This window comes from Phaseolus vulgaris, chromosome 7, assembly GCF_000499845.2.
Source record: "Phaseolus vulgaris cultivar G19833 chromosome 7, P. vulgaris v2.0, whole genome shotgun sequence".
NCBI classification, from domain to species: domain Eukaryota; kingdom Viridiplantae; phylum Streptophyta; class Magnoliopsida; order Fabales; family Fabaceae; genus Phaseolus; species Phaseolus vulgaris.
The window spans coordinates 17,877,491-17,949,579 of NC_023753.2; the positions used below are offsets into that span (position 1 = coordinate 17,877,491).

The 72,089-nt window shown below is 38.6% G+C and overlaps 4 protein-coding genes across 4 annotated transcripts; 1 reads left to right on the forward strand and 3 right to left on the reverse strand.

Moving 5' to 3' along the window:
• Window positions 1-13,888: 13,888 nt before the first annotated feature.
• On the reverse strand, window positions 13,889-14,389 carry LOC137829176 (uncharacterized). The gene has a single exon (XM_068635971.1). It carries the CDS (start codon window positions 14,387-14,389, stop codon window positions 13,889-13,891), a length of 501 nt encoding a protein of 166 aa, XP_068492072.1.
• Window positions 14,390-23,259: 8,870 nt separating this feature from the next.
• Window positions 23,260-26,438, reverse strand: LOC137829620 (protein RST1-like). The gene is made up of 8 exons (XM_068636465.1): window positions 26,306-26,438; window positions 26,125-26,216; window positions 25,829-25,920; window positions 25,538-25,753; window positions 25,342-25,419; window positions 24,941-25,123; window positions 23,625-24,518; window positions 23,260-23,526 (listed from the first exon to the last, which is right to left on the reverse strand). Exons 2-7 carry the CDS (start codon window positions 26,156-26,158, stop codon window positions 24,096-24,098), a joined length of 1,026 nt encoding a protein of 341 aa, XP_068492566.1. The 5' UTR covers window positions 26,159-26,216; window positions 26,306-26,438; the 3' UTR covers window positions 23,260-23,526; window positions 23,625-24,095.
• A 6-nt stretch (window positions 26,439-26,444) lies between these two features.
• Window positions 26,445-27,652, reverse strand: LOC137829621 (protein RST1-like). The gene is made up of 4 exons (XM_068636466.1): window positions 27,380-27,652; window positions 27,253-27,334; window positions 27,044-27,116; window positions 26,445-26,710 (listed from the first exon to the last, which is right to left on the reverse strand). Exons 1-4 carry the CDS (start codon window positions 27,449-27,451, stop codon window positions 26,494-26,496), a joined length of 444 nt encoding a protein of 147 aa, XP_068492567.1. The 5' UTR covers window positions 27,452-27,652; the 3' UTR covers window positions 26,445-26,493.
• Window positions 27,653-47,405: 19,753 nt separating this feature from the next.
• LOC137829178 (uncharacterized) lies at window positions 47,406-48,700 on the forward strand. The gene is made up of 2 exons (XM_068635972.1): window positions 47,406-48,102; window positions 48,300-48,700. The coding sequence occupies exons 1-2, from the start codon at window positions 47,406-47,408 to the stop codon at window positions 48,698-48,700; spliced, it is 1,098 nt and encodes a 365-aa protein (XP_068492073.1).
• Window positions 48,701-72,089: the final 23,389 nt, after the last annotated feature.

Here is a 72,089-nt window from a genome sequence, read left to right on the forward strand (position 1 = left end):
GCAGCTGCCAAGGGAACTGCTTGGACTGGCGATGTGGGAGCTGGGGGAGGAGGCGGTGTTGGAGTTGGAGCTGGTGGGGGAGGCGGTGTTGATGTTGGAGGAGGAGGTGGAGCAGGTGGTGAAGAAGGCGCCACCCTCTTTCTTTTGGTAATGAGGTCATCTTCGGTTGCCTCATCGTCTTCTTCTTCGTCCTCATGGACTACCTGAGGGGTTTTCCTCTTTGGCTTCCTGAGGACAAGTTTTTTGCGTTGATGGGCGGGCAGGGCCTCGGAAGGAGCTGAGCCTTTGGGGGCGATCTGCCCTGAGCAGCGGCGATCTCCACGACCGAGTTGGGCACAGTCTGGGAGCCCGATGCCAACCCATGGGCTCGGGCGAGCGCCCTCAATTCAGCTAATTTTCCTTTGCCCAACATGAGATCTGCATAATACGAAGGTGTACAGGTCAGCTCAGAGACAAAGATAAACACATGAGTAAGTATGCAAATGAGGCAAACAAGTGATGCAGAAAATAAAACCCAAGTCTTGTGCACAACAAACAAGACGCCCAGCAACAGTTAACAGAGGTACAACACAGGGCAAAAACTTAAGCGTGGAGATAAGCACTAACCTATGCGAGCCTCGAGTTGATCTTCGAAGAACTCGAAGGAGATAAGCGTAGTGGTGAGGAAAGTGATGTTAGCGTCTACCACGCTCTTCCAGAAGAGGCACAGATCTTTGTCCAAAGCGCCCATGTTGTCAGGGCTTCTTGGCCTCCTGAAGCTTCCTTTGGATTCTTTATTTCCCTTGTTTACCCAGTACAAGGGAAAGCCGTCGAGCAGCGAGGCGTCCTAGTCGTTTGGGCGCACTTGGACAAATTTGCCTTTCCAATCCTTGTAGGATTGCTGGAAGATAGAGAAGATCGACCTCCCAGCAATCCCGTTCAGACTCACCCAAAGGCGATCTCCTGGATGCTTAGCTTCAAAAAGGAAAAGGAAAACGTCCACTGACGCTGGCAGTCCCAGATGTGCGTACATGATTTGAAACGCCCGCACGAATGCCCAGCTGTTGGGATGGAGCTGGGCGGCGGCGATGTCGAGCTCGGTTAGTAGCTCCCTTTCAAAACGAGTGAAGAGAAACCTAAGTTTTACCTTCTTGAATAAGGTGGTGTATACAAAGCAGAACAACTCGTCGTTGTTCCCTTTGTCGTCTGCGCAAACTGGCACGTCGGGGGGGGGGGCAAGGTAGCACCATCAACTTGTCATCGTGCTCCTTGTGGAACAACAGGTGGGGCTCGTCCCCTTTCTTCAATCGAAGAACTGCTCCAGCAGAATTTACTGAGGAAGTTTCCTTCAGCAAAGTTGAAGTGGCCCATGGGTATAGCTTCTTGTAGTCTGGGGAAGGAATGGAGGCACCTCCGGCGATGGGTGGAGTTGCCTGAGCAAGGTTGGGATGAGAGGTTGCAGGCCTCTCAACCTGGGAGGAGGAAGCACCAGGTGCTCGCGGGGGATTATGAGCTTGAGATGGAGGGTTTCGTGACGAGGGAGGAGGATTCGGGGTGATCTTTGAACGAGCCATCGCGGAAACTGCAAAGGAAAAAGAAAGGGAAAGGTGAGCGAAGGTTGCAAAGGTTGATCTGATTGTGAATGAAGGACGAAAAACGAACGAACGAAAGTTCGTTGTGATGGAAGAAATGGAAGACGAAAACCCTAAGTTACGAGAAGGGAGAAGCAGAAGAAGCAACCCACAACGTATGCACCAGGCAGTTAATGGATGATGCGAACCGGTTAAAATGCAGGAAAACTCAATAGAAGAAGTAAAGGGGGTACCTTTTGATGATCAGACGAACGCTGAAGAAGTTGAGGAATCAGAAGGTTGAAGAGCTTCGTGGGTTTTTTGCAGAAGAAACTCAGAGCGTTTGAGAAGGCAAAGAGGTGATGGAACAGTAGAAATGAAATGGGTTTAAGGGTTTTTCAAATGATTTTTGGAAGCGTAAACGACAACTAAAGATGACCGTTGATGAAGCCACGTGTCGAGCGATTCGAAGAGTGTTTGGTGGAGCGTCAGGAAAGCAAAAAGTACAAGCGCTTGGAATTCTACGCCAGCGCCACGTAGATCGGTAGTGACGTGACCCCTTTAGTGTTTTCGCTGGACAAGTCTTCGCTTAAGACTGGGGGGCTTGTGTACCGCCCTGGTAGTCGGAAGTGATGACGTGGCATCAAGCTATCGTATAGGCTGTTGGACGGGACACCTGGCTGGCAGAAGGGAAGGAAGTCGGGGGGCTCGTGTAGTCGCCAGTTATTAAGTTGGCATGCTCCGAGCTCCAGCATACCTAAACCGGCGGTCACCAGGTTGAAGATGAAGTCGCCAGATGTGAACCCGGGCGACCAAGTGATTAGAGATCGCCGAAACAAGGACATCGCCAAAGATGAAGTCAGATAGTCTTTCCCAGCGGGCCAGAAGATGAGCTCGGGAGATAGCTCACATGAACATACACGGTGAAGCAAGAAGAGTAGATCATGAAGGTGGCCGGCGAGACCGCAGGGAAGGTGTGTGCGAAGGCACCCGAACTCGCCACCCAGAAGAGATCACGCTCCAAGGCAACTATGCACTGAGTTGTATCGTGCATAAGTAACTTAGCCAAAATCCTGAAGAGTAAGAAGTGGCGCCCAAGTCAAGGATGCTCCAGATGATGGCACGTGTATAGCTGGATACGAGCCACGTGTCCAGATGTGTAACTGCCAGGAGAGAGAAAGTGCCCAGGTATATAAGAGTTTCCAACGAACTTTGAGGTACGCACGCGTTTAGATTACTTCTTTACAACTGCGAGAACGAGAGTACGCTGAGAGAGAACTTTGCACGGTTCCTTAGAGTTATTGAGTTTTACTCTTAGTAATTGGTGGTTCAGTCGCTGACTTGGGCGTCGGAGCGTGATCGGCCGCAGCGGCGCCGTTCTGTTCTTTGCAGGTTCTTGAGGTGAATCGCGATGAAGGACGGAGGCTAACACGGCGCAGAAGTCGATCCAGGTTTGACGAGGCAAGGCTCCAGCGTTTTGGTCAACAGGCAGGATAATCTTCAAAAAACACCTTGAAGCCATTTTGTAGCAATTGACCAACACTCAATAAATTTTGGGTATATGTTAGGTACATATAACACATCAGTAATAGTTTTAGTACCTGAATGTGTTGCTACAACAATAGTTCTTATTCCTTTTACTGAAATGTGACCCCCATGGCCTATCTTGACCTTTGAAATTTTTGAAGGCTTCAACTCCTTGAAATTTTTTTTGTCATAAGTCATGTGATTTGTGCATCCACTATCAATTAGCCAAGATGCACTTGAAATATTGCTGGAGAAACCAGTTGCAACGAAAAGTACATCCTCCTCCTCATTTTCAATTTGAGTATCTACATCTTGTTGCTCAATTTGGTTTATGCTCACTTTAGTTTACATCTTGTTGCTCACTTTGGTTTACATCTTGTTGCTCACTTTGGTTTCTACAAATGATTACTTCATGCCCAAGTTGATTGCACTTGTTGCACTTAGCATCAGGCCTTCTCTAGCACTTAAACGGTGGATGACTTAACTTGTTGCAATGCTTACAAGGAGGGTAATTTCTCCTTTTGTTGTTATTGTGTGCAACAACTTCTCCATTTTCTTGTTGGTTCTGCTTGATTTTGCTACCTCTGTTTCTCCAGACACCTTCATGTTTGGCTGTTAAGGCTCCTTCTATTGCTTCATCTTGTCTCATGGCTCTTCTTTGTTCTTGTAAAGCATTTAAGAGCTCTGCAAGAGAAATTTTTTATAGGTCCTTGTGTTCTCTAGGGTTGTTATGGTGGCTTCAAACCTCTCTCGAATTGTTACAAGCAGTTTTTCCACAATTCTTGAATCTTTTTAACACAGATCCAAACAACCTCACGGATTCTGACTCCTTCATTCTCTACAGTTCAAACTCCCTAATTAGATTCAACACTTGTATTCCACAAATCCTTTCTTCACCTTCATATTCTACCTTAGGTAATCCCAGATTTTTTTTTTGCTGACTTCAAGGACATTATCCTTGTAAATACCACAGGAGATACAGCTGCTTTAGCTTCCCAAAAATCCAATGCTTCTAGGTAGGTCTCCATACGAACAACCCACATTTGATAATTGTCTCCATCAAAGATAGGTGGTGCCATTGCTAAAAAATTGGAACCTCCTTTCATTGATGCACTCTAACCTCCACATATCCCTCAAGAAGATAGCTCTGATACCAATGGTTGGTTTTCTAGAATAAATCAGATGAATTTTTTTTTTTCTAACAATTACATTTATAGTATTTGCAGTAACAATTACATTTATTAAATGATTTTATGATCAGTTACTCAGAAATATTAATTCAATATTTAAAACATAATTAAAATAGAAGAATAAAATATCACGTGTACTTGTGTGCATTTATATGCCGTTAAAAAACACAATATCCAATCAAAATGGATACGCAGCTAATTTCAACAACATCAATAAGCCACTGCCACTGTTTTTTAATACATCCCTCCGCACGGTACAAAGCTGCCACAACTTCAAAGAGTATATCCCAGAGTCCTGCAAAAAATAGACCAATAGTATTGACATTTGACATGTGAACCATCAATTATTTCAGCCCAAACTGATATGAGATTTCCTTTGCCAAAAAATAAAGAAACATTGAGTACCAAAGCAGAAAACTAACCTTGTGATTGGGAGTTCAAAATGTAGGATTTCATCTTTCCAAGTTCAGTCACTGAAAGGGAACCAGTCTTCACAAGCTTAATCTTAGCACTAACCTTTTTCTGGATTTCAATAGATTTTCCCGCACTCTAAACAAACTCCTCATTGAAATTTCCATTTGCTATGATTTCAAACTCTTATGTGATAAAAAACCATTTTTATAATATAAGTGAGTAAAATTAATATGAACAGACTTACAAAAATGAAGCTCAAACATGATAATTTACATAGATCAAAGAACTCAAATTATGTTTCAAAATTGTCCTCAGACAAACTATGGTTCAAAATCTCATCATCTAGCTCCATAACTTTCTGCAATCCATGGATCACATACCTGCATGTTAACTTGTTAGGAACATACCCCATTTTCAGTAGCTTATCCTCGACCTCCATCAACTCTGTCACATTCCCAACATCACGAAACACTTTAACAACTGTATTGTAGCTTTCAGTATCATAAACTTGAAACTCCTTGGCGGCAAAGAGTTTCACCAAGGACACAGCTTTATCAACCTTATTTTCCATACAATACCCTTTTATTAATGCCCTGCTTATTTCTACATCAGGTAAAAAAATCGTATACAATATTTACGATTTCTAACTAAAATCGAATTCTACATTTATGATTTTAGTATTAAAATATATTTTAACATATTAAATTTAAAAAAAAGTAAAAAAATAAAGAATTGTATATCTGAAATACGATTTTAACCTTAAACGTTTATATATAATAATATATAAAATAAAAAAGAATTATATAATAAATATGTTTTAAATATTTTAATATATAATAATTTTAACATATATGTTTTTAATATTTAAAATAGAAATAAAAATAATACAAAATTAGATCATAAATTTAATTTATATTATAACTTTATTTTATATATAATTAAAGAAAAATAAATTTAATTATTTAAAATAATAATAATAATAATAATAATAATAGAAAATTAGATAAATTTAATTTATGTACCGGTATGACCGACCGACATTATGACGTGTCTCAATCTCCTTACTCGAGATGATCGAGACACACGCTGACGTGTCTCAGTCTACCTGACTAAGCTGGCCGACACACCATGCACGGCCAGACCGACCGACACATATAACCATTAACGCTCAAACCAAGGTTAGTGAAGCTAAACTATCATCAAGGATTAGGTAATACAACCCTAAGTGTGATCCATTCCACTAATCAGGCCTAATGAGGTAAGCCCATTAAAATAATATAAATAGCACACATTCCAAGGAACAAGGTACGTCATTTAATATTGTGCACCTACCTGAGTGTCGATCACCCGCTTTACTGACTTGAGTGTTGGAGTGCCTTCTACAGGTACCCCCCCATTCGGTATTCACCCGAGATCGAGAGCCAAAGAAGAGACACGAAGGCGAGAAGGATCCCAGCCAAGCAACTAGCAACCCGCCCGACCGAAGGAGGAAGACGAAGACTTCAATAGTTCTCTAGGTCCCATCTCCCTAACAGGAACAATTGGCGCCCCGGTGGGGCCGAGAGAAACTAGTTGAAGGAAGAAAGCAGATGGTCTCAACCAGAAGCATGGAAAGGATGATTGATGCCGACCAGGCAATACTGCTGATATCTCTCCAGAGAGAGATGGCCAAGATGAAAAGGAGGACAGAGAAAGTTGTCCAGAAAAATGAACAAGAGATGCAAGCTCTCCGAAGGGAGAATGACGAGACGAAGAAGAAGCTGATGGAGGGAGGACCGTCCACTGGACCGACCAATGTGGTCGGTAGGTCCTTCGCCTCTCCTTCCCACCCGAGACCGGTGGAGGAGACAAGAGACAAGATTCTCACCCACGAGATGGAGGGAGAATCCTTTCTGAATAGGTCGGCTAGGACGACCATCACCACGGACTCGGCTCGCCGACACCTGTTCACCAACACTATCATCGAAGTCCCACTACCAAACAAGTGGAAGGGTTTCAACCGAGACCGATATGACGGGTCTACCGACCCGGACGAGCATATTGATGCATATACCACCCATATGAGTCTCTATACCTCAGACGATGCAGTTTTATGTAGAGTGTTTCCCACATCGCTGAAGGGGGCAGCCCTCAACTGGTTCATCAAGCTCTCACCCAACTCCATTGATAGCTTTGCCACGCTCGTGACAATGTTCGAGACTCAGTTCGCCACCAGCAGGCCACATCACTTGACCTCCATCGCCCTGGTAGGCATCCGTCAGGAGAAGGGAGAGTCGTTAAGAACCTTTGTTGATAGGTTCAACAAAGTGACAATGAGCATCCGGAACCTCAGCCCGGACGTTGTCATGCATCACATGCTGACGACCCTGAGCCTAGAACCTTTTGCTGACAACATGTGCATGCAGTCGGCCGACAGCCTAGACGAGCTGAGGAAGAGAGCTGCTAAGTATATGTAGCTGGAGGAACTCGGGGAGCTGCTAAGGAAGAGAAAGACCGCCAAGGCCGATCAGGCCAGCGGGGCGATAGGCGTAGAGATAATAGAGATCGACCAATCTGATTCTCGAGGTACACACCCCTGATGGCCGAGAGGGGAAGAATTCTGGACGAGGCACTCAACACCGAGTTGATCCATCCTCCCAGAAAAATGGCCAACCCAAACAATGCCGACCGAAGGAAACAGTGTCGGTACCATCAGAACAGTGGACTCTCCACTGAGGAATGCCAGGCCTTGAAGGACAAGATTGAGGAGCTCATCCAGGCAGGGAACCTGCGCCGATTCTTCAGGAATGGTCGAGACACAAGACGCTCACCTCGCATGGAGGAGCCCTCCAAGAGAACGAGGTCACCCCCATGGGGTCGAGACGACCGAAACCGCAGGGACGACTGTCGGTCTCGGAGAGACGACCCTCCACATAGGGACGACCCTCCCAGGGAGGTAGAAAGAGGAGGTAACCGAGAGGTTATAAACACCATAACTGGCGGCTTCGCCGGAGGAGAGAGCACCAACAACGCCCGGAAGAAGCACCTGCGGGCAGTGCACCAGGTCAATCGATGACATTCTAGCCGAGGATGCCACGCATCACCTTTACAGATGAAGACTTCAAGGGCGTGGATTACCGCTAGGACGACCCCATGGTGATATCGGTCGATATAGACCGATTCACCATCAGGAAGACCCTTGTAGACCAAGGGAGTTCAATAGATATCCTCTATTGGAAAACGTTCAAAGCCATGAGGATACCCGAGGCTGAGATGGTGCCTTATGACAACTGTAGGGATATCGTGTGCGGAAGCGTAATAATTTCAACTAAAAGATGATGAGAAATTAAAGTAACAAGGGAAGACTGGAGGCAAGGGAAGAGCTGAGGAGTGTACCCCTCCTAGATGAAGACACAACACTGCTGTAGGGACAACCATGGTAGCTATCGAGACTGAGATAATGCACGCCGCGCTAAAAAAGAACGTAGATCTTTTTGCATGGACACCGGCCGACATGCCGGGAGTGAGGGAGGGAAGTTTCTGGGCCTCATGCTCATCCACAGGGGTATAGAGGCCAACTCCGACAAATGTCAAGCAATACTCGGCATGAGAAGTCCAAAGAACATCAAGGAGGTACAACAACTCCTAGGGCGCCTGACCGCCTTCTCTAGGTTCGTCCCCTGTTTGACCGAGAAGACGAGACAGATGGTCCAGTTGCTTCGGAAGGCCGCCAAGTTCAGTTAGGACGACAAATGCGAAGAGATCTTTAAGCAGTTTAAGGAATTCTTGACATCCTCATCTGTCATCCAGAAGTCGAGACCCGATCACCCAATCTTGGTGTATCTGGAGGTCTCGAACGAAGCTATCAGTGCTACTTTGGTGCAGGAGGTCAAGGGTGAGGAACAACCGATATATCATCAGTCGAACCCTCCATGCGGGCGAGACGAGATACCAGATGATCGAGAAGGTGGCGCTCGCCCTGGTCCTCACGGCGAGACGGATGCGCCCCTACTTTCAAAATCACTCAATAATTATAAGGACCGACTACCCTATTTTTAAAATCTTATCCAAACCGGACCTTTCAGGGAGAATGATAGGTTGTTCGGTGGAGCTCTCCGAGTTCGACATTGGGTATCAATAGAGAGGGGCCATCAAATCTCAATGCCTGGCTGACTTCTCGGCCGAGCTAACACCACTGCCCACCCTCTCGGGCGGGTGGACGCTCTACGTGGATGGTTTAGAATGTATGGCCTTAAACGAGATGGGGGTGAATTGTTTAAGAGGGATTTTCGCAAACTTTGAAGGTATAATGAAAATCAATGTTGAATTACAAAGAAAAGAATCAAGGAAACAAATACCCAAAACTGTTTTAAGATGATATCAGAAAAATAATCGGTTGTTTTTATCAGCAGTTTATAAAAACAACTTAAAAACAAAATTTAAAGAGTTAAGGGTAAGAGATAAGCACACAAGCAATTTATACTGGTTCACTCTTACACCAAGAGCTACATCCAGTCCCCAGAAACCACTGGGTATTCCACTATGCAATCAAAACCAGATTACAAACACCAGACACCAAAGTAGTGACCTTGAACCCCTCAAGAAACACACTACCTTTGGAAAACCACACCAAGAATGTTGATCTTGAACACCTCAAGAACACATAACACTCATTGGCAACACAACTACAGAAATACAGTAATCAAGGAAGAAGGGAATAGAATACACCTGGGTATTACAAAGCTTAAAGTTCATAATTACAACCCAATCCTTTTCCACACACTTAAGAATGATCCAAAGCTCTTTCAAATCTTGGAAAAATTGTTTTGATAAACTCTTTCTGTTACTTTAAGATTAGGAGCGTAAAACCACCTTTATATAGACCAACCAAGTGGTCAAAAGCATTTAATAAAGTAGCCAAGTTAGTTAGGATCATTTAAAACATATTAAAACCGCTTAACAGAATTCTGTTAAGGTTTTCAGGAAAACAATCGGTTGTTTTGTCGAAACAATCGATTGTTTTGGTTTGACAGCAAAGTCAACCAAGTTTTTCAAAAACTGCTAAGGTAAAACAACTTGTTGAAATTTTGACAACTTTTTAGAAAACACATCTTTTCAAAAGGTTAAAGATTCAAATGAACTTGGATCAACTTAAGGAGTGAATTAACAAGTTTCAAACAACTAGACAACACACACACACCCAACAACAAGGTCTTCAAGCTTTCCTCTTGGATTTGGAGACATCAAAGCATCTTTTTCAACAATCTCCCCCTATTTGATGAAGACAAATCCCTGGTTTGTTTGTGTTGTTTTTTTTTGAACTTGAAAGGTCCTGCAAAACATAATTTGTACATATACAAAGCAAGTATACTAGCAGGATGTCAAGGCACACAAAACCAGTTTTCTGCATAAGCCTTTAAGCAGAAAAACCAGTCAAATAACCATAAAACCAGTAGCAAAATTAGACTTGTGTGCAGCAAAACTATGGTGAATAAGAGCATGACAACAGTAGAATTTAAACCATGATAAAATCAGATAACACCATAGTGTAGCAGCAACAATAAAACACATAAAACCACACCATTCTCCCCCCATTTGTCTTCTCAAATAGAATGAAAGAAGGGATAAAATCAGGATTTAAGAAAAACCAGAATACCAGTATGTGTAGCAGCACCATTGCAGCAACAAACCTGTGATACCATATCAAAATCTATGGTGTATCAGAGTTGTGACAGTAGCAGAATCAAAGTACCATAGACTCCAAGAAATTTTAGCAAGGAGACCACAATTTCTCCCCTTATCTTTTCTTCATCCAACAATTCAAGTTGGTCAAATGATTGTTGCTCAAGAGGTGGATTTGGTAGAGATATTCTTTCTTCTGTTAAGAGCAAACCTTCCAGACGTTCCAAAGATACATTCACAAATATTCATCAACCCCATGACCACCAATGTGGTTGCCATTCATAAAAAGCTTTGCATTACCTCAAGCATGTTTAGAATCTCATTTGATCTTATGAAGCCAAAAGCATAGGATGAACATATACAACTTACTTTACAAATACCACACTACCTTGTGTTAGAATGGATGACTTTAAACTAGAGGGGGGTGAATTGTTTAAAGAGGGTTTTCGCAAACTTTTAAGTCAAGAATGAAATTATCTCAAGAAACAATTGATAAGTAATCCAGTTTGCCAAAACAACAAGCAAAAACAAAAGTACCAGAAAAACAATTGGTTGTTTCGCAGAAACAATCGGTTGTTTATACCAGCAAACAAAAACAAAACTGAATTAAAAGAGATTAAGGATAGAGAGATTGCACACAGATGTTTATACTGGTTCACTATAAACCCAGAGCTACATCCAGTCTTCTTAGAAAACCACTAAGGAAATCCACTAAGCAACCACACCTTGATCACTTACACCACAACCAAGAAAGTGACCTTGATCCCCTCAAGACACACACTTCTCTTGGCCAACACACCAACACTAAGATTTCTAATCTTGATCCCCTCAAGAACACACAACAAATCTCAGCAAACACACAAATGAAACTTGTTCAACAGAGTACAAGGATTACACTTGTTACAGAAGATAATCTAAAATCAATACAAGCAGAATCCTATTCCACACACTTTGATCAATCACAAACTCTAAGCAATCTCAGCTCTTTGAAAAACTCAAAATCTGTATTCAAAAAACTTGTTACTCAAATCTGTTTTTCTTTATTTATTCAAAGATGTTGTTTGTTATCAAATCTTAACAAACTCTTAAATTGCATTTAAAGATTGGTCAAAGCATTTAAAGACTGAAGCGTAAGTAGTTAAATCATTTAAAGCATTTAAAGCTCAGTCAAAGTTAAAACAGTTTTTCTGTTATGGTACCAAAACAAACAATCGATTGTTTCCTCGAATCAATCGGTTGTTTTGGTTTTAACAGCTTAACCATTTTGAAAAACAGTTTTCAATCTTTTCTAAAAACATCTAAGTATAAACAATCGGTTGTTTCTAACTTAGTTTGAAAAACATTTTTCTTTCAAAAATATTGAGAATGCCTATGCTTTGGATTCAATCAAGAGGTGGATTACAATACACAATCTACCCCAGATCCTAACTAAAACAGCACAGCAACAACAAGCACAACCAAGGCTTCAACATCCTTCAAAGGGTTTGGATTCTTCAAAGCTTGAACACCACTTGGTTCAACACCTTGGAGCTTGCTTAAGCCCATACAAGGCCTTTTTCAGCTTGTATACATGGTAAGGATGTTGATAATCTTCAAAGCCCGGTGGTTGTTCAACATAGACTTCCTCATTAATGATTCCATTGAGGAAAGCACTCTTAACATCCATTTGAAACAATTTGAATCCACTCATACAAGCAAAGGCCAACAACAACCTTACAACTTCTAATTTTGCAACTTGTTTCTGAAAACCCATTTGCATCCAATGATGTTCTCCACTGAAAGATCCCTTGGAATTCTCCATTCCTTTGGAAACTCTTCCTGTTGCAGAATTTCAACCGGTTGTTTCGCAGAATCAATCGGTTGTTTTTCTGGACAGGATTCCAACTTCTCCATAGTGATGTTCTGCTTATCTTCTTCTGCATAAACCTTTTGTAGAACCTGGATCACTATGAATGATTTCATAAAACACCACATGGACAGACTCCTCCATAGTTATAAGCCATCAACAACTCCAGATCAGACTCTTTATTCTTGAAGTTTCTTTACATAGGTCATGAATTTTGATTTGTCAAGAATATGAGTAAGGTGTATATGCTCTTGAACCATAAGAATCACTTTGATCATTCTTCATCGTAGCACCTATACTTGAAAGGTCTTGTAACACATAATTGATGCATATACAAATCAAGTATAGCAGCAAGATAACAAGACACACACAAACCAGTTTTCTGCATATACAACATTAGCAGAAAAACCAGAAAATTTGAAGTAATCAAGTGCTTTCAAGTGTAGAGAAGCAACAACATAATGCATCAGTTTTAAAGCTAACTATACAACCAAATCAAGCATACACTTCTCCCGCTATTTGATCTACAAATAGAAAATGAGAAGGGTTGTATAAAGCAGAAATCAGAATGATAACACAGTAATTTGGCAGTACAAACAATTTTGACATTTCAAGAATAAAACATGTCATAGAGCTTTCAAGAAAACAAGTGGATATAATCTTTTATTATCAGATTCCGAGGCACATTCAATGTATATTTGACCAAAAGCAAGATTTGAAAAAGAGAAATAGGTTTAATCATGCATAAGCAAACTTGGCAGCATTATACAAAGGTGCCAGAGGAAAAACAATCGGTTGTTTTACTATGACAGCAAAAAGAACATTTTTCATAACAAAAAAAAATACCTTTTAAATTGATGAAAATGCAGTATGCAATTTGTTCATACCTTTGCACAGAGAACCCCAATAGATTCACTCAAAAAGAAGACTTTCAGATGTTCATATGGTCACAAGACACACTTACATAAATTGAGAAATGAAAACACACATACTCTCTTTATTCTTGAAGTTTCTCTTTTAAGCACCCACTATGCATGTGCCAAGATGTCTCTTGACTTTCAAAGAACCTTGCAAGACATATACAATTGAAAGTGTAGGTACAAAGATTGACTTTATTCTTGTCACTTTTCCCTTTGACAGTCATTCTTCAAGCCCAAAAATGATTCTTGGCTACCAAGGATACCTACAAGAAAAGATTAAAAAGCAAAATTTGGTCCCCTTATGAATTTGGGTCTTATGATGTTAGTAGGAGTCTTAGGAACCTTAGAAACCTTTAGGTACAAAAAACTTTCTTACTCTGCAGAATCTAATAGTGTGGCCCCTTTTCATGCAGTAATGACAAATTTCAACCGGTTGTTTCGATAAAACAACAGGTTGTTTTTCAAATAAACTTGAAAAGGGTTTTGAAACAGATTTGTTCTTGTTGTTTGGATTAAACCCCAACCCAGCCTTGGCAAAAACACATTTTTGAGAAGCAAGAACAATTTCAAGATTGGATTAGCCTTTGGAAAACTTGTCCATGGTTTTTAAAAGATAGTGAACCTTCTTTTGAAGAGATTCACAATTTTCACAAAAGCTAGAATCACACTTGCAAGAAGAGTTTTTGTAAATCATTTCCAAACTTTCAAAATCTGTTTTTGAATGGTTTAACTCTTCTTCCAAAGTCTTGACTCGATTTTCCAACTAGTTGTTTAAACCTTTCAACGATTGTACAAAAGGGCCAACCTATTAGCTTCTTCATGAGTCTTATTGAAGGCCTCAAGAAGTTGACTATAATTTTCAACATTAATGGAAGAGCTTGAACTTACACTACTTATGTCACTTTCTTGTCTTGGCACTTGACATAAATTTGCTTCTTCTTTATCACTTGAAGAGGAGCTTGATGAGTCATCATTATAAGCTCTTCTTGATTTTCCTTTCTTTTCATGCTTCTTGAAGTTTTTCCTCTTTTTGTTGGGACATTCAGTTTTAATATGACCCTGTTCACCACATCCAAAGCATGTATATTTGTTAGTCTTAAACTCAGTAGGTTTCTTGTTATCATACCTGTTGAATGAGTCACTTTTGTTGTTTCTCTTCTTTAGGGACTTGCTGAATTTCTTAAACAACAACCTAAATGTTTCCTCTTCACTCTCATCACTTGAGTATTGACATTTTTTGTTCCCAGCAGCTTGACTTGATCCAAATTCTTCTTTTGTCATAAGACAAACCTCTTTTTTGGATTCTGAAGAGAAAGATTCAACAAAAGATTCTTCTTTGTCCATCAAGGCACTCATTGGATTCTTGTGATACTCTTCAAGGGTATTCCACATTTCTTTGGCAGAACTACATTCTGAAACCTTGAGCAATTCATTAGAATCAAGTGCAGATACAATGATGTTCATAGCTACACAATCAAGATGTTCTCTTTCAAAAGAAACATATCCAGATATAGACATGAGATAGTTATTAGTAATAACATTCCAGATTTTTCTATCTATAGATTCAACAAAGAATTTCATTCTTATGCACCACAGTTCATAGTTCATACCACAGAACAAAGGTGGTTTGCATAAACAGGCACCTTCCCCAAAAGAAAACTTTTCAGCCATTTAAAAAAGATTTAGAATCAAAACTTGAATAACTTTCAAGAACCAAACTCTTGATGCCAATTGTTAGAATGTATGACCTTAAACGAGAGGGGGGGGTGAATTGTTTAAGAGAATTTTCACAAACTTTGAAGGTATAATGAAAATCAATGTTGAATTACAGAGAAAAGAATCAAGGAAACAAATACCCAAAACTGTTTTAAGATGATATTAGAAAAACAATCGGTTGTTTTGTTGAAACAATCGGTTGTTTTTATCAATAGTTTATAAAAACAACTTAAAAACAAAATTTAAAGAGTTAAGGGTAAGAGATAAGCACACAAGCAATTTATACTAGTTCACTCTTACACCAAGAGCTACATCCAGTCCCCAGAAACCACTGGGTATTCCACTATGCAATCAAAACCAGACTACAAACACCACATACCAAAGTAGTGACCTTGAACCCCTCAAGAAACACACTACCTTTGGAAAACCACACCAAGAATGTTGATCTTGAACACCTCAAGAACACACAACACTCATTGGCAACACAACTACAAAAATACAGTAATCAAGGAAGAAGGGAATAGAATACACCTGGGTATTACAAAGCTTAAAGTTCAGAATTACAACCCAATCCTATTCCACACACTTAAGAATGATCCAAAGCTCTTACAAATCTTAGAAAAACTGTTTTGATAAACTCTTTCTGTTACTTCAAGATTATGAGCGTAAAACCACCTTTATATAGACCAACCAAGTGGTCAAAAGCATTTAATAAAGTAGCCAAGTTAGTTAGGATCATTTAAAACATATTAAAACCGCTTAACAGAATTCTGTTAAGGTTTTCAGGAAAACAATCGGTTGTATTGTCGAAACAATCAATTGTTTTGGTTTGACAACAAAGTCAACAGGCGAAGGGCCTGAAGGGACGCCCAGGTATTGGGGTGAATTTGGGTGGGTGCCTCATTGAGCGCCCGAAGGACACCCATCGTGAACCTATCAAAGGGGAAAGATACATGTAAATCTGCAAAGAGACAAGTATGCATGTAGAACCGGACAAGCACGCACTATCGGTGGGCGAGTAGGGCAAAACGCTAAAGAAGCTGGAATGTCCGCCCACCTTTAAAATCGGACACAGAAGCCTCGATCTTATAGCTAGACGAGATCCCAACTACCTTAGGGTCCACCCATCTAAGGTCCACCAAAGGACGCCCATCGGAGGGGAGTCCGACCAGGCAACAGCATTGGCCGGATCATCCCCCCTTACCACCTCTACCTAGGGTGGAACCTCGGCCACCCCGACCGATAAGGAGTCGGTGGTAGAGGATGAAGAAGAAGAAGAAGAAGGGCGACTGATAGGAGGGGAAGGCCGATCAAAAGACGATGTAAGCCGAGAAATAGTCGACATGACTAACCTTGTATAAAGTGGGAGACCGAAGGAAAGCAAAAGGGCGAGGATCACTCGGTTATCAGAGCACTTGGTGAGATATCTCTCGGTTATCAGACAACTCACACAAAGAAAGCACAACGTCTCGACACTGTTGGGACCACTATTTATAGGGCCCAAGGACCTCGGAACGTGAAACGTCAAAACGATCTCAACCGTTAGATCTTCCAGATCCAACTGTCCACAACGTCTCCCACCCGAAAACCCCCTCATTAATGCAGGTCATGTCACGCCATTGAAGGTCACATCACACCTCGGGAAGCCCAATAGTCATGCACCCAAGGGAGGCCTACCGACACCTACAATTCAAGACTCATCGGATGTATCCATCCTCGAGCCTGGGGGGCAACTGTACCGGTATGGCCGACCAACATCATGACGTGTCTCAGTCTACCTGACGGAGCTAGCCGACACACCACACACGGCCAGGCCGACCGACACGTATAACCATTAACGATCAAACCAAGGTTAGTGAAGTTAAACTATCTTTAAGGATTAGGTGATACAACCCTAAGTGTGATCCATTCCACTAATCAGGCTCAATGAGGTGAGCACATTAAAATAATATAAATAGCACACATTCCAAGGAACAAGGTACGTCATTTATTACTGTGCACCTACCTAAGTGTCGATCACCCGCTTTACTGACTTGAGCGTCGGAGTGCCTTCTACAGGTACCCCCATTTGGTATTCACCCGAGACCGAGAGCCAAAGAAGAGACACGAAGGCGAGAAGGATCCCAGCCAAGCACCTAGCAACCTACCCAACCGAAGGAGGAAGACGAAGACTTCAATAGTTCTCTAGGTCCCATCTCCCTAGCAGGAATAATTTACTATTATAATTTTTTTTATATAATTAAAGAAAAATAGATTTTTAACGAAATAAGTTTTCAGAAAATATTTTTTTATTATGGATAAAAAATATTTTGAATTTTTGATAAAATTAATTATGTAATATTTTAATAATATAATTTTTTTTAAATGATTCAATTAAATTTAATCCATAATAAAAAATTAAGTTGGTAAAATTCTAAATTCGAAATGCTAAAATAAAACAGAAACTTTAACCGAAAAAGTAAAATGGAGAGCATTAACCGAAAACTTAATTGTCATAGAAAGTAGAAAAATAGTACAAAAGTCTACATTCTACTATTGTCTATATGAATAATTTGCTCTATTGTGGCCTTCATCCCACAATAAGAGCATTTTTTGGCTTATATGGAAGTGGTTCATCCATTTCATTATGTATATGATTAGTTGTTGGTCTGCCTGATTCCTTACGGCGCATGTGGGAATCTGGGATGAAATTCGGTCCCATATAAGTAGACCAATAATCTTCATTTCGAACTGGATGAAATTTAACTTCGTAAACCTTCAAAATGTACTACAAACTATAGATAGGATCAACAAATGTTGTTAGTTGCAAATGGCATGTCGAACAAACATTGATAACATGAGCACAATGAAGTTTGAGAGCTTGAAACTCCCCACAATCACACCACCAATCATTAAGTCCTACTGTGTATGACATAGGTAGGCATCGTAGTTGGGCTGTGGATAGCTCTTGAACATCAAACTTTGAATTTTGTCTATTGTAGCTTTGGACATGACACATAGCAGATTTTTGTTCATTTTTCCGTAACAAGGCAGTAATATCTTCTCGATATTGATGGCCAATTCGTAACATGCACTCTATCTTCGTCCCTCGTTCAACAAACCAAGATTTGATTCTTTCAAAAGTTGTCTTCACAAGAGCACATATGGGTACGATCGTGCTCTCTTTAATACAGAGTTCATGCACTCAGCTAAATTTCTTGTCATGTGGCCATACCTCCTACCTCCGTCATTTGCTTGTGTCCATTTTTCCAAAGATATTTGATCTTTCCAGGAAAAAGCTTGCTGAAATTGTGATCTTAGAGCCAACAACTTTGCCTAAACAATTGGTTGTTTCATTTCATAACTTGTGAAATGTAAAAAATTAAATTATTTAAAGTGATTGTGTTGCAATGAGAATAATCAATATAAGTGAATTAAATTAAGATAAATACCCATGTTTATTAATTGTCTTTTCGCCTCGGCATTTTTGAACTTCTTATTGAAGTTAGATGCAATGTAGCGTATGCAATATATTGATAGGAGACCATGTCCTTCCCAAGCTACTTCCGGAGATTTTAATGCTGATAAAATGAACTTTCCTCTATCATTTATCATGCAGATATTTTGTTGCAATATGACATGTGATCGCAATAGGCGGAAGAACCATATCAATGCTTCTTTTGTTTCACCTTCAACTATTGCAAAAGCTAAAGGGAATATGTTTCAGTTGTCATCTTGACCAATTGCAGTTAGCAAAGTTCTGTGGTATTTTCCAGTCAATAATGTTTCTTCAACTTAGACTATTGGCTTGCAGTAATTAAAGTCATCAATGCAAGGCTTGAAAGCCCAAAATACACGTTCAAAGATGTTACAGGAGTTGTCTTGAACACCGTCTATAACAAAAGTTCGAGCTACATATTCAACAATTTTCCCAGAGACACTTTCTTGAACCGCCTGCAACCATCTTGGAAGATGATTATAGGATTCGTCCCAGTCGCCGAAATCCATGGCAAACGCTTTTTTTTTGCCATCCATGTTTTTTCATACGTTACAGAATAACCATAACGACTTTTAATTTTTGCGATTAAACTTTTCACAGGGATGGATGGGTTTGCTTTAATCAAATTGACCACTATAGTTACAATTTGGTTGGAGTCCAAATTTACGTGATCATCAGAAAGAGTGGTCGACAAACATGTGTGGGGTGCTTCAATTTTTTTTGATCTCCCATGTATCACGAATTTTACTAAGTCACCATTGACATCCATTATTGTAGTAAATGCACCGGGCTACATATTGATCAGTCTTTGAGTCCACGACGACAAATTTGTACCCTTCAGCTATGTGATGTTGTTTGATGGCAACAAATGTAGCCTCTTTATTAGGAAAAGCCATCCATTCAGAAAGTTCATATTGAACTATTTGTCTAGATCGATTATTGAAATCACTTTGTTGGAGTGATGACATTGCAAAACCACCATCTTCGGGTAAATCATCAACATTGTCGTCTTCACTAAACTCATTAATAATATCTTTGATTACGGGTTCCTCTTGGGTGCTAATAGAATTGTCTCCAATGTGAAACAGATTCATCTACCACATGGAACATGTAATTAATATTGTTATTATAAAGTGCATGCAATGAGCGTGAATACATAGAAAATATTTCAATACAAAATTTTAAGTATTACCTTGTAAAGAGGAATATATAAAGACAAGTTTTGCTCCAATCGAAACTTCCCACAAAGATTTCTTTCCTAAACTGTGAACTAATTTTGAAGATTTTTTGGTTCCAGGAAGAGTTCCTTTCATTGGTTGCTTGCTTTCAGTATGTATGTATATATATAACATAGTTACGAAAAACTTTTAAATTATTAAGAGGAATTGAATAAGTTTTCCAATCCCCCATTCACTCAAGTTATCTGTGCTATCTGTGTTGTCTATGCTTGCAGTGAATTGTGCTTTCACTTAATTCATGCTTTCAGGCAAGTATGCTTTCACGTAAATCAACATTGCCTTCAAATTTAATAATGCAATGCAAGTGTGCCATCAAATTCAATGAGTGAATGTGGGACCCACGACTTTAAGGTGAAATCTCCAATGGTGAATACAAGTTCAAAGTGAAATTTCCAACATGGTATACTAGTTTCACTTAAACTTGTTTTGTCATTTTCCTACATGTGCTTTCCTTCACTCATTTTGGCTTTTTCCTCTATGTGCATTCCTTCACTCATTTTGGATTTTTTCCTTCATGTCATAGCTTCCTTTACGTGAGAATCTTGCTAAATGTGCAGAGAATCACTCCATTGCATAGTTGATTCAAACACTCCATAATCCTTTATTTCAAAGTTTGGTGCTTTGGCAAAGAATCTCTTTAATGTTTCCTATTCACTCGTGAAAGCATGGCACCGTGAATATGTTGCAAAAAATGTCTTGCATTGCATTCAAATTCATATAAATTGGTGTCTTAGTTCACACAACCGTCCCACCGTTTCCTTCATTGTTGCCTCTTTCTTGTGATTCAAGAGATCAAGTGTTTAGCTTGTGCCTTATACTACTGTTTGGGCATCCATATCATCAAGTAAGAATTAAATTTATTTTGTTAACTTAGAAGTCCCAGTATTTAAGAAATTTAGAACTTTCATTTTTTTATTTTTCAGCTACCAATGGCAACCAATGCACGACTACCATCTAATATGTCCTTTTTGCGAATGCAACATAAACATGTGACAAAGGCTTTATGGGAGGGGAACGAAAGACTGATAAGGCCTAGACGACATTCCATTGGGATTCTCAAACATTCTGAAAGATTTGATGCGAGTTCGAAATTTAACTCAACATGTTGGGTTCAGACACATACTAACAATGAAAAACATTGACATAAATCATCATCTACTTACGACATTAGTCGAAAGTGTTAGAATACATGGCCTTAAGCAAGACGGGGGTGAATTGTTTATAAAAGATTTTCGCAAACTTTGGAGGTATAATGAAATCCAATGCCAAATTACAGAGAAAAGAATCAAGGAAACAAATACCCAAAACTGTTTTAAGATGTTATCAGAAAAACAATCGGTTGTTTTGTCGAAACAATCGGTTGTTTTTATCAGCAGTTAATAAAAACAACTTAAAACAGATATATGTGAGATAAGGGAAAGATAGAATCACACAAACAGATTTATACCGGTTCACTCTTACACCAAGAGCTACATCCAGTCCCTAGAAACCACTGGGTATTCCACTATGCAATCAAAACCAGATTACAAACACCAGACACCAAAGTAGTGACCTTGAACCCCTCAAGAAACACACTACCTTTGGAAAACCACACCAAGAATGTTGATCTTGAACACCTCAAGAACACATAACACTCCTTGGCAACACAACTACAGAAATACAGTAATCAAGGAAGAAGGGAATAGAATACACCTGGGTATTACAAAGCTTAAAGTTCATAATTACAACCCAATCCTATTCCACACACTTAAGAATGATCCAAAGCTCTTTCAAATCTTGGAAAAACTGTTTTGATAAACTCTTTCTGTTACTTCAAGATTAGGAGCGTAAAACCACCTTTATATAGACCAACCAAGTGGTCAAAAGCATTTAATAAAGTAGCCAAGTTAGTTAGGATCATTTAAAACATTAAAACCGCTTAACAAAAATCTGTTAAGGTTTTCAGGAAAACAATCGGTTGTTTTGTCGAAACAATCGATTGTTTTGGTTTGACAACAAAGTCAACCAAAGCTTAAAGTTCAGAATAACAACCCAATCCTATTCCACACACTTAAGAATGATCCAAAGCTCTTTCAAATCTTGGAAAAACTGTTTTGATAAACTCTTTTTCTTACTCTAAGATTATGAGCGTAAAACCACCTTTATATAGACCAACCAAGTAGTCAAAAGCATTTAGTAAAGGAGCCAAGTTAGTTAGGATCATTTAAAACATATTAAAATTGCTTAATAGAATTTTGTTAAGGTTTTCAGGAAAACAATCGATTGTTTTGTCGAAACAATCAGTTGAATTGATTTGATAGCAAAGTCAAGCTTTTCAAAATCTTTTTAAAAAACTACTAAGGTAAAACAACCTGTTGTTTCGAAATTTCAACTTGTTGAAACTACTTAGTAAAACAACTAGTTGTTTCAAACAACCTGTTGAAATTTCAACAACATTTTAGAAAACTCATCTTTTCAAAAGGTTAAAGATTCAAATGAACTTGAATCATCTTAAGGAGTGAATTAACAAGTTTCAAACAACTAGACAACACACACACACCCAGCAGCAAGGTCTTCAAGTTTTTTTCTTGGATTTGGAGACATCAAAGCATCTTGTTCAACAGAAAGATGGAGAACTGAAACACACACCTTTCATCCACCACTCGGAGAGACAACAATCACTTTAGAAGATGTTGTCGTTCAATTTGGGCTCCCAATTGATGGGGAACCTGTTACGGCATTAGTAGTGGTGACTTGGTATCTCTCTGTGAGACATTGTTGGGATCTGTGCCACCAGAAATTGTGGTTCAAGGAAACACAATCAAAATATCTTGGTTGAATACTTCTTTTCAGAACTTGCCACACGATGCAACGGAAATTATTATTGTGCAACATGCACAAGCGCATATACTCACATTAATTAGAAGTTTATTGATGCCCGACACATCAGGCAGTCAGGTTCATTTGATGTATCTATTGTTATTGGCTGACTTGAATAATGTATCAAGTATCAAACTTTAGTTGGGGTTCAACTTTGTTGTGCGTGTCGTGCATTGGATCACGGCATTAATTATAATCAAGAAAATATCGGAGGATGCATGTTGCTATTATAGTGTTGGGCGTGGGACCGAATGAGATGTTTTTCACCCAGCATTGATCCATTGAGTGTTAAGGACATTCCTGCTAGGGTTGGATTTCCGCTTGCCAGGAGGTTACTATTTATTTTCTTCCTTTCAATATTGTATATTAAAAACTTTCGTATTAATTATGACATGAAAAACATTGATCGTAGGTGGACTCGAAATTTCCATCCATCCAACACGAGTGCAACAAGCGTGGTTGAAATCTAGAAAACGCTAGATCAGCTGCAACCAAAACAGGTTATCCTTTTCATCCTCTAACAACTAAATTATTTCCGAGTAATTCAACAAATTAATAATGTTATTTCCTGTTATTGATAGTTTTTTGTGGACTCCATATCGACGACCTCAAATTAGTGGTTTAATCACAATTGATATGACAGTTGTAAGTCGAACAGTTGTAGCTTTAATTTGTTTTGCAACTGACGAATTTCATCAAGCAGATCGGGTGATGCGACAATTCGGGTATCGACAATCCATTCCACACGACCCATGCAACCTCGATGAAGTGCACAAAGAAGACATGCGTGGGAGATCAGATAGGTACTGGTCACAGTATCATCAGAGGTGGATAACAATGTGGAATGACCGACAAAGCCGTTTAATTAAGGGAGTACCATTCCATGGAAACGATCATTTACATGATGAATCAACTTAGATGCAATGCTACACTGCTATCACTATCAACCCCCAAAAGTTCCCCAAACCATAAATGATGTCGAAGGAAGGCAAGCACCCATGAAGCAAACTGTTGTAGCCGCTGAGTATCAGAATTCTGTGCCACAAGAAACAACTCTTGCACCAATGATGTAAGTATGGTTCAAAATTAGAACTTGATAGGAGAGGGCCCATTACAGAGGAAGACTCCTGTTTTTTAAATAGCAAGATATTTAAATATGAAGCAAGACAAAAATAACTAATACGATGAGATAGCTGGTAGCAATTTTATCAAAAAGGTAAATTACCTTCTGATAATCAGATTGCCTAGTGTACTTTGGAAAATTCATATTGACCCAAATTTCTGCACCTGCTCCAATAGCATTAACAACTCCCAGCATACCACCAAGATGAACAAGAAAAGGGAAAGGATTCACGTAACATTTCCTGAACAGTTCCAGTAAACATTTAACGTGTTCAGCCTCGATAGAGTAAACACCTTCATTCAATATACAAGAAAGTACAGTCCCTGCCCCAGCATATGATGCCATCAGCATACTATGGTGCAAAATGCCAGACTTTTTCACAGAAATTAACTCGGAAATAAACTCTTTAAAGGCAATCACAATGTGGTCCAACTCAGCATCATCCATCAATTCCATTCTCTGGCAAAAAGCTACTATATTGGGAAGTGCAATACAGGATCCTAGTGCTAAAACAATTTCAGATTCTTTTCCCTGGAAAGTTTTTATTTCAACTAGTGAATGCACATATGGAAGTCATGATATTACCAAGTTCTTTATCTTAATAACTGTCGTTAACTCTCCAGCTCTGTATATTGCACTAATGGAGTTAGCTAGACCAAGAACAAGTCCAGCAACACCCCAGATATCTTCTTCCAAGTCTTCAGTGTTGTCAGATATCTGTTCATATGCTTTACCACTTATGTCATATGAACCCAGTGGAAAGTATGAACATAGACTGTCTAAAACATCAGAAGAACATCGAGTTCTCTGTTGTATCATTGTAGCCAAGGCAGTAATAGTTCTTCCAAGCAATTCAGATTCTGGAATCTTCTCTGTTTCTTTCATCACAGTAGAGGTAACAGAAGTTTCAACCCTGGTAAGAAGATCTTGGCATGAAAAACCCAATCCAACACCACATGCTCCTTTTACAAGGGAACTTCTGCCATCAAAAAGAACCTGGAAGTTCATACAATCAGTGAAATTCAATGCCAGAAAATCTTATCAACAAGTTTCTCTCAAGAGTGAACCAAATTTAAAAGAATTAATAAAATTGACAGGATAATCCATTTAGAACTCTGACTTTAGCCTTCAGGTCTGTAATAGCATTCTTACTTCTCAACTATCCTACTACAGTGGAAATTGGGAACCTAAGTGTGTTACAACCTCTTAATATAATCCCATAAGTGTATTAGAACCTCCAAAAAACTTTTGATTGATAAAATCTAAGCGAAAAAGGTGAACTTATGAAAAGTTCCACAAACACTTGTGATTAATCTAAAATGTCAAGAGAAATTCATAGAAAATGTTATAGCTTCTTTAATATTCAAACTTACTTTCATCGGCACTTAATTTTAATTAAAAATAGAGAACAAGAATACCTCAAGAAGTCCGGTGATGTTATGATATCTCTGTTTATGATCTGTTACATGAAGGCAACTAGAGATTAATCCTAGAGAAATTGCAGCAGACCATTGGCGGTGTTCATGTTCATGTTGGAGCAACCATTCCAAAAGAAACTTTGAAGCAGCAGATTTAACTGTGTGAACAGAAGGAGGCAAAACCTGACAATAAAAAGGCCAAAGTTAGTTGCAAGCAAATGTTATTATGCTAATTACACAAGATACATTACTAACTAGATTACTAGAGAGTTGACTCACTACATGTTCAATAATCTTGAAAACAGTGTATATGTTAAGATGCCAACATGCGGCACAGATGATAATTAAGCAGAATCTTTAAAGATTTTAAATTAGTGCATAACCATAGAAAACCTTCTCACCACACAAAGTGCACCGATAGCCAGGGCAATATTTTCAGCAGCTCTAGGTATAGCCTCATCTGCTATAGCCATCATACTCTGCACAAAAAGCATGTAACAAAACCTAAATCAGACATGACAAACTTGAGAATTCAATACAAATAACTGATAAATGGGTAAAAAAGATGGTTTGTAATGACAAAAGACCAATCTTGACCTTCAAAATGTCACTAGCAGCTTTAGAAGTTTTATCTAGGACACTCAATTGTGCCTTAGCATCATATGACAGTGTGTAAGCCTTCATCCAACGTCGCACAAAGCCTTTCCATGATTGCAGTGCCATCAGTGCAAGCAAGATATTTCTTGAGAGCTGAAGAGAAGCAGCTACTTCCACTAGAGCAATTTCATACCCAGTATGTACATCTCTTAACCTCTGGATACTTATAATATCAGATCAAAAGTTCATTCAAATCTAATCAGAATATATTTTTAACTGTCAATATCTTACTTTGGATGCTTGATGTTCATTCACATCTTTAGGAGTTAAAGAAAAACATATTAAAGCGGCACCAGGTAATTCTCTAGTTTCCTTTATCTTTCCTGTAAATAGATGCTCAACATCAAGGCGTATGCAAATAACACAAGAAAATCGTTGTATTAAACCACACAGAGTCTGATAAGAGCTATTGGTAACAAAAGACTTGATTTAAGCATTTCATTTTATTTTTTCAACCATCAGCTCTGAATTTCTTCTTGCAAGAATTCTTGGGAAAAGAACACAATGGAAAGCTGATATCACCATACCTGAAGAGAATATAACCTGTGGAAATACATTCATCAATTTTTCAATCTTGCTTCCTGTAACTCTTTTTTCCTAGACTAATCTTCGGCGATTTCTAAGGAAAAAGAATATAAAAAATAAAAAATTCAGTCATACTAACATTACACCATCCTATATAAGTAAATTGTAGGATGCAGTAGTTACATGTGCTCATATGCTATTTATTATCTTGACATGAAATCCTCCATAGCCTTGGGAACGTTGGGGTTTGTTTCAGAAAGAACAACTCCAAAATCATTTTCTTGAAATCTGGAATACTATTTTCAAGTTGGGATACCTGGAAAGTGACAGCAAAACAATATTAAGGGAACAAGTGTAAATTACTCTTTTATTCAATAAAATAACAGTTCACTCATGCAGAAGAGCAACATTTGCATCGGTGGATATACTTCATATTGGGAAAGTGACTCCAGGGCTAAAATTCTTGCTTTTGCCCACTGTCTATCTGGACTGGAGGTAACTACATTCCACACAATTGCAAGCACATTCTTTGATGCTTCAGAATATGCTTCTGCATCCATTGCACCCCACCTTAGCAGAAGGCAAAGGCTGCCATAATACAGGAAATATCTTTTAATGAGACAACAGAATGACAATTTATAACTAGGAAATTATATATTAATTTATGGAGAAAGAACACCTCAATCCAAAGACTACACAGAATCAAATATTATTAACTGAAAGAAGATAAATACGTAAAGCAATATTTTGTTTAAGAAAATTCATGATCCTCAAGAATGAAAAATTCTGAAGTTGTCAATGTCACTTGATGAGTTGGGATATAACTTCTAATTTTTCATTTTCTATAATTCACCACCATCGTTATTATAATCTATGTCACCAACATGTAAGTGTATGCAGAGGAATCTTAGACATGCTTACCTATGAGCAAGAATAGGATCATCTTTGTAACCTTGCACATGCTTTGCAATGACATCCCATGCAGTGTAAAAATCTAAAGAAGTCAATATATCAGATCAGAATGCTATTTAACAAATAAATTGAACATGATCTGGTATCAAACAATTGTAAATGCATAAATTACTATTCCTTGGTATAGTATTGTTCCACAAATATGTTTAAAAAATTACCAATCACATCAGCTTCACACAGGAAGGCAAGGCTTTGCAAGCCGAGAGCTTTGATTACACGATCTTGGTTCTCAATGCAAGACTGTTAAACCGTGATTTCTCATCGAAGGATGCACTGCAAACATACCGAAACAGACAAGATGAGATCAACACCCCTATCAGGACTTCTATGGCAAACATCTCGAATGGAAGCAGCCATGGTGATGCAGATTTCTCTCTCTGATGTGAAATTGGTGAACCCTTTAGGGAGCAATACACCCTAGATAGAGACAAATGTAAAATATATATATAGGATTACTGTAGTAAGATTTTGAAGAACATGGCCAGGGACTGTAAAATACTCAAGCAAAATTAGAATTTCAATCCTCAATAAAAATCTAAGAAATATGTTGCATGGACAAAAGTTAGAAAGAATGAGACAAACAAAATTCCAAACTGTCAGATTGTATATAAATTTATAGAAAACCTTTTGATGTGTCCTTTTCATGGATTCACAAGAATATATCACAGTACAGAAAAAACTGTGGTTTTATGTGTAAGAACTGTTTACTTAGCATCAAAGAATTGTGGATCTAAGTTTGAGCTTTGCTTGGGTGAATATGTCGTCTCCAAAAATATCAGAAAAGTGTGGCGTCATCTTTTGCAAAAAAGCAACTATTATTCTTGCTAGCTACTTCTATGTTAACTTCTAGATATCAAACAATTTTAAATGCAAACAAATTTAAGAATAAATAAATACATTAACTCTAGCAGCTAGCTTTCCAATTCCAAAACAATTTGAACTAACCGTTTATCGATATGTCAGGAGTTATCTCAGATTTTAATCATCAAAGCCAAGTGAAAAACTTAGAGAATAAGTTATTTACTTTATTTATCTACAAATAAATTTTCTAGCAATAAATTCTACTCTTAAGAACAATGGAAATATTAATCATATGTAGCACATCTTAATAAATAATAGAGTTACAGAACGGAATACTTGCACCACTTCAATGTGTTTAAATTTACTTAAGAAAACTTTTCACAAACAGATACAATTTTATTGAGTTCACAATTACATTTCTTCTATCAATTACAAAATTTCAAGTTATCTCATCTTCAGCATAAAATAGTTATGCATGCATGTCCACCTAAAATAATATTTGTTGCAATGGAAGATACAGGAAAGTGTAGAGTGAAAAGCTCACTTGCAAACTCCCAAATGCTCGATCATTAGTCTCCCAGGTTCAACAAAGCAATCTAGTTGCCGTAGAATGTAATGAGCTGCATGTTGAGGAAAAGTATTTAAAGCTAAATTGCATGTATATTTAATATTTTTAAGAATGCAAAATGACCATATTTTAGTTTCAAGGCCAGGATGACATTTAAGCACCACAACGAATTTTCTATCTTAAAAACCAAACATCCTCCACCATGGTGACTTGAGGAGGAAGAAGAAGATGATGATTTAGGCTATACAACCGTATCCTGAGCACTAGATTTGTACTTATATTTACGGACACAAGTACAGAAGGGATATGTCATTTGCAAAGAATATTCAAAAACCAGTAAGGCTCCTGAAAGTAATACAAATGAAAAGCAGAAATTATAAATACAAAATTGGCTTTTGGATGTCACTATGTTCCATTTTCCAACTAAAGACAAAAGCAGCTCAGAATTCACATACTTTGATTACATTTTTATGTTATACTCAATGCTAAAAAAGGGACCTCAATGGTACACATCATCTCTCCAAAAACAGGATACTAATGAACAAGAATAATAATATAATAATAATAATAATAATATTTTTTAAAAGAATCAAACAAAATACACATTTACACAATCTAGCGGGTGTATTCACACTTTTGCATCTTTGTTAAGCATTGGCAGGATAGTTTGAACAACAAGTGGAATCATTGCTGAGTGTGAAGCAAGTGATGGCAGCATTTCAAAAACTTTTAACTGCAAAAAGAACCAAAAAATAAGAGAGGAAGAAAAATAATGTACATATGATGAGAGACAAAAGAACAAGGTAATACATGCAATAAGTGTCATTACAAAAGGGAGAAATTACCAGCATATCATGGCAATTGACATCATTTCTTCTGAATATAATAGTGTAAAACATAATTATTAGCAACAAAGGAACTCCTAGTTTGGGATCCATAATGGCAATGGAAGACAAAGAATGGACAGAAGCAGCCCCCATTGATGGATTATCAATAAAACATTGAGAACGGCACTCAGTAACAAGGACATCTCTGCAAGGTAGACATTGAAACACAACTATAACTCCATTTCACAAAAGCTAAAAGGTTATACCATTCAGAAACACTTCCTGAGAATGCGAGAGAGGTAATGAAGATTTTTGTTGGTCAACAATTGACAGACAGAACTCTCTTAAATGGGAAACCCAAGATGCTGGTCTATCATACATTATTTCACTTTGATTCAATCCCGGTAAAGTCAACTTCATAAGGCAAGTTCTGGAAGAAGATTCTCCATCCTGAAAAAACATATATATTTCTTAAAGTCTATTATTGCTGGGGTAGAAAACTAGATATAGGTACAATATACTATTTGACTGCCCTTTCCTGCTGGTCACATAAATTGTGAGTTTGCATATATTCACTCAGGACTACATCATATAAATGCTTCTGTCAAAAAGTCACTAGTACAAAATATGAAAACAACGACCCTTTATTTAGTGCGGCTTTGCGTTTAAACGCATTTGTAAAAAATGCGGTGGCATTTTTGTAATTAAATTGATTTACAAATGCGGTCTTATCCTAGAACCGCATTTGTAAATCAATTTTACCCTAAAAATTGAAGCGCGCCACTAGTTTTCACTTTCACTTTCGTCTTCTCCGCTCTTCGTTTCAACGTTCTCAGCTTCAGTTCCCTTTGCATTGTAAGTTTCAGCTCTCTCCGCTCTTCGTTTCAGTCGTTTGTTTTCGTTTTCGTTTTTGCATCATTCATTATTCACTTCCTTGGCATTGTCATTTTCGTTTCCTAACTCGTTTTTGGCATATAGCTGGTTACTGTTCTATTGGTTTCGCTGTTTTTTTCTGCTCCGCCATCGCCACAGCTTCCGCCACCGCCACAACTTCCGCCACCGCCTTCGCCTTCGTCTTGTGCCTCTGCCACTCCGATCACCATCAACCTAAAGGTTGGTGTTGTATTTAATATTTATTTAATATTTTGAATTTATATTGAATATTTTGAATTTATATTTAATATTTTGAATTTTTATTTAATATTTTGAATTTTTATTTTTCTGTATTATAATATATATTTAATTAATAACTAATACAACTTGGAATTCATAACTAATAACTAATAATTTATATATTTGTGTGTATTTTGAATTTTTGTATTATATAATTTCTATTTTCTTAAATTTATATTATATATTTAGTTAGTTGTTAATTACATTTTAATAAAAGTTTTATGTTATGTTAGTTATTGTTACTTTTAGAATAGAAATATCGTGTTTGGATTGAGTCCGGGGGTGTTCGACCCTCGGCAAATGTGTGAGATTGAATAGAATACTAATTATTAGAAAATCCTAACTATATTCCAGAATATATAATGGATCGAAGTTGGATTAATGCTTTTCGTATAAGTGATGAGTACGAAAGGGGAGTAGAGGAATTTATACAATTTGCGCAGCGTAACGCGATTATTAGTGGTCATGATGGAGCAAAGATCAGGTGTCCGTGCGTTAACTATTTGAATGGAAGGATACTGGATGTGAATATCATGAGGGAACACCTGCTATGTGATGGGTTTCTTCGATCTTATACAACTTGGACATGGCATGGTGAATTATTAAATTTACCACGTGTTTTCGTAACTGAAGAATATGTGGGTTCTACCATGGATGAAGCAGTACACGATGATGGAGATGATGATCGATTGGAGGACATGATTCGTGATGTGGGAGCTGAGTGTTTTGCAAAAGCGCATGGATATGAAAGTATGTCAAAAGATGCAGAGACTCCTTTGTATCCTGGATCAACTAACTTCACACGGTTGTCGGCGGTGTTAAGATTGATGAATTTGAAGGCAATAAACGGATGGACTGATAAAAGCTTCACGAAATTGCTCCAGCTGTTGAAGAATATGCTTCCAAAGGGAAATAGTCTACCTAATCGTAATTACGAGGCCAAAAAGATTCTTTGTCCAATGGGTATGGAGTACAAAAAGATACATGCATGTCCTAATGATTGTATATTATACCGGAAAGATTTTGAATTGTTGAAAAGTTGTCCGAGGTGTGGGTTATCACGTTATAAGTTGAAACAAAAAGATGTTGATTCTATTGATGACATGGAAAAGCATGGACCCCCAATGAAGGTTATGTGGTATCTTCCCATCATTCCAAGGATGAAGCGTTTGTTTGCAAACCCATATGATGCTAAGAATCTTAGATGGCATGCAGATGAGAGGAAATGCGATGGCATGTACCGACATCCAGCTGATTCTATTCAATGGAAGAAATTTGATGATGACTTTCTAGAATTTGGTAAAGAATCAAGAAATATCCGACTTGGTTTAGCTACAGACGGAATGAATCCGTTTGGTAATATGAGTACAAATCACAGTTCATGGCCTGTATTACTAGTTATTTACAACTTACCTCCTGGATTGTGCATGAAGCAAAAATACATGATGTTGTCTATGATGATATCCGGTCCGAAACAACCAGGGAATGATATTGATGTTTATTTAAGTCCCCTAATTGAAGATTTGAAGTTAATGTGGGACCAGGGTGTCGAAGTATTTGACGGCTTTGCTAATGAAACTTTCAAGCTTCATGCCATGTTATTTTGCACCATCAATGACTTTCCGGCATATGGTAACTTATCAGGTTATAGTGTTAAGGGTCACAAAGCGTGTCCAATATGCGAAGAAGACACTGCTTCTCAACAATTGAAACATGGAAGGAAAACAGTATATCTTCGGCATCGGAGGTTTCTTAGAAGTCATCATCCTGTTACACAATGTCAAAAGATGAAAAAATTAGTTTTTGTCAATGTCTAAAGGGTGTGAAAGTGCCACAAGGACATTCCTCAAATCTGAAGAGCCTAGTGTCAATGCAAGATTTTAAGTTAATTGGGTTGAAGTCTCATGATTGTCACATCTTGATGCAACAGTTGTTGCCGGTAGCTATCCGTGGGATCTTACCAAAAAATGTTAGACACACCATAACCCGTTTGTGCTCATTCTTCTCTTCCATCTGTTGTAAAGTCATTGATCCCTCAAAACTAGATGAACTTCAAAATGAAATTGTTGTTATCTTGTGTGAATTGGAAATGTTTTTTCCTCCGTCTTTTTTTGACATCATGGTTCATCTAGTGGTGCATCTAGTAAGAGAGGTTAGATTGTGTGGACCAGTGTACTTAAGATGGATGTATCCTGTTAAGCGGTATATGAAAATTTTGAAAGGTTATGTGAAAAATCATTATCGTCCAGAGGCTTCAATTTTTTTAAAGCATTAATTATATTAATGATTGAAAATATGATTTTTGTGTACTCTTGCAGGATTCCTTGGAATCCGACGGTAAATTTGTTGCTGAAGGTCGTCACGATATCCTGGTTGAAGCAATTGGACGACCTGAACACTCTGGTCGTGTTCGTGCCGCTGGACAAGGGGTCGGAATTAAACTTTATTTTGGAGTTTCAGAACGACAGCCATCCTCCTCCTCCAAGAAGAGTAAGTTACGTGAAGAAATAATGGAGGAGATGAGAAAGGAGACTGATTTGATGTGGCTGGAGATGAAAAAGGAGAATGATCGAATGCGACAAGAGTTTCTATCGCAACAAGTTTGTGCTGAGTCGATTGAACCCCTTGTTAGTCCCACTCCCAAGAGCACAAAGGGGAGTTGTGCGGCTCCTCCAACATCAGGGGATGATATCAATGGGCAGACAGAAGATTGTGAGCTACTGGTAGTGGGCGGCAAACTTCCTCGGGTGGTGGCACTTGGAAAAGTCTATAAAAACGCCACCACCTTACATAACGTTCCTCTCTCCCCTGATGTGGCGAAGGTAACAGTTGAAAAAGTACGATTTCCTGATGTTCGTGTTCCACTACCTTCAGATGAGGTAACCACTGTGGCCGATGCATTTCAGACATTCGTTGCTTGGCCCAGAGAGCTCATTCGATCTATGCCCGAACCTCATGTAATAATTTCGTTTCATTATATTATTTTTTATTTATATTTATATATTACATATAATTTAATACAAATGTTGTTTATCTTGTAGAAACCTTTTCAGCCACCAAGTCCGAAAAAGAAGCGTGAGGTTCCAGTTGACGATCCTATGGCTTCCCTACGTCTCATTGCTAGTCAGATTGGCAATGATCCTTTTCCAGTTCTGTGGGATAATACATTTTTTTCAAATAAACACAGAACTGCCACCGATGATTTACAACACAGATTTATAAGAATTTATATCTGGGAAACAGGAGCTCAATATAAGTATAATTCAATTTTTTATGATGTAAGTATCTTTACCTATTATTCAATTTACTTTATGTTAAATTATTATTGATTATGCTTTAACTAAAAACTTGTAGGTTTTTGCATAGAGTCTGTATCACTGAGGGGAAGGAAAATATGTATGGATTCTTAGATCCTGCATATACTAATCCCGTTGGACCAAACTCAACTAAGACTCAAGCATACATCACTAACATCCTGGAAAAAGAGGGAAAACAAATTTATTTATGCCCTTATATTAATGAGTAAGTTTAATTATATGTCATCAATTATTATTATTTCATGTTTTAAATATTTACTAACTCTTTTCATTGATCATATAGGCATCATTGGCAGTTACTTGTCTTATCAATGGTTGATAAGACTACTGTGTGGTTCTGTTCCCTACACAAAAAGATTCCCACAAAATTTAAGGATATCATTGATACGTAAGTACAGTATAAACTTAACTTTGTATGTTACTAATTAACCATTTACTAACGAGGTTTTTTGTATTAACCAGTTCATGGCGTGGATATAACATCCTAAAAGGTCGATCCAGTTCAAATAATTTGAACTACATAAGAGTAAAGGTTTGTAATTTTTTTCTTTCTCTATTATCATTGTTTATCAATATATTAACATATTACTTTTTATTGAATTATAGTGTAATAAACAACCAGGAAGCTATGAGTGTGGCTATTACATTATGCAATGGATGATTACCATTATAAGACTAGGTGTTAAAACTGGTTGGAAAGAGGTATATGTTAAATCATTTTTATAATTCTTGAACATATATATATCTAGAAACTAATTTATGTCAACTTTGCAATGCAATTATTCACAGAAGAAACACCAATGAGTGAGGAAGGCATTTCATATGTTAGAGATTCTTGGTCCACATATTTCATTAATTTTTATAACTCTAGCATAGGTAAACAATAGTGGTTTTATTATATGTAATTTGATCACTTGTAAATGTACATTGTGATGATTTCAATTGATTACTACATTTCTGTATTTGTCTGGCTGGGTTTGATCATTATGCAGGTTATTTAAATATATGGTTTCTGCACAAAACAGAGTGAACTTTAAAAAAAAAAAAGCACTATTTACAAATGCAGTCTTGGTAAATGACCGCATTTGTAAATGTGAATTCACTATTTACAAATGCGGTCTTGGTAAATGACCGCATTTGTAAATAGTGATTTATGAATGCGGTTTTTACCAAGACCGCATTCATAAATCCTAAACCCCAAACCCACTCCCTAATTCAGAATAATATATAAATGCGGTTATTATAGGTAACCGCATTTGTAAATGTGATTTATGAATGCGGTCATATGACCGCATTTGTAAATGCCAGATTTACGAATGCGTGCTGATCAAATGCGGTTCTATGACCGCATTTGTAAATTTAAAATAGCCGCATTTGTTTTACATATCTGCACTAGTGAGTATATACAATTTGCATAGATAATATAAATAAAAGTTTAAATAGAAAAATGAATGATATGCCAGACAAAATACTTGATACCACAGATGACGCAATCTGAAAACTATAATTCCTGGTGTGCTGAGATAATGAACTCCCTCCTCAAGGATTAGTTTATCTTTTGGAGCCACAAACGGTAAAATAAGAAATCACTCACATTTGAATTTTCTCTAAAGAAAACACTCTTCTTTGTATTTCTTTCTGTGGTGCATTTTACAACTGAGAGAGCATCCTATTTATAGGCTTTAGGAAACTCTTCTAGAAAAATCTTCATTATGGCCTTAAAATCCCACTAACAACATAAATAAAATCCCACTCATAACTTTTGACCTTTTACATATCCAAACTCTCATTCTACTCTTTTCTAGTAACTTCTAATTTTAAAACCCACAAATTTCATTTAAAGTTCATTCAACAAAACTCCCCCATAAACTTAAATGTTTCTACCATCCATCATGCCAATCATCTTCTTGAATTTGTCCAAAAAGACTTTCGGTAGCGGTTTTATGAAGATATCTGCAACTTGATCCTGACTTGCCACATGCACCAATTCCACACTTCCTTTCTTCACATGATCACGAATAAAGTGAAAACGAATGTCAATGTGTTTGCTTCTTTCATGGTTCACTGGGTTCTTTGCCAACTCAATTGCTGATTTGTTGTCAACTTGAATGACAGTTGCACCTAGTTGCTTTAGCTCCATCTTGCTCAACAAGTTTCTAAGCCATATAGCATGACATAAACACCAAGATGTTGCCACATATTCAACTTCACACGTCGATAGCGTCACGATCGATTGCTTCTTTGAAAGCCAATAAAATGTTGTGTTGCCCATAAAGAATACATATCCCGATGTACTTTTCCGATCATCTATGTCTCCGCACCAATCGCTGTCAGAGTAACCCACCAACTTGTAATCTTCTGCTTTTGAGTAGAACAATCTGAGTGATACAATACCTTGGATGTACCGTAGGACTCGCTTCAATGCCTTCCAATGTGAGTAAACCAATTCCTACATGAATCGACTTATGATGCCGACACTTAATGAAAGATTCGGCCTCGTGCATGTGAGATAACGAAGGCTTCCTACCAAACTTTGGTATCTACTTGCATCGACACGTTCTCCTCCATCGAACTTTGAGAGTTTTGCACCTGGTTCCATTGGTATTGATATTGGGTTGCAATTTTCCATCTTGTACTTCTTCAAAATCTCCTTTGCATATGTCTCCTGTGATACAAAAATACCCGTCTCTTTTTGTCTAACCTCCAAAACTAAGGAAAAACTTCATCAATCCCAAATCTGTCATCTCAAATTCTCGTCTCATTGTGCCCTTAAACTCTTCTATCATCTCATTATTGTTACCCATAAAAATGAGATCATCAACATAAAGAGCAACAAATATCATGTTACCTCCACTATTCTTTGCGTAAAGAGCATGCTCGTAAGGACATTGCTTGAACCCGTTCTCCTTGAAGTATGTATCGATACGAGTATTCCATGCCCGCGGTACTTGCTTCAACCCGTAAAGTGCCTTCTTCAATTTTAGCACTTTCTTCTCCTCTCTGGTTTTCGTGTACCCAGGTGGTTGTTCGATGTAGACTTCTTCTTCAACCCAGGTGGTTGAGCCGCTTGGGAAATGAGCAATCGAATTGTCTCCATTCTTACAATGAGAGCAAACACCTCATCGTAGTCAATTCCCTCCTTTTGTTTGTATCCCTTCGCTACGAGTCGCGCCTTGTACCTCTCTATCTCGCCATGAGCATTCATCTTTTCTTGAATACCCACTTCACACTAATGGGTTGACTTCCCTCTAGCAATTCTGTTAGCTGTCATGTGTTGTTGCGGGCAATCGCTTTAATCTCCTCATCCATGGCAGTTTGCCACTTCTTGTCTCGCACCGCCTCTTCAAAACTGATATTTTCTGCATTTGCCAAAAGACATACAAGGTGTATCTCATTTGTCGAATCATACAAATGATGCAAACTTCGAATTTTAGGTTGTCGTGGTTCATCTTCATCAGCGGTTGTTTCGGAATTTATACTTGTCGGTGCAACAACTGATGATTCTCCAACTTCAATCATAAGCTCTGAAGAATTGTTCCAATCCCATGTTTCATTTATTCGCACATCACAACTCACCATCACCTTCTTGCTTATCGGGTCAAGGAGATTGTATCCTTTTGTCTTCTCATCATACCTAATAAAAACATACCTTTTGCTTTTGTCTTCGAGCTTCGTTCTTCGTTGATTTGGCATGTGTTCATAAACCACACTATCAAACACTTTGAGATGAGAAACTGTTGGCTTTTGTCCACTCCATGCCTCTTGTGGTGTTTGATCATCTAACTTCACTTGTGGACATCGATTTTGCACATAGATGGCGCATTGCACAACTTCTGCCCAAAATTCCTTTGGCATCTTTTTGCTCTTAAGCATTGATCGAACCATGTCGAGAATGGTCTGGTTCTTCCTCTCGGCCACACCATTTTGTTGAGGAGTGTATGGTGCAGTTAGAAATCGCTTTATGCCTTGCTCCTCGCAATACTCCATGAAAGTCGTTGAAGTATACTCGCCACCTCTATCAGATCGTACAACTTTGATCAGTCTATTAGTTGCCTTCTCCACCATCACCTTGAACTTTTTGAACACCTCGAATGCCTCGGATTTTTCCTTCAGAAAATAAACCCAAGTCTTTCGTGAGAAATCATTGATAAAGGTAATGAAATACCTTTTACCGTCGAAGGATTCTGGAGTAATTGGTCCACATATGTTGGTATGAATCAATTCGAGAGGTTGCTTAGCCCAATATTGAGCCTTCTTTGGAAACGAGGTTCTCACATGCTTGCTGAGCACACATTCTTCACAAAATTTTCCCTCGTAGTCCATTTTGGGTAGCCCGTGCACCATATTCTTCTTCGCTAACTCTTTTAGGCCACCATGATGTAGGTGACCAAAACGGAGATGCCACAGTGATGTCTTATCTTCTATGTTGACTTGCAAAAATTTTTCTCGTATGCTTCTCAAATTCAGCTTGTACATCTGATTTCTTGCCATCTCGACTCGAGCAACCAAACGCCTTTGCTTGTTCTTCAAGTGTAGTAGTCGATCTTTCAAAAATATCGAGTAACCTTTCTCCGTGAGTTGCCTCATACTCAAAATGTTGGTCTTAAGGTCTGGTACGTAATAAACATCTTGGAGTGACCCAATTAAGTCATCCTTTTGTAAGTAGCAAACCGTACCTCGCTCTTTGACCTCCACCTTTGGTGCATCTCCAAATGACACATGACCATCTTCAATCTTTTGCATATCTTTGAATAGGTACTCGTGACCGCACATATGGTTGCTTGCTCCTGAGTCGAGGTACCACAGAGTGTCACTGTTAATGTTGACTTCATCTTGAGCCATCAAGAGAACACCTTCATTCGTTTCGTCTTCCAAGGCTAGGTTGGTTGTTTCTTCTATCTTTATATCAGCACGATAATCTTTATCAAAATGCCCCATTTTACCATAATTGTAACATTTTTCAGAGTTGCAATCCTTCGCATAGTGACCATATTTGTGACATTTGTAGCACTCGATGTTGGAATAATTCGATCGGTCGCCTCTTCCACGTTCTCTTCCATGCCAATTTGGTTGGCTCGACTGTTCCTTCTCCTTATAGTACCCTTCATGACTGTTTCCTTTTCCACCACGACCGTTTCCACAACTTCCACGACCACGCCCTCTATTTCGAGAACTTTGATGATAGAGTACCTTTTCGTCTTTGATTGACGCCTTGGTTTGAAGTGCTTGCTCGAGTGTTTCCTCCTTCTTCTTCTTCTTCCGTTGCTCGTGTGCCTCGAGAGAACCGACAAGTTCGTCGACTGTGAGCGTCGCTAGGTCCTTTGACTCTTCTATTGCGCACACAATACTCTCAAAATTGTCGGTTAATGTTCTCAAAATCTTCTCCACAACTCGTGCATCGGTCAACGTTTCACCGTTTCGGTTGAGTTGATTCACCACAGTCTGTACACATGTAATGTAGTCAGATACACTTTCCGACTCCATCATCTTCATGCTCTCCAACTCGCCATGAAGAGTTTGTGGACGCACTTGCTTAACTCGATCAGCTCCTTTGATCACCTTTTTTAAGATATCTCACGCTTCTTTTGAAGTAGTTGCACTAGCAATCTTCTCAAAGCCCGATTCATCAACCGCTCGGAACAACATGTATAGTGCCGCCTTATTCTTTGATCGCATCTCTTTCAACACCTTGGTTTGAGCCGCCGTATAACCCGTGGTATTTGTTGGTTCTTCGAAACCTTCTTCGACCACCTCCCATGCATCTTAAGAACCGAGAAGAGCTTTCATTTCAATGCTCCGATTATCATATGTGGTCGCCTTCGATAACCGTGATAGCAGTATTTGACCCATCACATTCGTCATTGGCTCTTGATACGAAATTGTAAAACAAGCAATCACTCACACTTGAATTTTCTCTAAAGAAAACACTCTTCTTTGTATTTCTCTCTATTGTATTTCTTTCTGTGGTGCATTTTAGAATTGAGAGAGCATCCTATTTATAGGCTTTAGGAAGCTCTTCTAGAAAAATCTTCATTATAACCTTAAAACCCCACTAACAACATAATTAAAATCTCACTCACAACTTTTGAGCTTTTACATATCCAAACTCTCATTCTACTATTTTCTAGTAATTTCTAATTTTAAAACCCACAAATTTCATTTAAAGTTTATTCAACACAAACATGTTGGCAAGAGCTTCTCCAAAAGGTGAAGCAAATCAGTTGTCAATCCTTTAACAGATTTGGAAGGGGAAGACATGAGACTAAGAATGGGAAGAAGAAACAAAGTCTCTTCAAATAATAAAGAGAATTCAGTCCCGCTTATAACAGCATCTGCATCGTTAACAACAAATTATTACAATAAATAAGTTATAAAAAATGATGATACTAACAGCAGTATCAAATGAGCATACTTAGTGGGATTATTTTATGAATTCGAGCAGAGAGCATTTTACAGAAAGAGTCAAAAAGAAATGTTTCAGTGGAATCATATACAGGTGGTGTGCATATTGTAAACTTAGCCCTAGTGCCAAGTACCGCCAAAAATCCTGAACCCAATTCTTTGCAACTAGACAAAGAAAGATTATGCAAGACCAGTATCCTGGAAAATTCACAAACATCTTTTCCATGAAAATATGAAATATGAACACTTTAGAGATTGACTTAGAACTAGATGGAAAATGAAAAAAAAAAAACAGTATCCTACATGTACAAATGCATTCGACTTGCATGCATGCATAAACCTCATAATCGAGACAGCTATAGAAAAGGATCAAGAGAAGGAGTTTCAGTATAGAAATTTTTTCGTGTTGAAGTTCTGATTGAACAATGATTATGAATAATGATACAATAGTTGATAACAAACCAGGTAACCATGCTAACCCAATATCTTTCTGTACAGTTAACAAGCGCATAAAGAGTTCACATACGGGCTCATGACCACCAGGGTGCCATTGAAGACATGTAGATAGAGAAAGAATTGTTTCCAGAAATTCAACAGCACACAGTTGAGCTTCAGTTATCAGCTGCTAACAGGGATCAACAAAAATACAAGGGCAAGGCATTAATTAAATTGAAGTATAAAACATCATCATAAAAGCAAGGAACGCAAATGAGAAGTTTAAATTACAAGGGACATACTGATTTCTTTCCAGCCAAAGATTTCAGTACAACTATATATGCCTCCACCATATGTTCTACAATAAATATTAATTTCCTGTAGTCCTGGGAAGGTCCGAAAACAAAACAGCAACAAGATAATCATTTCACTCCACTTATCACTAAACTAATAAAACAAAACGAACAAAGAACTAATTTAACACAACATATCCAATGCTTATTCTCGTAATTACACTTACTTCAGATCCTTCATGCGGAAGATACTAAAGGCATTCAATTAGCAGCTTAAAAACAGGCATGGACTCATGTGGAAAAGAGCAACAGAAAGTCACCATAGAAGATACCAGTTGCATGCAAACGAGGAAGAGGATGACTCCAAAACTAACAATTTTATGATTGCGACATCTAACAACGGCCTTAACACTTGCAGTGATGATTTCTGCGCGATCCTTAACATTGTGAGAAATTGCAGGCAAAAGCAGTCAATGAGGGCACATTCGCAGTCACAGCCATTCTTTGGAACCTTGCTCGGAAGTTAACTAGTGCATCAAGTTATACAAAATTCTCAGGGTTTATTGTTTTGCTCCCTTGTCAACTACAACCATGTTTTCACATGATAACAGTGATCCATCACAACGCAACTTTTTCTATCAAACCAATAATATAATGCGCATAAATCAAATAGTTCATGAAAAGTATCATTCTCCCTCTCCATGTCCTTCCCATTTTTTTTTCTCTCACTGAACTTCCTCAATTCAAAACAAACGCACACTCATTTCACTAATTATTATAATCATAGTTTCTATCTTTTAGCTTCTTCGGCCTAACAAGTGTATGTTTGGATGAAATTTATTTCGCAAATATTTTGATCAAACTTGATTTTGAATTCTCATGATTTCATCACAAAAGTAAATGAGAAGTAAATCTTATAATATATTTTTTATCCGACATAAAGAAAAACTACTTCAACTCGGTCAATTTCCGAAGGTGGTATAATTTGCACGTTGAGTGTGGTGAGTGGCTAACCCTAACGAACGGAAGAGTCTGAGGGAAGAAGAAGAAGCAGAATGTGTAGAGGCATTGTTGCGGAAATCGTGGCGAGCGAGGAAGCCCAATCCCTTGACGAACACAGGCAGCGGGTGAAGTAGATGGGTGCCTGTTAATTGTTGTTTCAGTTGTATATAAAAGCAGTAGTGCTTTGAAACTTCAGAATTCAGTGAAAGAAACTCAAAATATATTTACAGACTTGTGAATTGGTTTAAACTGGCCTTGAAAAGGTTCGTGAGGCATCATAGTATAGAAGGGGTGAGTTTCGCAGTGGTTGTTTGATCTGAGGTTAACATTGACTTGGTTTTTTATTGCAGATAATCGATTATCATTGAAAAAGAACTAAGTGCATAATCGATTATGGTTTAAAAAATAATGGATAATCGATTATGGTTTAAAAAATAATGGATAATCGATTATGCTCGTGGCATAATTGATTATTGTTATGTTTTTGTCGAGCATAATGGATTATGTTATATGTGTTAAAGTGAGGGTAATCGATTATGTGTTTGATTAATCGATTATGTGAGTTGTTTAACTGTTGAAAAATAATCGATTATGTATGTGAATTCTTTGGATAATAGATTATGTGGATTTTTTAGCTGTAAAAATAATCGATTATGTCTTTGAATTCTGTGGATAATCGATTATGTTATTTCTATAAGGCATGGGATAGTCGGTTATGTTAAATTTTTTTCTAGATTTTTGAATTTTTGTATTGCTTATTTTTGTTTTTTTAGGCACAGCTTTGTAATGTATTCTTGTGGTGCTCTTGTTCATCCTAGTTGAATTGATATTCTTCTTCGGTTGTTCAGGTTCTTTTTTATTTTTATATGTATTTTTTGTTTGTGTTTTAAATTTTTGGTTTAGATTTATATTAATTTTTTAAGATTATGATTTTGTAATTTAATTTGTTTAAGGTTTAGAGTAGTTATTTGTGTTAAAAAGTTAGTAAATTAATTTTCCATGTTAAGTTGTTTATGTCATTTATTATTATATTTTTGAAGATTTTTATTTTATGGAGAAAATTTTAATTTTAAATAATATGTGTAGATAGTTATTATTTTTTTTAATTGTTTATAAGAAAAATATTTCTTTATTTAAAATGAATATTTTTATAAAATAGAAATAGATATTTGTAATGTGTACGGTTTTTATTTTTACATTTTACATAAATTATTAATCTTATAAATTAAAATAAATGTTGTAGTAACTAAAGAAAGCAAAAAAATTTAGATAAGAAATTTGAATTTTTAATAATAAATGTAGATAGTTATTATTTTTTGAAACATTTAATTCTTTATAAAAAATATATATTTATTTATTTAAAATGAATATGTTTCCAGAATGAAAATAAAAATTTGTAATTTGTAGTGTTTTTTTATATTTGACATAAATTATTAATGTTATAATTAAAAAAATTATAGAAAATGTTGTAGTAAATAAAATAAAAAAAACAGCTAAAAGTCTAGAGAAGAATTTTGATTTTTAATAATAAATGTAGATAGTTATTATTTTGTGTACGTGTTAATTCTTTATAAAAATTTGAATTTTTTTATTTAAAATTAATATTTTAACAGAATGGAAATAAAAATTTATAATGTTTAGTTTTTTTTTTAATTTTACATAAAGTATTAATGTTATCATTAAAAAAATTATACAAAATGTTGTAGTAATTAAAAAAAAGTTTAGAGAAGAAATTAGAATTTTTAATAATATATGTAGATAGTTCTTATTTTTTTAACATTTAATTGTTTATTAAAAATAGATTTATTTATTTTAAAAATATATTTTTACTGAATGGAAATAGAAATTTTTAATGTTTAGGGCTTTTTTTTTATAGATTTTACATAAATTATTAATCTTATAGTTAAAAAGATTATAAAAAATGTTCTAGTAATTAAAAAAACAGATAAATTTTAGAGAACAAATTAGAATTTTTAATAATATATGTAGATAGTTCTTATTTTTTTAACATTTAATTGTTTATTAAAAATATATATTTTTCTTTTAAAAATATATTTTTACATAATGGAAATAGAAATTTTTAATGTTTAGGATTTTTTCTTTTAGATTTTACATAAATTAATAATCTTATAATTAATGAGATTATAAAAAATGTTCTAGTAATTAAAAAAACAGAAAAAGTTTAGAGAAGAAATTTGAACAATGTGTTTCCTCAATGAAAGATGGAAATCAGAATGCGTCTCAGTTGGTTGACATTGCTCGTACACAAGCAATCACAACACAAGATATAACTGCGAAAATTAGATGAAGAAACGACTTATATGCTGAGCATGTACACTATCATTATCGCCATGCATCGTACCAATTCTCTGAGTTTGATATTTGGGCAATGCTAGTGGAGCTTAACATCCAGGATGAACAAGTCATGGATCAATCCTACGAGTTTTTGTGTGAGCATCCAGAAAGAGTTAAGAAATTATTTGGGATGTCATATGAGCATCATATGACAAAGTTGTTTGCATTTATGATTAGGCGTTGATTTCATATATTTGTGTCCGCGTTACCTTCATGTCTTTCAGTTACATGTTGTAGTTTTATTTTATTTGACTTGTTGTGTAATTTGTCCATCTATGTTTGTTGTTGGATAATTATGATCACAAGTTTTAGTATTGTACTTGAGGACTTCTAGTATTGTCCTTTCTAGGGTAATGTAATATTTTGTTTATGAAGTTGTACTATTGTGTTTGATAACTTCTACTATTCAGTTTATGCTATTATCATAACTTTCCTTTACTTAAAATTGGGTTTCATATTTCATGTCATGAACATTTCATTTTTTTTTATATATTGTAGTAATTACGTTATACATGGCATCATCATCTCAGAAACGCCACAGAAACCGTAAGGGTAAAGCGCCAGCAGAAGATCATGTCGTTCCTCCTCCCCCAACAACGGGATTCAAGATACTTTACTTTAATACGACAAATGATGATGTTTGAAAATATGTTTGTTTCATGGAAGACTAGTCATATCCCCAAAAAAAGCTATGCATTCTCCATTTTTTGTTGCTCCAGGGTTTGAATTCCAAAACCTTTTTGAATTTCCAACGTTTACAACTTTCCTTGGAATGAAACTTCCAGTTTATGAGGACTTGGTTTGAGTGTTTTATACAAATATGAAGATGATCACACATCTTGGTGACATTGCCATTGAGATTTGTGGAAAGCGAATACACATTAATCAATTGGATTAGATGAACATTGTCGATCTCAGGTATGCCGGTGTTAAGTTAACCCCTAGGACGATCCCTGAGGAATATAATTATGATCGAGCCTGAGCATTATCGTCCATGATTCGTGAAGATGTTCAAAGTCAGAATGTCAGAAATGCCGATAGTCTGAAAATGAATGATCGACTATTACATTACACATGGGTGCATATCTTGTGCCCTCGTGGAAGCAACTTCGCACAACTATTAAATGAAGATATTTTCATGATGTGGTGCATCAAAAATAATATATTGATTAATTGGCTACATTACATCATGCAACACATGATGAAATGTTGAGATAATAACATGCCTCTGCCGTATTGAATTTTGATAACATGCATCTTGCAGGTTTATGACTTCGACTTGTCAAATGAGCAAGTAATAATGCTAGGCTGGAATCATTATTTTGGGAAAAAGAATATGACGAAATTAAATATATTCCTGCTCAATGGTGTATGGCAACTTGGTAGGCCTCAGCAGGATGACGAAGAAGATGATGAAGAGGATCATTGCCACAACAACATGTTGAAGGTGATCAACCTGAGCCAGCAATCCCCAATCAAACCGAATTGTTAACCCAAATTTTGTTCGGGATACAAAACATGAATACCCGAATTGACAGGGTTGATCAAAGGATGAACCAAGTTGAGGATACCCTGAATGACATTCGACGTCATCAAGGCCATTGGTTGTGTTATCATTATGTTATTGTTATTGTCATTGTTATTTTTATTTCTAATTTTCATGTTGAACATTAATGAATTGTTATTGTTATTGTTATTTTTTACGTTGAACATTGACAAATTGTTATTTAATATTAAGGTTTTATGGTACTTTTCATGCTACTTATTTACATAATCATATTGTTTTGAATGCAACTTTTTTAACATTTTATTTCTATTATGCATAAATCATATTTGGGTTCCATTACCTAATACGGAACTGCAACAACATTGGTTAAGTGGCCTTCAATGTCTGCGTATCAGAACACATCGTCCTCTAGTTGTACTAGTTGTAGTGGGCAAAAACGTGGTACTTTTACCCATGCTACTGGGAGCACAAATGCCTTTGTTGCTCTTATTTGTGATTGTAGACAGTTTGTTGTTTTGAGAATAGTAACAACAGAAAAAAATGCGGAAATTTTTTTTGGGGTTGTCCCAACTACAAGGTAAAATTTATTCAATTAGGTTTTGTACCGACCAGTCCTCGGATTCGGCGTTGACCATAGTCATGGCGGGGCCCCGAAGGGTGGGTCCACTGGGAGGTTGGGAGGACGGGCCAGTGTCTCGCGAAGCACGCGAGTGAGGGTAGCCGAGGAGGGGGCGACATCAAGGTGAAGGGCGTGGAGGCCTCAGACCTCGGTAACCCAAACAATAAAGATGGGCCGAAAAAGGTGGTTTCCAAGCCACACTCCAGTTAACAGTAAGGGAGAGGCCTAGATCACGGAGGGTCCATGCATGGGGTGTGGATGACGCGGTAGGGTGCGACACATTCAAAGAGCCACTGGGAAAGAGACGACTCGTAAGGGTCACGTTCCAGGGGTGATCTGCATGTATGGCACGTGAACGGCTAGGGCACTCCCAGGGCAGATGACCTTAGAGATTGGGCGCATGAGTTGGCACCCAAGTGGTCATCCTGTGGAGGTTGCACTCCGGAAAGGGAGTCTTACGCACTAGATGGCCCTCAGAACGGGTGTTAGTGACGCTAAGGCGCACCTACAATAAACCTAACTACATTTAGCGAAAAGGGGAGAAACACTAGGGTATATAAAGGGCAACAACCAACATAACAAGGTACACAATTCTAACGCGAAGTAACACACAGAGAGAATACACACACAGAGCTCTCAGAGTTAAGAGTTTTTGGTGTTTCATTGCACTGGAGTTTGACTTGAGCGTCGGAGTGCAAACGGCCGCAAGGGCGCCCTTTGTCTCTTGTTTTTCAGGTGATTCAATCAGAGAAGAAGCATGTAGGGACGCAGGGGTTCTTGGACGCGAGATTGTCGTAGGTGCATGAAGACGCTTTAGGTCAATCGGCGGGAACATTTGATGCCCACCGTGGGGCACGATCTAAAACGATTGTCCCAACCTCAAGAATTGAGAAAGATTCATCAAGAATCGATCAAGATGAGGAATACGAGGCAAGGATCTGCTGCGCCAAATGGAGGCGCAGATCTTACCCTACAACAAGTTATGGAGATGATGCAGGGCCTTCAAGAAGCGATGGCAGCGTCAAGAGCTGATCAAGAACGCATCCAGATTGATCTGGCTACGTCGCAAGCAGGAAACGAAGAGTTACACCGAACCAATGAAGAGTTGCAGCGTCATTTGCAAAATCAGGCAAGGGATCGTGAAGCGGAGGAACCAGAATGTGCTACACCTCCCATGGAATTACCCATGCCTTTTTCCCAGGCGATTATGGATGTTGTGATACCAACTACGTTCGTGGGACCGAAAGCCACGTTCACAGGGATGGAGGATTCAGAGGCCCATCTCACAGCCTTCCGTACGCAGATGATGCTGGTTGGTGTTTCTGATGCAGTAAGGTGTAAATTGTTCATGAGCACGCTGGTAGGGACGACGATGGATTGGTTCATCAGCCTCCCTGATGGCCACGTGACGTCATTTGCCCAGTTGTCGAAGTTGTTCAGGGAGCAGTACATTGCGAATCGCGCTCCCCCACCCAACTCTTACGATTTTTTCGACGTAAGACAGTACCAGGGTGAGTCGCTGAAGGAGTTTGTTAACTGTTTTGGGGCACAGGTGGTGAAGCTTAACACCAAGGATGAAACGATGATGGTTCACGCGTTCAGAAAGGGGATTTGTACAGGGCCTTTCAGTGAATCACTCATCAAAAATCGCTCCAAAACTTTCGCTGAGATGGCGTCAAGCGGTGGCTCACATCGCAGCAGAAGGGGAGGTAAATGAGAAGCGCGCGTGTGTTGTTCCCACGCGCCCACGAGCGTCGGCGCGTGCACAACCCGTGAGAGTGCGTGAGGCTACAACAGAAAAGAGGGCCCTCACGAAGAAGCAGCCTTACGAACCTAGGAAGCCTCAGACTAGGGGGCGCGCAAGGGAGAATAAGCCTGTGAGGCATAATTTTGAAGGATTTGATAGTTGTGCCCAACATAGCAGAGAGGTTGAAGATGTCGTCCAAGACTGTCAAGAAGCTAGAACCTCACAAGGAGGCTTGGTGCGAGTTTCACCAAGCGTTTGGTCATCCCATACACAACTGCTTGGCGTTGGGACACCAGTTGGACGAGCTGGTGAAGAGTGGGTTCCTAAACGACTACCTGGCAGAGCCCCAGAAGGCTGAGACCCTAACAACGTCAGGTGAGAACCAGAGGCATGAGATGCCCGTTCACGGCGAGATCCACACCATCTCGGGGGGTTTCTCAGGTGGAGGGTGCACTGCTTCTCAGCGCAAGAAGTATGCACCATCAGTAATGTCAGTAAAGGCGCAAGTGGCATGTGACGTTCTCGACATCAACCTTACTTTCACAAAGGTCGATCTTTGAGACGTCATTCCCCATGACAATGACCCTTTGGTGATTTCTGTGGTAACTGTAGGGAGGAAGGTACACCGAGTGCTAGTGGACCAAGGCAGCTCAGCGAATGTTATGTTTTGGTCTACCTTTAACAAGCTGTAGTTATCTCTCGACCAGTTGAGGCCCTACATTGGTTGTGTGTATGGCTTTGCGGGAGACCAGGTGGAGGTGCAGGGGCATTTGGAGCTGAGGACAACCTTTACGGATGGCGTTGCATCCCGCACGGAGAACATAAGGTACTCGGTGGTTAACGCTATCTCGACCTATATATTTTGTTGGGAAGGCCAGCTTTGAATAGGCTGAGGGCGGTAGGATCAACACGCCACATGAAGATGAGGTTGCCGGACTTGAGTGGGAAGGTGATAACCATCAAGTCGGACCAACAAGAGGCTAAGAGGTGTTATGAAAATAGCCTCAAGACCAAGAGGGGGTGTTCATGGTTGCAGAGCGCCCTACCAGCAGTGACGGGGACGCCCGTACAGAGATCTCCTGTGCAAAGAGCGTCCGGGGGAGGCGACCCGAGCCCGCAGGGGATATCGTGGAGAGGCGGATTGGGGCAGAATGTTCAAGCTTGGTAAGTCACTGGGCAGAGAGGAGCAAGACCAACTTGCTGGGGTGATAACACGACATCTAGACGCTTTCGCACGGTCCGCCTCGGACATGCCAGACATAGACCCAGATTTTCTGTGTCACCGCCTCACCATGGACCCCTAGGTCAGGCTCGTCCGCTAGAGAAGAAGGAAGTTCAATGAAGAAAGGCGGCAGGTCACAAAGGAAGAAACGAGGAAGTTGCTGAACGTCAGCCATATAAGGGAGATCCAATACCCTGAGTGGTTGGCCAACATGGTCTTGGTAAAGAAGGCCAACGGGAAATGGAGAATGTGCGTGGACTTACCGACCTTAACAAGGCATGCCCGAAGGACTCGTACCCCTTGCCAAGCATCGACGCCTTAGTGGACAATGCCTTGGGCTGTAGGATGCTTAGTTTCTTAGACACTTTCTCTGGGTACAACCAGATTAAGATGCACCCCAAGGACGAGTGCAAGACAGCGTTCATGACCGAGATGTCTTGTTATTGCTACACGGTGATGCCCTTTGGGATGAAGAATGCGGGTGCCAACTACTAGAGGCTGATGGATAGGGTCCTTGCACCCATGATAGGTCGGAATGTGCTGGCCTATGTGGACGATATGGTGGTAACCTCGCAGGTGAGGGATCAGCATGTGACTGATCTAGAAGAGCTATTTGCGATAATAGCTAAGTACTGGTTGAATTTGAACCCCGAGAAGTGTGTGTTCGAGGTGGAAGCGGGTAAGTTCTTGGGTTTCCTGCTCACCGAGCGTGGGATAGAGGCGAAGCCGGAGAAGTGCGCCGCAATCCTTGCCATGAGAAGCCCGGTCTCGGTGAAGGAGGTGCAGCAGTTGACAGAGTTGATTGGCGTCCTGTCCAGATTTGTATCAGTTGGAGGGGACAAGAGCCACCCCTACTTCCAGTGTTTGAGGAGGAATAGCCAGTTCGTGTGGACCGAAGAGTGCGAGGAGGCCTTCCTCAAATTAAAGGAGTATCTGGCCACCCTTCCCGTGTTGTGCAAGCCACAGTTGGGCACGTCGCTCCAATTGTACTTCGTTGTGACGGAACGGGCGATCAATTCGGTCCTCATCCAAGAGCAGGACCAAGTACAAAAACCAATATACTTTGTAAGCAAAGTATTGCAAGGGCCAGAGGTGAGAAACCAAACCCTAGAGAAGGAAGCCATGGTCGTGGTGTTCTCGGCTAGGAGACTTTGTCATTACTTCTAGAGTTTCACAGTGGTGGTGATGACGGACTTACCTATCCGGAAGGTGTTGCAGAAACCGAACGTGGCAGGAAGGATGGTGCGTTGGGGGTGGAACTTTCGGAGTTCGATGTCCAGTATGAGCCCCGAGGCCCCATCAAGGCTAGGTATATGCGGACTTTGTGGTGGAGCTCTCCTCGGTGGATGCACAGCAAGAGGAGGAAGCCAACTTCAGATGGGTGCTCTTCATGGATGGATCCTCCAACCAACAAGGTAGTGGAGCTGGCTTGATCTTGGAAGGACCAAACCGGTTGTTGATTGAGTAGGCCCTAAGGTTCGCTTTCAAGGCCAGCAATAATCAGGCAGAGTATGAAGCCCTCATAGTCAGGATGCTTTTGGCTAAAGAGATGGGAGCGCAGAGCTTGTTGGCAAAGAGCGATTCCCTTTTAGTCACAGGTCAGGTGACCGGGGAATATCAAGCCAAAGATCCACAAATGGCCGCGTACTTGGGGTACGTCCAGATTCTGAAGGGCTCGTTCGCAGTGTTTGAGCTAGTGCACGTCCCAAAGTGTTTGAGCTAATGCACGTCCCAAGGGAGCAGAATGCCCGAGCTGACTTGCTAGTCAAGCTTGCCAGTTCGGGCAAGGGGATAAGGTAGAGGACGGTCATACAGGAAACCCTCAAGGCATCGCAAACATTCGTTGCTGATAACATGGTGGGCATTCATCAGGTCAGCACGGCTAGAGAAAGGACGAGGATTCATCGGTCGTTGACTCAGGAGACGCTGAGAACGCCCAATGTAAGCCCTTACCCGGTCTTGGAGGGGGAGCCAATGTAGATATGCATAGTTGAGGGTGACACATGGATGACACCCTATAGGCACTATCTAGCCGATGGGATACTTCCATTGGAGCCCGCGGAAGCCAAGAAGATAAAGAGGAACTCCGCCAAATACACCCTCGTCGACGGGAAGTTGTTCAAACATGGGTTCACCCACCCGATTTTGGTGTGTGTGTGAGCGGAGACCAGTGTACACGAATAATGGCAGATCTCCACGAGGGGATTTGTGGTAGCCATGTTGGAGGTCGGTCCTTGGCATCGAAGGTCGTTCGTGCAGATTATTACTGGTCAACAGTGAGAGAAGATTGCACGAGGTACGCCCAGCAGTGAAAGCATTGTCAACAGCACGTTGACTGGCACAATGCGCCGCCAGAAGAGTTGAGGTCGATTTATAGCCCGTGGCCATTGCACACATGGGGAATCGACATTTTGGGGCCCTTTCCTTTGGCGGTAAGACAGATGAAGTACCTTGTAGTGGCCATAGAGTACTTCACGAAGTGGAAAGAGGCTGAGCCAGTAGCACAGATTACAACTCACTAGATCCAACACTTCGTGTGGAAGAATATAGTATGCCGCTTTGGTGTGCCGAGGCGTCTAGTTTCTGACAATGACACACAGTTTGTGGGCCAACAACTGAGCAAGCTGTGCGCAAAGGTCGGAATAAAGCAAGTGTTCGCATCAGTTGAGCACCCCCAGACAAATGGGCAGGTTGAGTCTGCCAACAGAGTCCTACTCAGGGGCCTGAAGAGGAGGCTTGAGAGGGCCAAAGGGACCTGGGCAGAAGAGGTTCCTAGAATAGTGTGGGCTTACCACACCACACCTCAGTCCACCACCAGAGAGACACCCTTCAGCTTAGTGTACGGGTCGGACATAATGATTCCAGTAGAGATCTAGGAGAGCTCACCACGTTTCCAGAGTTTCGTGGCGGAGGAGTCCAACGAAGAGAGAAAGGTGAACCTAGATCTATTGGATGAGGTTAGAGAGTAGGCAAGAATTAAAGCTGAGGCGCTAAAGAGAAGGGTGGAGTACAAGCACAGCTCGAAGCTGAGACCCCGCCAGTTCCAGGTCGCCGACCTGGTGATGCGGAAGGCTCACCCATATCAGTTGGAGAACAAGTTGTCCCCCAAGTGGACGGGTCCTTTCAGGGTGACGGAGGTCCTTGGCAACTGGGCGTACAGACTTGAGACTTTGGAGGAGGCGCAATTCCTCGTACTTGGAACGCGGCCAATCTCAAGTTTTATTTCAGTTGAACTCTAGCATTGTACACAGTTTCAAGACGACGCTCTTTTTCCCTTTTTAGGGGTTTTTTTAACGAGGTCTCCCAATAAAATTTCGATTGAAGTATATTCTCAAATTTTTTGTGCAATGCAGTGACGAACTTGTCGTTTTGGTGTTTAGACACCTCGAGAGGGAATGGCAGCTTCCGTTTAGGACGCCTCCCCCTCAAGTGTGGGCGCCAAGTGCGAACAGCAAGATTCGGCCAGCGATGAACCTGTCGTTTTGGTGTTTAGACACCTCGAGAGGGAGTGGCAGCTTCCGTTTAGGACGTCTCCCCCTCGAATGTGGGCGCCAAGTGCGAATAGCAAGGTTCGGCTTGTTGAACCAAGTGGTGTTCAAGCTTTGAAGAATCCGAACCCTTTGAAGGATGTTGAAGGCCAGGTTGTGCTTGTTGTAATTGAGCTGTCTTAGATAGGATCTGGGGTAGATTGTTTATGTAATCCACTCTTGATTGAATCCAAAGCATAGGCATTCTCAATCTTTTTAAAAAAAAGTGTTTTTCAAACTAAGTGAAAAACAACCGATTGTTTTGTCGAAACAACCGATTGTTTTATACTTAGGTGTTTTTAGAAAAGATTGAAAACTGTTTTTATGGTTGACTTGCTGTCAAAACCAAAACAACCGATTGATTCGTGGAAACAACCGATTGATTGTTTTGGTACCATAACAGAAAAATGGTTTTGTGCTTTGACTGAGCATTAAATGATTTTCTAACTTTTTACGCTCCAATTTTTAATGCTTTGACCTATCTTTAAATGCAATGAATAGTTTGTTAAAATTTGATAACAAACAACATCTTTGAATATATTTAGAAAAACAAATTTGAGATTTAAGAACTTACACAAGATTTTGAGATTTTCAAAGAGTTGAGATTGCTTAGAGATTGAGATTGATCAAAGAGTGTGAAATAGGATTTCTGCTTGTATTTATTTCAGAATTGCTTCTGTAACAAGTGTAATCCTTGTATCTCTTGAAACAAGAATCTTTGTGTGTTTGCTGGGAAGTGTTGTGTGTTCTTGAGGGGATCAAGATCAGCATTCTTAGTGTTGGTGTGTTGGCCAAGAGAAGTGTGTATCTTGAGGGGATCAAGGTCACTTTCTTGGTTGTGTTGTAAGTGATCTAGGTTTGATTACTTAGTGGTGTTCCTCAGTGGTTTCTGAGAAGACTGGATGTAGCTCTGGGTTTAGAGTGAACCATTATAAATCTCTGTGTGCATTTTCTCTATCCCTTAACTCTTTAAATTCAGTTATGATATTTGTAAACTGGTATAAACAACCGATTGTTTCTGTGAAACAACCGATTGTTTTTCTGGTGTTGTGCTTTTTGTTTTATGTTTTGAAAAACTGATTTCTTAATCAAGATATTCTCGAAGTAATTTCATTCAAAGCTAAAAAGTTTTCGAAATCCCTCTTTAAACCATTCACACCCCCCCCCCTCTAGTTTAAAGCCATACATTCTAACAATTGTCATCAAGAGCTTGGTTCTTGAAAGTTATTCAAGTTGATCCAAAAATCTTTTTTCTATGGCTGGAAAACAATCTTTTGAGGAAGGTGCTTCAATCTACAAACCACCTTCATTCTATGGATTGAATTACAAGTACTGGGAAGCCAAAATGAAAATCTTTGTGGAATCTATTGATCAAGGAATTTGGGACTCAATTGAGAATGGTCCTTACATTCCAAAGTTTAAAAAGAATGGTTCTTTCATTGCAAAATCTTGGTCTCAATGGACCAATGATGAATGTAAAATGGCCAAGCTTGATTGTACTGCTCAAAACATAATAGGTTCTGCACTAGATACTAATGAGTTTTTCAGGATATCAAAATGCAAAACTGCTAAAGAGATGTGGGACACACTCAAGGCTGCTCATGGAAATAATGAACCAAAGGAGACAAGGTCAAAGAGTCAAGCAAGAAGGAAAAGAAGGAAACACAAGAAAAGCCTCAACCTCTGCTTCATGGCCAGAAAGGAGGATGACTCAAGTAGTGTAAGTTCATCTAACTCCTCAAACTCTGAAAATTATGGTCAATTACTTCAAGCCTTTCAAGAAACGCATGAAGAAGCCAACCGATTGGCCCTCTTGAACAATCGGTTAAAGGAAAAGAATAGATGGCTTGAAAATAGAGTAAAATCACTGGAAGAGGAATTAAAAAATTCAAAAACAGATTTTGAAAACCTTGAAATCATTTACAAAAACTCCTCTTGCAAGTGTAATACTCTTGTTTGTGAAAATTGCGAAAATCTTGAAAATAAGGTCCACTATCTTGTTAAAACTGTGGATAAGCTTTCTAAAGGTCAATCCAACTTTGAGAATGTCTTGGCATTTCAAAACTGTGTTTTTGGAAAAGCTGGATTGGGCTTTTACCCACAAAACAAACAAGATAGATTTTCAAAATCAATTTCGAAAATGCCAGAAAAACAACCGATTGGACCATCGAAACAACCGATTGTTACATGCTTCTATTGCATGAAAAGAGGTCATTCTGTGAGATTCTGTAAAATCAGAAAATATGTTGTTCCTAGGGGCTTTATGAAGTGGATTCCTAAGTGTTATAAAGATTCAATTGATGAATATAAACAAAATGGACCCACATTCATAAGGGGACCAAATCTTTGTACTTGAAAATCTTCTTTGTAGGAAATTTTGGAGGAGAGCAAGCAACAATGGTACTTGGACAGTGGATGTTCCAAGCACATGACAGGGGACAAATCAAAGTTCCTGAGCATCTCCTTTAAGCAAGAAGGGCATGTCACCTATGGGGACATCAACAATGGAAAGGAAAACTTGGGGAAGTTTGATGAGAAAGCGGATCTTGGCATCTTCATAGGGTATTCTCTCACAAGCCATGCATATAGAATCTATAATAAAAGGTTGATAACTGTAGAAGAATCAGTTCACATTGTCTTTGATGAGGTAGATCACAGAAACATCCAAATCCCGAAGACCAGAGCTGAAGAGGATGAACAAAACATTAGTTTGGAGAAGCTGGAAATCTTTGCAGAAAAACAACCGGTTGATTCGCAGAAACAACCGATTGAAATTCTGCAACAGAGTGAGTTTTCCAAAGAATGGAGGATTCCTAGAGATCTGTCAGTGGAAAACATCATAGGGCAGATAAAGGAAGGTGTCTCCACACGAAGCTCCATCTCAAACTTCTGCAGGCACACAGCTTTCATATCACAAATTGAACCAAAGTCAATTGATGAAGCTCTCAAGGATGAGAAGTGGGTTGAAGCTATGCATGAAGAGTTGAATCAGTTTGCAAGGAATGAGGTATGGTTTCTTGTTCCTAGAACAGATGAAATGAACATTATAGGTTCAAAGTGGGTTTTCAGGAACAAGTTGGATGAAGATGGTGTGATCACAAGGAACAAAGCTAGGCTAGTTGCCAAAGGCTACAATCAATAGGAGGGCATAGATTATGGTGAAACCTTTGCCCATGTTGCAAGGTTGGAGGCTGTGAGGCTGCTGCTGGCTTTTGCTTGTATGAGTGGTTTCAAACTCTTCCAAATGGATGTCAAGAGTGCCTTCTTGAATGGCTACATCAATGAGGAAGTGTATGTAGATCAACCACCGGGTTTTGAAGATCATAAGCATCCCAACCATGTCCTCAAGTTGAAGAAAGCTTTGTATGGACTGAAGCAAGCTCCAAGGCAGTGGTATGAAAGACTTAGCAACTTTCTGCTATCTCATGGTTATGAAAGGGGAATGGTAGACAATGTTAGAAAATATGGCTTTAAACTAGAGGGGGGGTGAATTGTTTAAAGAGTGTTTTCGCAAACTCTTCAAAACTAGAATGAATTTATCTCAGGAAACAATTGATTCAGAAATTCAGTTCGCCAAAACAGCAAGCAAAAGTTGTAGTACCAGAAAAACAATCGGTTGTTTCGCAAAAACAATCGGTTGTTTATACCAGCAAACAACAAATAAACTGAAATTAAAGAGTTAGAGATAGAGAGATTGTACACAGTTGTTTATACTGGTTCACTCCAAACCCAGAGCTACATCCAGTCTTCTCAGAACCCTGAGGAAATCCACTAAGTAATCACACCTTAATCACTTACACAACAACAAGAGAATGACCTTGAACACCTCAAGAAACACACTCTCCTTGGTCAACACACCAACACTAAGATTGCTGATCTTGATCCCCTCAAGAACACACAGCCAATCTCAGTAAAACACATAAACGAATACTTGTTCAACAGAGTACAAGGATTACACTTGTTACAGAAGATAATCTAAAATCAATACAAGCAGAATCCTATTCCATACACTTTGATCAATCACAAACTCTTAGCAATCTCTGTTCTTTGAAAAACTCAAAACTCTTAGGAAAAACTTGTCAAAGATTCTTAGTTCTCAAATCTGTTTTTCTGAATATATTCAAAGATGTAGTTTGTTATCAAATCTTAACAAACTCTTAAATTGCATTAAAAGATTGGTCAAAGCATTTAATGACTGAAGCGTAAGCAGTTAAATCATTTAAAGCTCAGTCAAACAGAAAACAGTTTTTCTGTTATGGTCCCAAAACAAACAATCGGTTGTTTCCTCGAATCAATCGGTTGTTTTGGTACTTAACAGTTCAACCATTTTAAAAACAGTTTTCAATCTTTTTCTCAAAACACCTAAGTACAAACAATCGGTTGTTTCGACAAAACAATCAGTTGTTTTAACTTAGTTTGAAAACATTTTACTTTTACAAAGATTGAGAATGCTAATGCTTTAGATTTAATCAAAGGGTGGATTACAACATATAAACTACCCTAGAACTAAGCTAAACCAGCACATCAACATCAAGCACAGTCAAGGCTTCAACATCCTTCAAAGGGTTTGGATTCTTCAAAACTTGAACACCACTTGGTTCAACAGACAAGACTCTCTTCATCAAAAAGTCAAATTCAGAAATAATTCTTGCGCAAATCTATGTTGATGACATCATCTTTGGTGCTACACAAGATAGTTTGTGTGAAGAATTTGTGGCTGCAATGAAAGGTGAGTTTGAAATATCTATGATGGGAGAATTGTCTTTCTTTCTCTGATTGCAGGTTAAGCAAACAAAGGATGGGATCTTTCTATTTCAATCAAAGTATTGCAAAGAGATTCTCAAGAAAATTGAAATGGAGAGTTGCAAAGAAGCAAACACTTCAATGTCATCAAGCTGCTACATGGATGCTGATTCTGCTGGAAAGAGTGTAGATCAAACCAAATACAGAGGATTGATTGGCTCTTTGCTTTATCTAACAGCTAGTAGGCCGGACATCATGTTTGCGGTGTGTCTTTGTGCTAGATATCAAGCAAATCCTAAAGAGTCACACTTCAAAGCTGCAAAAAGAATTCTGAAATATCTCAAAGGAACATCATCTGTTGGGTTATGGTATCCTTCTCACTCTCTAATTCATTTAATTGGTTATTCAGATTCTGACTTTGCAGGATGCAAGCTAGATAGAAAGAGCACAAGTGGCACTTGCCACCTCCTTGGCTCAAGCCTAATCTCATGGCATAGCAAGAAGCAAGCATGTGTTGCTCTCTCTACTGCTGAGGCTGAGTATATAGCTGCTGGTAGCAGCTGTGCACAGATTCTATGGCTCAAACAACAACTAGCAGACTTTGGATTACAAATAAGCAAAGTCCCTTTGATGTGTGATAACACAAGTGTCATCAATCTTACCAAAACTCAAATTCAGCACTCAAGGACCAAACATATTGAGATAAGGCATCATTTCATCAGGGATCATGTAAATAATGGGAACTGTGAAGTGAAGTTTGTGGAGACCAAACTGCAATTAGCTGACATCTTCACGAAACCACTACCAACAGAGAGGTTTTTCTTCCTAAGAAATGGGTTAGGTATTCTTGATCTTAATAATCTCTCCTAAATTTGTGTTGTTACTGTTAAAGTCTATTTGTGAAGACAAATAGGGGGAGAATCAATAGGTCTTGTGTATCCTTATCTGAAACTGTTTAATTATGTTAAAATCTCTAATATAAAACTGGTTTCTGCTGCTGCTGATAGAAACAACCGATTGTTTCTAGTAAACAACCGATTGTTTTTAGTAAACAACCGATTGTTTATCAAACTTTATGCTTTAAAAGTGTGAAAATCTAACCTGCTATTGTAAGAAGCATTAGACTGTATATATGCTAGTTTTGCAGGTACTGCTTCAGATTCAATCAGATCAAACACAAGCACCAGGGATTTGTCTTCATCAAATATGGGGAGATTGTTGAACCAAGTGGTGTTCAAGCTTTGAAGAATCCAAACCCTTTGAAGGATGTTGAAGGCTAGGCTGTGCTTGTTGTTGCTGAGCTGTCTTAGATAGGATTTGGGGTAAATTATTTATGTAATCCACTCTTGATTGAATCCAAAGCATAGGCATTCTCAATCTTTTTAAAAGAAAAGTGTTTTTCAAACTAAGTGAAAAACAACCGATTTGAGTGGTAGGACGCCTCCTCTCAAGTGTGAACGCCAAGGCTCAGCGAAAGGATTCCCAGTTAAGTCCTTTGTTGCCTTAGGGGCAAAGATGAGGCCAGTTAGTATATCCTCCCTAACCACAAAGCAGGGGTAAGGATCAGCAAAGGAGTTTCCCTTGTCTAAACAGAGTTAAGGCAAGGCTAATAAAAGGTTCACGCATGCCCGCCTCCATCACAGGTTGCTCAGAAGTCAAGGCAAAGGGAGCGGAACGACGAGAAAGCGTGCTACCTAATTCAAAGTTTTAAAGCTTGTCAAGGTCGTCGGATGTTAAAGTTATTAGCGTTGAAGCGCCGTTAGCAAATTGGCAGTTAAAGACAGACTAATTGGAAAGCAAAGACAACAAAACAAGTAAGGAAAGGTGCAAGTTATATTAAATACAAGTTTCAAAGGGCATTGTTTCAAGGTTAAGGTACACAAGCTCCTATTGAGGGCGCCTAGGCATGATCTGCCCATCCACGACGTGGTTCGACGTTGCAAAAGGGGAGGCGTCCATCTCAGGATGCTTGCAAGCAACCTGAGCAAGAGCATCCTCGAACCTCGCTGCGTAGGCGTCAGCAGCATCGTCGATAAGCTCTGCCTTGGCCCTCTTGAAGGCTTCAGCTTGTGTGGTGAGCTCAGCCTCCACCTTGCCCAACTGCACCTCCTGATCGGTGGCCCGCTCTTCTAGTTTGGCCATCCTAACTTTGTTGGCCACGACTTCCTCCTCGAGCTCCACCACCTGGGTACACAGTGGCACAACCTTGCCCAGTAGGGTAGTCTACTCTTGGCTTTTGTCAAAGAGCTTTTTCTTGGTTTCCAGATCATCCTGGTGAAGGGCGCTTACTTCCTGGTGCAGCACAGTCTCGCGATTGGAGAAGACACAGGCCTGTTGGGCCAGTTGCTCCTTCGCCAGGGCCAGTTCTTCCGCCGCCTTCACCTCAACTAAGGCTAGTTGTTCTTTTGCCTTTGACTCCATCTCGTGGGAAAGGGCATCAAATTGAGCAAAGAACTCACTGAGGCTAAGAGTCAGGCTCTCTCGCACAGCCATTTCACTCAAGCTTTCCATGGCCCCTTTCTGGTAGCCCTTGAGGATTTGTTGGACGACCAGGGGCAGCTCAAGGGATGAGGCGCTTGGTGGATGATCCCTGAACGAGGAAAAGCGCCTAGAGGAGGAAGAATGGGAAGTTGCCGCTACCACCACACTGCGCCTTTTGAAGGTGGGTCCCTCCATGGTGTCTGCGTCATCGTCAGACACAATCTCCACCACCCTCTTGCCCTTCTCAAGGGGAGCTGGAGGAGGAGAAGCCGTGACGGCGGCCAGAGGAACCGCGACAAGGGGGGCTGAGGGAGCGAGAGAAGGAGCGGCTAGGACGACGTTAGGAGCGGAAGGAGCTGAGGCACCTACACCAATGGCCGCCTCTTCACGAAGAGCCATGACCTCAGCCAGTCTTGCCCGTTTCTCTTTGCTCAGCACCTTGCCTACACCAGAACAAGAAATTATGAGAACTTAGCAAAACGAAGTTGAGTCATAAATCAGCACATGCATAAGTATGAGGTAACAGATGAAAGCAAAGCAGAGTAGAGGTAAGCGGTAGGTCAGAAGCAGGTTTCTATACCAATGTAGCCAGCAAGTCTGGATGGGTTGTACTCGTTCTTGATGAGCTCGGCGGTGTTGAAGACCGCCCCAAGGCTAGCCAGCACTTGGCACACCTTGCGATCGTCAAAGGATAGCTCATCAAGGGTCTTGACTTTTTTTAGAGTCAACTTACCCACCAGTACAAGGGGAACCCGTCCAGTAGGGTGCGGTCGTGCTCAGAGCAGCACACCCTAAAGAACTTCCCCTTGAAGTCCTTGTAAGATTGTTGAAACAGAGTGAGGATGACTCTTCCTGTCACACCGCTGAAGCTCACCCAGAGGTTCTTCCCAAGGTTTTTAGCTTCGAAAAAATGAAGGAAGACGTCTACGGAGGGTGGATGGCCGAAGTGATTGCAAAGGATGGAGAAGGCCCAACTGTTGGGGTGCAGCTGGGCGGGAGCAACATTCACCTCAGTTATTAGCTCCCTTTCAAAGCTGCTAAAGGGGAGACGTTGCCTGATGCATTTAAAGACAGTTTGATAGAAGAAGAAGAAGGGTTCTCCTTCGTTGGCGCGATCGTCTACACACACGGGTTCGCCCTCTGCACAAGGACGAACCGAGACGTAAGCATCGTTCTCTCTCCCAAAGGCCCTACCCTTAAACTCAAGCTCGTTGTCTAGATGTGCCCTCCAGTACGCGATGGAGGTGAGGGTGGAGGTTTCGGCGAGAAGCTTAGCGAACGCCTAAGGGTACATAGCTTTGTAGTTGGCGTTAGGTGGAGGTTTGGAAGTGGTTTTCGTTCGAGCCATGTCGAAGGAAGCTAGGAAAAAGAAGAAAAACAAGGTTCAGAAGAAGGGCTATGGCGTAATTTAAAGAGAAAAACTCAGAAACCCTATGATCGCAGGAAAACCAGAAAACAGAGGAACGAAGAACAGATGCAGAGAAAAACCTAAAATGCGGAAGTTTAAACAGACCCAGGCAGATATCAATGCGCGAAATCAGAAATAAAGAGCAATTAATGGAGAAAAATCATACCTTTGATTGTTGATGAGCAAAAGTTCTGATTTTTGCGAAAGAGGAAACGAGAAGCGCTCGAAGAAGAAGATGAAGAGTGCAAGAGAAGTTTCAAGAGTTGAAACAGTGCACGAAGCGCGCGTTTTTGAAACGTTTAACGTAAACCTGGAAAGCGCAAGTGACGTTAAGTCCCAGCCGTTTGATCAAGACACGTGTGCACAGATTAAGACAGGTACAGGAAAGCGTCCCTTCGGTACACTGTGCACGTCCTGTCAAACGAAGCCACGTAGGTCGGCAAGGCGAGGACCTTAGTCTCTTCGCTGAACAAGTTAACAGCTCGAGACTGGGGGGCTTGTGTACCGACTAGTCCTTGGATTCAGCGTTGACCACAGTCATGGCGGGGCCCCGAAGGGTGGGTCCACTGGGAGGACGGGCCAGTGTCTCGCGAAGCACGCGAGTGAGGGTAGCCGAGGAGGGGGCGGCATCAAGGCGAAGGGCGTGGAGGCCTCGGACCTCGGTAACCCAAACAGTAAAGATGGGCCGAAAAAGGTGGTTTCCAAGCCACACTCCAGTTAACAATAAGGGAGAGGCCTAGATCACGGAGGGTCCATGCATGGGGTGTGGATGACGCGGTAGGGTGCGACACAATCAAAGAGCCACTGGGAAAGAGACGACTCGTAAGGGTCACGTTCTAGGGATGATCTGCATGCATGGCACGTGAAAAGCTAGGGCATTCCCAGGGCGGATGGCCCCAGAGATTGGGCGCATGAGTTAGCACCCAAGTGGTCATCCCGTGGAGGTTGCACTCTGGAAAGGGAGTCTTACACACTAGATGGCCCTTAGAACGGTTGTTAGTGACGCTAAGGCGCACCTACAGTAAACCTAACTACAATTAGCGAAAAGGGGAGAAACACTAGGGTATATAAAGGGTAACAACCAACATAACAAGGTACGCAATTCTAACGCGAAGTAACACAGAGAGAATACACACACAACTCTCAGAGTTAAGAGTTTTTGGTGTTTCATTGCCCTGGAGTTTGACTTGAGCGTTGGAGTGCAAACGGCCGCGAGGGCGTCGTTTGTCTCTTGTTTTTCAAGTGATTCAATCGGAGGAGAAGCATGTAGGGACGCGGGGGTTCTTGGACGCGAGATTGTCGTATGTGCACGAAGACGCTTTAGGTCAACCGACGGGAACAGGTTTGATACAAACTTAAGAATACTATTTTAAACTTATTCATTGTTCAATTTTATTCTTTTCTTGAAAACAGATTAGGAGTGGCATGGTTCTAAGCTGTAATTTTTTCAAATGGTGCATTTAAGACGTTGCCGACGAAAAAATATGCAATTATTATCATACAACGGAATAACATATGTCTTCTAGAAAACCGTTTGAAGGTCTCCACAAGAATAATTAAAAAGTTATTACTGGGGATGTGTTTTCTTTTTCTAATTAATATTATTATGTCCTTCATTTTTTCATAATTTTAAAATTAGAAACAAATTAACATGTGTTTATCTCTTTCGGGATCAAATTTAATGACTTTATATTATATATTTCAACAACTGTTTAATATTCATGTTATGTTCTAAATAACCATTTACTTTTTAAAATATATTCATTTTGTTAATGATAACAATGGAAATCCTTATTAATAATAATTTTGTATATAAATATATATATATATATATAACATAACATAATTAGGTTTAACATAAATAACATTAAAATTATCTAAATAAATTAACTTAACTAACAAAATTAATTTCAATTAATAAAATGGAAAATTATAAAATTATATTTAAATATAATTTTTTTATTTCTTTGAATTTTAAATTATTTTTTCTTTTATTTATAATTAAAACTTTAATTTATTCTAATTAAATATAATGTGTCCAAAATTAATTATCATTTATTTCTTCTTTTTTTATATATACAATAGTAAATTTGTAATCTTACAATTTACACAATATTAAAAATAATTCAAAATATCCTTACAACCATCACATCACTCACATATTTCAATAAATTTTCCTCACACATCCACTCTAACATACCTCAATCCAAACACTCTCAACTTTCTTGACACTTTCTTCACAAATCTTCACATTTTCCCTCCCCCACACTCTCAACTTTCCACTCTCCCACATCCTCTAATCCTCACATCCTTACACAATTACAGGAAAAAATTTATGCTTAATATTGTTTTTTATATTTTAATGAATTAAAATATTGAGATTTTTTTAACTTTGAAAATTTGTTTAACAAATTTAAAGTAATTTGGTTTAGTTTTGGTACAATGTTATGCTTTTTCACATGGAAAGTAATTGATAAAGTTTAAATATGAACATGTCAATACTAAACTAAAATGTACTTAAATTTAATTAAGTTGTTGAATGAAAATACTTTATTATATTTAGTTGTTAAAATGTATGACTTATCATTTGAGTGATGGTGTGTTATACTTATTTATCAATTTAAGTTGATCGTCAACAATTTGTACATTGATTTTGATTTTTAAATGATTTATAATTGATTAAATTTACATATGGTATAAACACCTAAACTTTTACTAATGTGTCTTAGATGCTAATTGAAAACATCCTCAAGCATTATACATGCAATATAGGTAAAAAAAAAAAACTATAGGGATATCGTGTGAGGAAGTGTGATAATTTCAACCAAAGATTATGAGAAATTAAAGTAACAAGGAAAATGAGAATGAAACCAGAATTTTTAGGTGGAAAACCCCTTTAAATAGAGGTAAAAAACCACCAGCGAGAGAGGCAAAACTTCCACTATAATGGTACATACCATAGCATACATGAGACTTCCAATTACATTTGAATATGGGACATGTGACATACGCCTTTTGTCCTTGATTGCTTCAAGCCGTAGAGAAATTTCTTCAAACGACATACATGGTCTCCTTTCCAAGAACAACGAATCCCTCAGGATGCAGGATGTAAATCTCTTCCTCAAGATTACCAAATATTTCAATATTAGAATAGTTAACAGGGTTAGCTTACCAAACTTTTTCTAGAATGTTTCAATCAATTGATCTATTAGGAGAGTGATTTATCAGATAACATGTCATTGAAGCCGCTTCAGCCCAAAAAGATTTCCTCAAACCAAAATGGGAGAGCATGCAATGAACTCTCTCCAAGATAGTTCTATTCATCTTTTCTGCAACCCCGTTCTGTTGTGGAGTCCTTGGGATGGTGAGGTGTCTGGAAATGCCTTCCTTCTTGCAAAAATCATTGAATTCATTCGAACAAAACTCAAGGCCATTGTATGTCCTTAGCCTCTTTATCTTCTTGCAAGTTTGATTCTCAATAAATAATTTCCACTCTTTAAAAGTGGAAAATGCTTCATTCTTATGTTTGAGAAAATACACGCAAATTTTTCGTGAGAAATCATCAATAATTGTCATCATATAACGATATATACCTCTGGAGGGAACTTTTGACGGACCCCAAAGATCCGAATGAATATAATCCAAAGTACCTTTGGTTCTGTGTATGGCTTTAGAAAAACTAACTTTTTTCTGCTTACCAAAAAGGCAATGTTCGTAGAAATCAACCTTTCCAATACAGTGGTTACTAAGGTGACCCTTCTTCTTGAGGATTAGAATTCCTTTCTCACTCATGTGGCCTAATCTCATATGCCACAAGTTGGTGTTATCTTTGTTGGGTGAGGCAACAGCTGCAGAACCTGTAGCTGTTGAACCCTACAGCACATACAAACTATCACATCGAATTGCCTTTAGTAACACAAAAGCTCCTTTAGACACTTTGTAAACTCCACCTTCAACTGAGTATCTACACCCATGAGATTCAAGGGTGCCTAAGGAAATGAGATTTTGTTTCAACTCAGAGACATATCTGACACCTATTAAAGTTCTAACAATTCCATCATGTGTCTTGATTTTGATTGTTCCTTTACCAACAACTTTGCATTGAGCATAGTTTCCCATCAAAACAAAGACCATCGTAAATTGGTTCATATGTGGTAAACCAGTCTTTATTGTGAGACATGTGAAAAGTACAACCAGAATCAAGAATCCGTTCATTTTTAGACCTTTGTTCAGTGTTGGAAGCTATAAAACAATCCCCATCAGATTCAGTTTCAACAATATTGGCTTCAGCAGATTTTTCTGGTTGTTTACCATTTCCCTTATCTTCTCTATCTTGCTTATTTTTCAATTTATAACATTCAAAGATGTCGTGTCCTTTTTTCTTGCAATAACGACAATATTTGGAGTTCTTGTCTCTAGATTTTGACCTGGATTTATATTTATTGTTCCTACCTTTCTCTTGGTTTCTCCCTCTCACTACTAATCTATCACCATAACATAAAGAATGAATTTTACTATCAAATTTTTCTTTGGCTAGTAAATTAGTCTTTACATCATCAAATCGTAAGGTAAGATAATTACCGTATAACATAATTTCTTTGAATTGTCGATACGAGGGTGGTAGAGAAACAATAAGTAGAACGAATTTATCCTCGTAATCAATTTTAACATCCAAATTTTCCAAATCAATTATGATGGAATTAAATTCATCAAGGTGAGATTGGATGGGAGTAACTTCGGACATTCATATGATGGAAGAGGCCCAAGCCCATGATAGAAGAAGCCCAAGCCCAAATACAAGTTCAAGCTTCAGCTCAAGCCCAACAAATAGAAGATCTGGGTCAACTAAGCATCATTGGATGTCTTTTTTTGTAATTACTTTTGAGTATTTTTAGTAGAACATAAAGGGAAATGTAGATATAGATATAAGAGGTGAAAATGTATAAAGATAAGTCACACCTTCCATGTGACATAAAAAGAAGGTGTAGGTGTAGATTTAGGAGGTGCCAAAAAAAGAAACCAAGTCACACTTCCCTTGTGACTAGGAATTGGCTCCAAATTCAAATGCTTATCATTTGAATTTCCCTCCACTTTCATTTGAATTTACAGCCCTCTAAACACTATAAATAAGAGGGATTGGCTCATGTAAATTCAAGATTAATATAATAGTGAATTGCTGCCAAATTTGAGTCAATATCACTACTTGTCAAAAACCTCTCAAGGTTAGACTATTGATCTTCAATTTCCATTCTACCAAAGAGAGATGGCTTCACCACTCTCATTTCATACCTAACCTGCAGCTCCAAGGCATCCACATCTCCTAGGAGAGCCTTTTCCGTAGACCTCCATTAAGCTTCCGCAAATTCCACCAACAAACCTCCAAGGATGAAGGCACTTTTCCATCATTTGGTATCATGAGCTATGGTCTTCAAGAGATAAGTGCCTTGTCTTGATTTTAATTTTGTGTTCTTCTTAATTCTGAGTTGTTTATCATATTCCTTACATGTCTTTCTGTTTTAATTTCGTTTTTTGTTCATGATGATGTTTGAACAATTTTAATCGATGCATTTGGCTCAAATTGTTCTTGAGTTTCCATTTACAAAATGTTTTTAGGTTCCTAATTGTGGTGTTGTTCTTTTTTTGTGTTGTTTGAGTCTTTATTGCAATTTTAATTGGTTCATATTGTGTTGATTTGAGTCATTTTAATTTTGGAATCCAATTGTGTTTTGTCAAGTCATGTGTTTCCAAGAATTGTCATCAAATCCTAGTAGTACTTTTCTTGATTGATTTGGTTTCTTGATTTGATTTTGAGTCTAGTTTATAATCTGAATTGTGTGATCCTTTGGTGCATTTTTCTTTTAGATTTGAGTTCATGCTTGAGTGATAAATCCACAAAAGTTCTTACATATCAATTCCATTGTGTTTTTGAAGTTTCTTCAAACTGTTTTTAATTCCAGAATTAGGCTTCCTCTGTTTTTTATTCTATGTTGGTTGTTTTTGCTTATGAAATTAAAATTCGTTGGAGAAAAATTATGAAATTTTGGATCTAAACAGGTTGATGTGTTAAAAAAATAAAAAAAAAAGAAGTAAGTCAAAATTCAAAATAGAAACAAATGATAAATCAAATACAAAAAGTGTGCATTCTGGTGCAAACAGAAACAGTGATTTGGCAACAGATTTGAAAAATTTATCACAGTTAATTGGTGTATTGTTTCGGTGTGATTCCAGCGCCAAAATTTTGCTAAGATCTTGAAATGCTTCTGATTTAAATTTCAAATTCAAATTCAAAATATACAGCTCAGCATAAATATTTTAAGTCACGCATTTTGTGCCTCAAAATTCCAGTAGTACTGTTTTGGTTTTATTAATCAATTCTAGTGTCATTCCTTAGGTTCAATTTGTGTGCCACCTTTTGTTGAGTGCCTTATTTGTTTGATTGTCATATTCATTCAATACTCTTTCAAGATGTGTCATATAATTACTCCCTTTGTTGTTGTCCAATTCCAAATTGAATTGTTTCTTTGCTTTAAATTGTTGACCTCTATTGTTGGTGAAAGTTTTCAAAAGTGGTGCTTGGTTAAGTTTGGAATTAACCTTTGTGGTGTGTCCATTATTACTTAGTAGGTGCTGTTTTGAAGACTTAATTTGACTATACTTTAGAGGTTGAACAAGAGTGATGCAGCAAGTGAGTTTACAAAAATACACAGAGTGGGTGCCAATAGCAAAAGTTACAACAAGAAGAGTACCAAAAAGCAAAAGAAGTTCATAGAATAGGAATTCTAAATTTCCTTTTTGTAATCCAATTTCCATTGTATTTCTTTTGAATTGTAATTGCATTAAACCTTGATTAATTAGTGGAATAATTACGCATTAGACGATGAGTGTGTCTTCAATGGTTCTAAGTGTCTAGAAGCCTCACCTTAGGATACGCCTAGCTTTAAAGTTTTCTAGTTAGTAAACTTTAATTGTGTTTAGTTAATTGCTTTGCATTATTTAATTGCTTTGTATTGTTTAATTGCTTTGCATTTTTCTTGCATAAAATTGTGTTTCATTCTTAATTGTGATCTAAGTAAATTACTTAGAAAAAGATTTGTGACAAGTCTTGAGGGATAGGTTTTGGCAAGGAAAGACTTGGTACTTAAGAGATCCTAGTGATCCACCTCTTTTTCCTGGAAAGCTACCTTCATTACTTTCCTTGTCTTTTTTGGGGTAACATACTTACAACACATAGCTTTAATCATGTCAGCTCATTCTTTTAAATCTAGTGAAAGTGATCTAAAGTCCATTAAAACTCTTTTAAAACAATTAGCAAATGACTTTCAAACACTCTCATATAGATAATTAGAACATGAGGAACAAATCAAAGAGCTGAAAATGGTTAAAGAAAGGGATGAATACTCTAATAAATATAAAAAAAGTTCACATGCATCTAGTTATAAAAAATCATGAATCTTTTGGGGAAGAGAGCCTTAGGATAAATGAATATTATCAACCACCCCCTAGGAGAACTAGAAGAGAAAGACAAGAAAAATAAAGTATTAAGGAGGTTAGGGTAGATCTACCTTATTTCCATGGGAAAGAAAATGTAGAAGCCTATCTAGATTGGGAAATAAAGGTAGAACAATTGTTTGCTTGCCATAGAGTAAGTGAGGAAAGAAAGGTACCCTTAGCCACCCTAAGTTTTCAAGATAATGTTATGTATTGGTGGAATGCCCTTGAGAGAGAAAGGTGCCTTAATAAGGACCCTCCCATAGAGTATTGGAATGATCTTAGGGGAGCCTTAAGATGCCGCCATATTCCCCCCTACTACAATAAGAAGTCAATGGACAAACTCCAAGGACTTCATCAAAAAAATCTAAGTGTAGAAGAATATTGACAAAAGATAGTGTTATATATAATAAGGGTAGGGATTAATGAAGACTACCATTCCACCATATCTAGGTTTATAAGTGGTCTCAAACTTGAGATAAGAAACAAAGTTGAACTTTTACCTTATAAAGATTTAAATGACTTGATTCAACTTAGCATTAAAGTTGAAAAACAAATTTTGAGAAAACAATCAAGTCAAAAACAAAGTTCGTACTATGTATCTTATGACAAGGAAATGGTCCAAAGAGGGAAAGAGCATATAAAAGAAACATCTCTAGAACCTTCCCAAAATGTACCCAAATACGAGCATATCTCACACACTCAAGCTAGAGAAATTCAAAGTTTTAAATGTCTTGGTAATGGTCATTTAGCGTCTCAGTGTCCCAATGAAAGATCTATGATCTTAAGGGACAAAGATGACAATAGTAGTCAAGAAAAAGAAACTAGTGAGAGTGAAGAAAATATAAAAATAGAAAATCAAGAGAAAGTCCTTAAGGACCAATTTGAGGTGTGGGAGAAGAGTGTTCCTTCCCACAAGGTTATTCAGAAAAAAGAAAAAATTGAAAATATACTTTTATCTGAACAACCTTTAGACCTCCTTCCTTGTAAAGGAACACTTGCATGCACTACCACACTTGCTGAAATTTGTGAGCTACCTCCTCAAGAGAAAAAGTTTTTAAAAGAATTTGATGATATATTCCCTAAGGAAAACCTCATTGAACTTTCACCTTTTAGGGGTACAGAACATCAAATAAATTTAGTTTTAGGGGCTAGTCTACCAAATAGACCAGCTTATGGAACTAATCATGACGGTACTAAGGAGATAGAATCACAATTTCAGGAATTGTTGGAAAAGGGCTGGATTCGCAAGAGTTTAAGTCCTTATGTTGTACCTATTTTGTTGGTGCCAAAGAAAGATGGCAAATGGAGAATGTGTTATGATTGTAGAGCCATCAGTAATGTCACCATCAAATATAGGCATCCAATTCTTAAACTTGATAATATGCTTGATGAATTGCATGGGTCCACTATATTTTTCAAAATTGATCTTAAAAGTGGATATCACCAAATAAGAATCAAAGAAGGTGATGAGTTGAAAACTACTTATATGAGTGGTTAGTGAAGCCTTTTGAATTCACTAATGCACCTAACACTTTCATGAGGCTTATGCATCATCTCCTTAGGAATTGCATAGGTAATATGCAGTAGTTTATTTTGACTATATGCTAAGATATCACCAACAAGTGAAGGTCGAGGTATCTATAGGCATCTACAAAGAGAAAATTTTATGTGATGTCGTGCCTAAAGAAACTTGTCATGTCTTATTGAGACGACCATTGCAAATTGCTAAAAATTCCATGCTCAATGGTCGTACCAACGAGACTACCTTCACACATAAAAAAAATATTTTTCATGAAGGAGAACTCATAGGCCAATTTGGAGTTGATAAAACTCTAGAGCTTTTAAAAGGAAAATTCTTTTGGCCACCCATGAGGAAAGATGTTCAAAGACATTACCATAGATGCATTTCTTGTTTAAAAACTAACTCTAAGGAAATGTCTCATGAACTCTATGCTCTTTCACCTTTTGCAAATGCTCCATGGGAAGACATAAGCATAGATTTTATATTAGAACTTCCTAGGACAACAAAAGGTTTTGATTCCATTTTTATGGTTGTAGATAGGCTCTTCTTTTGAGAAGTGGTAAGACTTCATGGTTTATCTCCAAGCATAGTTTTAGATAAAGATCCAAAATTTGAAGACCATTTTTTTTAGGATTCTTTTGGAAAACTTGAAACTAAGTTGAAATTTTCAATTTCTTATCATCCTCAAACGAATCGTCAAAATGAAGTTGAAAATATAGCTCTTTCTATTATGCCTAGGGTAATCATGAGAGACAACCACAACTCTAGGGATGAGTATCTTTCCCATATTGAGTTTGAATACAATATGGTAGTTCATAAAACTACTAATATTTCTCCATTTGAGGTTGTATATGGGTTCAATCCTCTTTCTCCTTTAGATAGTTTACCACTTCCTAATCCACAAGAATTTGTGCCTAAGGAAGGAATAACAAAAACTGAATTTTTTAAAAAAATGCATGAGAGGATTAAAGAACAAATACAACAACAAACAGAGAAATATTATGAGAAGTTGCCAAAAACAATAGAAAACAAGAGGAATGACAACTTAATAAAACTGTTTTTTATACAACTGCTCAAACTAACTCATTTACTTTGTTTGGTGACAGAAGGACATTTGATCCAGAAGGACGAGCATAGTTGTGAAAGAAAGAATAAGGTTGTTCTTCGAGATCAACCTTGTAGATCTGAGGACAGAACCTCTCAAGAAGGAGAGAATGATGGAAACCATCCAGCCACATACATCCACATAATAATGATGAAGAAGAAGCATTGGATTTGAGGACAAATCCTTTTCAAGAGGAAGGGGATGATGGAAGAGGCCCAAGCCCATGATAGAAGAAGCACAAACCCAAGCCCAAATACAAATTCAAGTTTCAGCTCAAGCCCAACAAATAGAAGATCAGGGCCAACTAAGCATCATTGGATGTCTTTTTTTGTAATTACTTTTGAGTATATTTAGTAGAACATAAATGGAGGTGTAGATATAGATATAAGAGGTGCAAATGTATAAAGATAAATCACACCTTCCATGTGACATAAAAAGAAAGTGTAGGTG

What these genes read in the sequence shown, in the direction of transcription:
- LOC137829176 (XM_068635971.1), bottom strand. Translation starts at nt 14,389, where the DNA reads ATGACAAAAGAAGAATTTGGATCAAGTCAAGCTGCTGGGAACAAAAAA.
- LOC137829620 (XM_068636465.1), bottom strand. Translation starts at nt 26,158, where the DNA reads ATGAATGTATTTCCACAGGTTATATTCTCTTCAG. An exon ending in ACAGGTTATATTCTCTTCAG is followed by an intron (nt 25,921 to 26,124) that starts GTATGGTGATAT and finishes ATCTATTTACAG; the next exon opens with GAAAGATAAAGGAAACTAGA. An exon ending in CTGCTAGTGACATTTTGAAG is followed by an intron (nt 25,420 to 25,537) that starts GTCAAGATTGGT and finishes CTTTTTGTGCAG; the next exon opens with AGTATGATGGCTATAGCAGA.
- LOC137829621 (XM_068636466.1), bottom strand. Translation starts at nt 27,451, where the DNA reads ATGGCTGCTTCCATTCGAGATGTTTGCCATAGAAGTCCTGATAGGGGT. An exon ending in ATCTCATCTTGTCTGTTTCG is followed by an intron (nt 27,335 to 27,379) that starts GTATGTTTGCAG and finishes ACGGTTTAACAG; the next exon opens with TCTTGCATTGAGAACCAAGA. An exon ending in GATCCTATTCTTGCTCATAG is followed by an intron (nt 26,711 to 27,043) that starts GTAAGCATGTCT and finishes GTATTATGGCAG; the next exon opens with CCTTTGCCTTCTGCTAAGGT.
- LOC137829178 (XM_068635972.1), top strand. Translation starts at nt 47,406, where the DNA reads ATGGCAGCGTCAAGAGCTGATCAAGAACGCATCCAGATTGATCTGGCT. An exon ending in ACATCGCAGCAGAAGGGGAG is followed by an intron (nt 48,103 to 48,299) that starts GTAAATGAGAAG and finishes AGGATTTGATAG; the next exon opens with TTGTGCCCAACATAGCAGAG.